Source organism: Salmo trutta, chromosome 12 (genome assembly GCF_901001165.1).
Source record: "Salmo trutta chromosome 12, fSalTru1.1, whole genome shotgun sequence".
In the NCBI taxonomy this organism is placed as follows: domain Eukaryota; kingdom Metazoa; phylum Chordata; class Actinopteri; order Salmoniformes; family Salmonidae; genus Salmo; species Salmo trutta.
This window is the reverse complement of record NC_042968.1, coordinates 14,709,328-14,781,416: the sequence shown is the minus strand read 5'-3', so window position 1 is coordinate 14,781,416 and position 72,089 is coordinate 14,709,328. Positions and strand designations below refer to the sequence as shown.

The 72,089-nt window shown below is 42.2% G+C and overlaps 1 protein-coding gene and 2 pseudogenes across 1 annotated transcript; 2 read left to right on the top strand and 1 right to left on the bottom strand.

Annotated features, from left to right (window-relative positions):
• The window catches only part of LOC115202990 (dihydroorotate dehydrogenase (quinone), mitochondrial-like), a 14,924-nt pseudogene extending 12,080 nt beyond the window's left edge, over positions 1 to 2,844 (top strand).
• A 23,493-nt stretch (positions 2,845 to 26,337) lies between these two features.
• LOC115202989 (trace amine-associated receptor 13c-like) lies at positions 26,338 to 34,812 on the bottom strand. Its single transcript, XM_029767214.1, has 3 exons — positions 34,533 to 34,812; positions 28,302 to 28,655; positions 26,338 to 27,604 (listed from the first exon to the last, which is right to left on the bottom strand). The coding sequence occupies exons 2-3, from the start codon at positions 28,567 to 28,569 to the stop codon at positions 26,703 to 26,705; spliced, it is 1,170 nt and encodes a 389-aa protein (XP_029623074.1). The 5' UTR covers positions 28,570 to 28,655; positions 34,533 to 34,812; the 3' UTR covers positions 26,338 to 26,702.
• Positions 34,813 to 55,930: 21,118 nt separating this feature from the next.
• Positions 55,931 to 59,166, top strand: LOC115202988 (haptoglobin-like; annotated as a pseudogene).
• Positions 59,167 to 72,089: the final 12,923 nt, after the last annotated feature.

Below are 72,089 nucleotides of genomic sequence, written 5' to 3'. Positions count from 1 at the left end.
TAGATAAGATGAGAGCACCCCTCCAGCTAGGATGGAGTCCGTCACTCCTCAGCAGGCCAGGCTTGGTCCTGTTTGTGGGTGAATCCCAGAAAGAGGGCCAGTTATCTACAAATTCTATCTTTTGGGAGGGGCAGAAAACAGTTTTCATCCAGCGATTGAGTTGTGAGACTCTGCTGTAGAGCTCATCACTCCCCCTAACTGGGAGGGGGCCAGAGACAATTACTCGATGCCGACACATCTTTCTAGCTGATTTACACGCTGAAGCTATATTGCGCTTGGTGACCTCTGACTGTTTCATCCTAACATCGTTGGTGCCGACGTGGATAACAATATCTCTATACTCTCTACACTCGCCAGTTTTAGCTTTAGCCAGCACCGTCTTTAGATTAGCCTTAACGTCGGTAGCCCTGCCCCCTGGTAAACAGTGTATGATCGCTGGATGATTAGTTTTAAGTCTAATACTGCGGGTAATGGAGTCGCCAATGACTAGGGTTTTCAATTTGTCAGAGCTAATGGTGGGAGCCGTCGGCGTCTCAGACCCCACAACGGGAGGAGCAGAGACCAGAGAAGTCTCGGCCTCCGACTCCGACTCGCTTAACGGGGAGAACCGGTTGAAAGTTTCTGTCGGCTGAATAAGCGACACCGGTTGAGCATTCCTACAGCGTTTCCCTCCAGAAGCCATGAGAAAGTTGTCCGGCTGCGGGGACCGTGCGAGGGGGTTTATACTAACGTTACTATCTGTACTTGCTGGTGGCACAGACGCTGTTTCATCCTTTCCTACACTGAAATGACCCTTGCCTAACGATTGCGTCTGAAGCTGGGCTTGCAGCACAGCTATCCTTGCCGTAAGGCGATCGTTCTCCTGTATATTATGAGTACAACGACTGCAATTAGAAGGCATCATGTTAATGTTACTTAGCTTCGGCTGTTTGAAGTCCTGACGAACCATGTCCAGATAAAACCTCCGGGGTAGGAAAGTTGAATGAAAAAAAAAGTTGAGTGAGGGAAAAAGTAAAAATATACGGTAATGAAAAAGTAAAAACCGTCAGGTAGCAAAGTAAAAACGGCAACAAAAACGCACAACAGCGTAAACAAGTCTGCAAGTTGTGACCGGAAACAGGAAACAGGAAAAAGTCCAATTGCTAACTCCAATGGAATACCGAACTCACTTTTAAAACAGATGGATCATGAAAAATAAGTTACGATCTTCATTCTCAATGATTGGGTTACTCACATTTGTTTTGATGTGGTGTTATGGGGTAATGTCAAATAGGTAATCATGGTTTGTGTTTTAGCTTGGTGTGGATGGGCTGTTGGTCTCCAACACTACAGTTTCCAGGCCTGAGACCCTACAGGAGCCCCAGAGTAAAGAGGTGGGAGGGTTGAGCAGCCAGCCCATCAAGGAGCTCTCTACACACACTGTGAGAGAGATGTACAGCTTGACAGAAGGTAGGTTGGCCCCATGAAGGATCATTATAACACTGTTAATGGCTGTTGCTGCAGCTGGTACTGGCCTGATTGATTGATTGTGGGCTGGGGTGTATAGAATGCTCTCTTCATTCACCCAGTATTGCTCTTTCTCATTGAAGGTAAGGTGCCAATCATCGGAGTTGGGGGTGTAGCCTGTGGACAAGATGCCCTGGACAAGATCTGTGCTGGAGCCTCATTGGTCCAGTTGTACACCTCTTCAACCTATTATGGTCCACCAGTTGTCACCAAAATCAAAAGGGAACTAGAACAGCTTTTAAAGTAAGTGTGAACTTGCATGTGTTTTTTTACTGAGTGACTTCATATGTGGTTTCATCTAGTCAAATTGGTTGTATTTTGTAGTATTCTGACCTTATCCTATGTTTTACAGAGAACAAGGATTTGAAAGCATATCGGATGCTGTAGGAGCTGAGGGGAGATTTCAACAACAGTCTACAGAGGGACAATGATCAAAGCTCTGAGTGTCAGTATCAGTCTGCTCTACAGGTTAGACTGACTACAATACAGACTGATGCCTTTGTCAGTTTCCTGCCTTTACTTGAAGTCTATAGTACATGAAGTGGCTTGCCTGGTCAATTCATGTAGACTGGCTAGAATCATATCTGTGCACAAATATTACAGCAGTAACAGCAATATTGGGAACCTGCCCCATTTCACGGTTCTGACTGGATCTGTTGGTTATTGTAGATGTAACCGTAAGAATGGTTAAGTGCTAAATGACACCAAAGTTCTAACAGTATTTTGACACTAGCAGTCACGTTGTCATGTGTAATGTATGTATTAAAAAATATATTTTTTAATTTATGTAAATGTGTGCTCTATTCAGAAATACTTTGTGCTGCTATTTATAGAACTATGTGACCATAGAAATTGAACATTTGTTCACAAATATCTTCCATTCAAAGTGCTTAACTGCATGTCCCATGTAAATCGCTGAACTGCTACCCACATAATAGAGACCCCGTCTGAAATTAGAGCTGATCACCTAGCAATGAGCGGAATGACAATTACCATTTAGCCTTGCAGCAGTAGTCAGTTAAACACTGAGGAAATATAACAGCTTTGACATTTAAAGAAAGGGCGATAGCACAATTACTTGCCAAATATCAGCAGGCTTTAAATACACATGATCCCACTGTAAGATGGTAAAAACCTAACTCTCAGCAGTATAACTGATGAGCAGTGTACCAGAACAAGATGACCAAGTCCAACAGGATGCACTGATGATTCTCGGTCTTATTTCTGACCTGCTACATCCATTGAATTGCCTCCTGTTACGAGCGTAATGTCAAGGGGGTACTTAAAGTATGTTAAGTCCTGTACATTAAAGTATATAGTTGACCTATTTGAGAAACATGAACCTTCGAGCACACGCCTCAGGCAAGAATACAAGTCAATTTAAATTGTTAAATTGACTGTCCATATCTTATTTTGGTATTCCACACTCAATGTGCATGTTTTTGGGAGGCAGGGGAAACGCTGTAAATTATCATCAAAACCTTGGTTGATTATTTGAGGGTTTATCGGAACCAGTCGGTACTCTCCTGTCATTCTCAGAGCCTCGCTTGTACAGTCGTGGCCAAAAGTTTTGAGAATGACACAAATATTCATTTCCACAAAGTTTGCTGCTTCAGTGACTAGATATTTTTGTCAGATGTTACTATGGAATACTGAAGTATAATTACAAGCATTTCATAAGTGTCAAATGCTTTTATTGACAATTACATGAAGTTTATGCAAAGAGTCAATATTTGCAGTGTTGACCCTTTTTCAAGACCACTGCAATCTGCCCTGGCATGCTGTCAATTAACTTCTGGGCCACATCCTGACTGATGGCAGCCCATTCTTGCATAATCAATGCTTAGAGTTTGTCAGAATTTGTGGGTTTTTGTTTGTCCACCCGCCTCTTGAGGATTGACCACAAGTTCTCAATGGGATTAAGGTCTGGGGAGTTTCCTGGCCATGGACCCAAAATATTGATGTTTTGTTCCCCGAGCCACTTAGTTATCACTTTTGCCTTATGGCAAGGTGCTCCATCATGCTGGAAAAGTTTGTCACCAAACTGTTCCTGGATGGTTGGGAGAAGTTGCTCTCGGAGGATGTGTTGTACCATTCTTTATTCATGGCTGTGTTCTTAGGCAAAATTGTGAGTGAGCCCACTCCCTTGGCTGAGAAGCAACCCCACACATGAATGGTCTCAGGATGCATTACTGTTGGCATGACACAGGACTGATGGTAGCGCTCACCTTGTCTTCTCCGGACAAGCTTTTTTCCGGATGTCCCAAACAATCGGAAAGGGGATTCATCAGAGAAAATGACTTTACCCCAGTCCTCAGCAGTCCAATCCCTGTACCTTTTGCAGAATATCAGTCTGTATCTGATGTTTTTCCTGGAGAGAAGTGGCTTCTTTGCTGCCCTTCTTGACACCAGGCCATCCTCCAAAAGTCTTTGCCTCACTGTGCGTGCAGATGCACTCACACCTGCCTGCTGCCATTCCTGAGCAAGCTCTGTACTGGTGGTGCCCCGATCCCGCAGCTGAATCAAGTTTAGGAGACGGTCCTGATGCTTGCTGGACTTTCTAGTGCGCCCTGAAGCCTTCTTCACAACAATTGAACCGCTCTCCTTGAAGTTCTTGATGATCCGATAAATGGTTGATTTAGGTGCAATCTTACTGGCAGCAGTATCCTTGCCTGTGAAGCCCTTTTTGTGCAAAGCAATGATGACGGCACGTGTTTCCTTGCAGGTAACCATGGCTGACAGAGGAAGAACAATGATTCCAAGCACCACCCTCCTTTTGAAGCTTCCAGTCTGTTATTCAAACTCAATCAGCATGACATGAAATCTATGCAGCCTACTCAATCACTTTTTATAGCTACTGTTTACAGGCCTCCTGGGCCATATGCAGTGTTCCTTACTGAGTTCCCTGAATTCCTATCGGATCTTGTAGTCATAGCAGATAATATTCTAATTTTTGGTGACTTTAACATTCACATGGAAAAGTCCACAGACCCACTCCAAAAGGCTTTCGGAGCCATCATCGACTCAGTGGGTTTTGTCCAACATGTCTCTGGACCTACTCACTGCCACAGTCATACTCTGGACCTAGTTTTGTCCCATGGAATAAATGTTGTGGATCTTAATGTTTTTCCTCATAATCCTGGATTATCGGACCACCATTTTATTGCGTTTACAATTGCAACAAATAATCTGCTCAGACCCCAACCAAGGAAGATTAAAAGTCGTGCTATAAATTCTCAGACAACCCAAAGATTCCTTGATGCCCTTCCAGACTCCCTCTGCCTACCCAAGGACGTCAGAGGACAAGAATCAGTTAACCACCTAACCGAGGAACTCAATTTAACCTTGCGCAATACCCTAGATGCAGTTGCACCCCTAAAAATTAAAACCATCTGTCATAAGAAACTAGCTCCCTGGTATACAGAAAATACACGAGCTCTGAAGCAAGCTTCCAGAAAATTGGAACGGAAATAGCGCCACACTAAACTGGAAGTCTTCCGACTAGCTTGGAAAGACAGTACCGTGCAGTATCGAAGAGCCCTCACTGCTGCACGATCATCCTATTTTTCCAACTTAATTGAGGAAAATAAGAACAATCCGAAATTTCTTTTTGACACTGTCGCAAAGTTAACTAAAAAGCAGCATTCGCAAATGGAGGATGGCTTTCACTTCAGCAGTAATAAATTTATGAACTTCTTTGAGGAAAAGATCATGATCATTAGAAAGCAAATTACGGGCTCCTCTTTAAATCTGGGTATTCCTCCAGGGCTCCATTGTCCTGAGTCTGCACAACTCTGCCAGGACCTAGGATCAAGGGAGATACTAAAGTGTTTTAGTACTATATCTCTTGACATAATGATGAAAATAATCATGGCCTCCAAACCCTCAAGCTGCATACTGGACCCTATTCCAACTAAACTACTGAAAGAGCTGCTTCCTGTGCTTGGCCCTCCTATGTTGAACATAATAAACGGCTCTCTATCCACCGGATGTGTACCAAGCTCACTAAAAGTGGCAGTAATAAAGCCTCTCTTGAAAAAGCCGAATCTTGACCCAGAAATTATAAAAAAACTATCGGCCTATATCGAATCTTCCATTCCTCTCAAAAATTTTAGAAAAAGTTGTTGCGCAGCAACTCACTGCCTTCCTGAAGACAAACAATGTATACGAAACGCTTCAGTCTGGTTTTAGACCCCATCATAGCACTGAGACTGCACTTGTGAAGGTGGTAAATGACCTTTTAATGACGTCAGACCGAGGCTCTGCATCTGTCCTCATGCTCCTAGATCTTAGTGCCGCTTTTGATACCATCGATCACCACATTCTTTTGGAGAGATTGGAAACCCAAATTGGTCTACATGGACAAGTTCTGGCCTGGTTTAGATCTTATCTGTCGGAAAGATATCAGTTTGTCTCTGAATGGTTCGTCCTCTGACAAATCAATTGTAAATTTCGGTGTTCCTCAAGGTTCCGTTCTAGGACCACTATTGTTTTCACTATATATTTTACCTCTTGGGGATGTCATTCGAAAACATAATGTTAAATTTCACTGCTATGCGGACGACACACAGCTGTACATTTCAATGAAACATGGTGAAGCCCCAAAATTGCCCTCGCTAGAAGCCTGTGTTTCAGACATAAGGAAGTGGATGGCTGCAAATTTTCTACTTTTAAACTCGGACAAAACAGAGATGCTTGTCCTAGGTCCCAAGAAACAAAGAGATCTTCTGTTGAATCTGACAATTAATCTGGATGGTTGTACAGTCGTCTCAAATAAAACTGTGAAGGACCTCGGCGTTACTCTGGACCCTAATCTCTCTTTTGAAGAACATATCAAGACTGCTTCAAGGACAGCTTTTTTCCATCTACGTAACATTGCAAAAATCAGAAACTTTCTGTCCAAAAATGACGCAGAAAAATTAATCCATGCTTTTGTTACTTCTAGGCTCGACTACTGCAATGCTCTACTTTCCGGCTACCCGGATAAAGCACTAAACAAACTTCAGTTAGTGCTAAATACGGCTGCTAGAATCCTGACTAGAACCAAAAAATTTGATCATATTACTCCAGTGCTAGCCTCCCTACACTGGCTTCCTGTTAAGGCAAGGGCTGATTTCAAGGTTTTACTGCTAACCTACAAAGCATTACATGGGCTTGCTCCTACCTATCTTTCCGATTTGGTCCTGCCGTACATACCTACACGTACGCTACGGTCACAAGACGCAGGCCTCCTAATTGTCCCTAGAATTTCTAAGCAAACGGCTGGAGGTAGGGCTTTCTCCTATAGAGCTCCATTTTTATGGAATGGTCTGCCTACCCATGTGAGAGACGCAGACTCAGTCTCAACCTTTAAGTCTTTACTGAAGACTTATCTCTTCAGTAGGTCCTATGATTAAGTATAGTCTGGCCCAGGAGTGTGAAGGTGAACGGAAAGGCTGGAGCAACGAACCGCCCTTGCTGTCTCTGCCTTGTCGGTTCCCCTCTTCCCACTGGGATTCTCTGCCTCTAACCCTTTTACAGGGGCTGAGTCACTGACTTACTGGTGTTCTTCCATGCTGTCCATCGGAGGGGTGCGTCACTTGAGTAGGTTGAGCCACTGACGTGGTCTTCCTGTCTGGGTTGGCCCCCCCCCCTTGGGTTGTGCCGTGGCGGAGATCTTTGTGGGCTATACTCGGCCTTGTCTTCGGACGGTAAGTTGGTGGTTGTAGATATCCCTCTAGTGGTGTGGGGGCTGTGCTTTGGCAAAGTGGGTGGGGTTATATCCTGCCTGTTTCGCCCTGTCCGGGGGTATCATCGGATGGGGCCACAGTGTCTTCTGATCCCTCCTGTCTCAGCCTCCAGTATTTATGCTGCAGTAGTTTATGTGTCGGGGGGCTAGGGTCAGTCTGTTACATCTGGAGTATTCTCTTGTCTTATCCGGTGTCCTGTGTGAATGTAAATATGCTCTCTCTAATTCTCTCTTTCTCTCTTTCTTTCTTTCTCTCGGAGGACCTGAGCCCTAGGACCATGCCTCAGGACTACCTGGCATGATGACTCCTTGCTGTCCCCAGTCCACCTGGCCATGCTGCTGCTCCAGTTTCAACTGTTCTGCCTGCGGCTACGGAACCCTGACCTGTTCACCGGACGTGCTTGTTGCACCCTCGACAACTACTATGATTATTATTATTTGACCATGCTGGTCATTTACGAACATTTTAACATCTTGACCATGTTCTGTTATAATATCCACCCGGCACAGCCAGAAGAGGACTGGCCACCCCTCATAGCCTGGTTCCTCTCTAGGTTTCTCCCTAGGTTTTTGGCCTTTCTCAGGAGTTTTTCCTAGGGAGTTTTTCCCAGCCACCGTGCTTCTTTCACATGCATTGCTTGCTGTTTGGGGTTTTAGGCTGGGTTTCTGTACAGCACTTTGAGATATCAGCTGATGTACGAAGGGCTATATAAATAAATTTGATTTGATTTGATTTGACAGAGGGATCTCCAGCCTTGTCCTCGTCAACACTCACACCTGTGTTAATGAGAGAATCACTGACTGTCAGCTGGTCCTTTTGTGGCAGGGCTGAAATGCAGTGAAAATGTTTTTTGAGGATTCAGTTCATTTGCATGGCAAAGAGAGACTTGGCAATTAATTGCAATTCATCTGATCACTCTTCATAACATTCTGGAGTATGTGCAAATTGCCATCATACAAACTGAGACTTAAGAAATTAATATTTGTGTCATTCAGAGATTGTCCACTTCATAGCCCTTAAGACCTTGAATAAGCCCTGTATGGCATTATAGCTCTCCTTCATGTTATGCTCTCCCTGCCTCTGTGTTTGTGCTTTTATTTGCAGATTGGGGACAGGTGGAGCTGATTGGGTCGTTAAGGTGACAAGTTGCACCTGGGTTTTGGATCAGCTAAGAGATAAAAGTTATTGGTTCCCACTATTGGCTCTCTCGCGCGCTCTCCACTAGCACCATTTTGTTTTGTGATCTGGTTGATTATATGGTTTTTGATTAGGTGCACCCTTCAACATTTACACACATTTTACCTTTATCTCCATTACACCCCTCACATGCCTACTTTCACACTTCACAGGTCAGTTTTCCTTTATAGTTTTATACTGTTAGTTAGTTGTGTAATGTTTGTGTTACTTCTTAACTGCAAATGTGTGTACTCCCTTGTCACTATCTAAGAGCTAGGTTGTGACATTCAGTAGAGGTTACTCACTCACCACTCCCTGAGCAAATGTTTCTGCCAGTTTGTAAATTGTATGTATTTTTCTGTGTCAGAATAACCTCTCAGCACTACTCTCATGAGTGGGTTCGATAGATTCCTAGGGTAAAGAAGGTACTGTTTATGTTGAGTCCTCACTAAGGCATCATGAGAATTCAAGCAGACACAAAGCACAATAGCCATCTTACTTCCTCTGATATCCATGTTGACTGAATGTCTGGTCTGACTGCTGGGTTTTGATTAGAGGATTGATATAGGGGAATTGTAATGCTTATAAAAATGGGACTGTCTTCCCCTTAACTGAACTGCATCTGCAGTATATAGGCTGTGGCCATCGGCAACAATCCAGTGCTCGTGATCAGCCTGGCTTAACTCAGAGGCACTGTACTGTAGCATTGTGGGTAAATAAATGTTATTCCTAGTGTGCTCACACACTAACACATTCCCTGGAGGGTCTCCCTGTCTCCTGATTCACTGACTCCCGGGGTCCTGTTGCCATTATATTGGCCACTGCCTCTGATCTCAGAATTCATGTAGGTCAGAATGGACCAGCTGTGGAGGGATCCTTCTCTTCCTCCTGAGGGTCCAGTCCAGACAGACAGACAAACTCCCCAAATGCTGGATTTGTCAGAAAAGGAGTGTGTTGACAGAAGACTGGCATATAAACCAAACTGACCCATCTGACAATCTGAAGAGAGACCACTTGTCAGAGATACAGTTTATAGATGATTCTCTAAACACCATTCCTATTTAGATCCAGTGCACATCATTTTAGGGTCATACAGATGTGGTCAAATACACTGAGTATACGAAACATGAGAAATACGAAACATAGACTGACCAGGTGAAAGCTATGATCCCTTATTGATGTCACTTGTTAAATTCACTTTAGTGTGTAGATTATCTACTGTGTAGATTAAGGGGAGGAGTCAGGTTAAGGAAGGATTTTTAAACCTTGAGACGATTGAGACATGGATTGTATATGTGTGCCATTCACAGGGTGAATGGGCAAGACCATAGATTAAAGTGCCTTTGACCGGGGTATAGTAGTAGATGACACAGGCGCACCGGTTTATGTCAAGAACTGTAATGTTGCTGGGTTTTACACACTCAACAGTTTCCCGTGTGTTTCAAGAATGGTCCACCACCCAAAGCAATTTGTACCCTTTATGCACCTGCAAATTATCTTAGCTGACATAAATGACACAGTAAACAAGAACTTGCCTCCAAACAAATGAAACATTTAAATAATTTTGACTTTGAAGTTAAAAAAAATTGAAATTTTGGTGAGGATTTTATTTTTCGGGGGGGGGGGGGGTCCTGTGCAGTTGTTAATCAAACAAATACATGTGAACACAAAGGTTTTTTTTCAATTTCAACTTATTTATAAATAAATTGTGAACCATTTAAGGGTGTCATATATGACCGCATCTGTACTTGTCTACAGTCATCAGGTGTGCTGTAAGTGTGAATCTCTGCCTGCGTACTTGTCTACAGTCATCAGGTGTGCTGTAAGTGTGAATCTCTGCCTGCGTACTTGTCTACAGTCATCAGGTGTGCTGTAAGTGTGAATCTCTGCCTGCGTACTTGTCTACAGTCATCAGGTGTGCTGTAAGTGTGAATCTCTGCCTGCGTACTTGTCTACAGTCATCAGGTGTGCTGTAAGTGTGAATCTCTGCCTGCTGTCAGTACTGGTTCATAGTCACTCCTGCTCCCAGATGATGTGATTCAGCTCCTTGTGAGCAGTAGCAGCTGTGTGGAGACATGTCTTGACAGCTGCCCTCAGGCCCCAGCAACAGCACTGAACGCCTCTAAGTACTTACCTTCTCTGATTTAGGCATCCTCGTTCGTTCAGAGAAAACAGTCTACAGTGAGTCAGTCCACCAACACGTGGATGCCAATACACATAGACTCTTGCCCAGAATCTGCATGCAAAGCTTATAAACAAAACACGTTGGCCAAACTTAACAGCTGCTCTCTGTTCTTGGAGCATGCAAAATAATGTGAAAAAAGAAAAATGGACTACACCTAATTTATTTTGGGGTCCTGACTCTGACTTTCCCCTGAACGAATTAGGAGACTGCGTCACTTAGCCCTATATGTACTACTCGCTGCTGGCAGAATACACTGGCTATAATATTCAAATTGCTAGTCTAATTTTGTACTGATGTCCCCTCCCTCTTCTCTCGTCTCTCTTGGTCCAGTCCAATGGTAGTTCTCTTTTATAGATGTTGACGTTTACTTAAATGTGATATTTGTGTTTTCTTGATGTGCATTGAACATCCAACAGCAAAGTCAACAAACTATTGTTTAACTGGAAGGGACTCTTGTCTAGTTGTTTCATATGCTCCGCTCATAAGCGAAATCAGAATTGAGTAGATCTGATTCTTTTGGATCATTGGTTTTTCTGAAACGAATCAACCTTGAAGGTTGTGGGTGGACATGAACCAACGATAGTGGATATATGGAGAATAAAGTATAAACTGTACATACAGTGAGGGAAAAAAGTAATTGAACCCCTGCTGATTTTGTACGTTTGCCCACTGACAAAGTCTATAATTTTAATGGTAGGTTTATTTGAACAGTGAGAGACAGAATAACAACAAAAAAATCCAGAAAAACGCATGTCAAAAATGTTATAAAATGATTTGCATTTTAATGAGGGAAATAAATATTTGACCCCCTCTCAATCAGAAAGATTTCTGGCTCCCAGGTGTCTTTTATACAGGTAACGAGCTGAGATTAGGAGCACACTCTTATAGGGAGTGCTCCTAATCTCAGCTTGTTACCTGTATAAAAGACACCTGTCCACAGAAGCAATCAATCAATCAGATTCCAAACTCTCCACCATGGCCAAGACCAAAGAGCTCTCCAAGGATGTCAGGGACAAGATTGTAGACCTACACAAGGCTGGAATGGGCTACAAGACCATCGCCAAGCAGCTTGGTGAGAAGGTGACAACAGTTGGTGCGATTATTCCAAATGGAAGAAACACAAAAGAACTGTCAATCTCCCTCGGCCTGGGGCTCCATGCAAGATCTCACCCCGTGGAGTTGCAATGATCATGAGAACGGTGAGGAATCAGCCCAGAACTACACGGGAGGATCTTGTCAATGATCTCAAGGCAGCTGGGACCATAGTCACCAAGAAAACAATTGGTAACACACTACGCCGTGAAGGACTGAAATCCTGCAGCGCCCGCAAGGTCCCCTTGCTCAAGAAAGCACATATACATGCCCGTCTGAAGTTTGCCAATGAACATCTGAATGATGATGAGATGAGACCAAAATGGAGTTCTTTGGCATCAACTCAACTCGCCGTGTTTGGAGGAGGAGGAATGATGCCTATGAACACCATCCCCACCGTCAAACATGGAGGTGGAAACATTATGCTTTGGGGGTGTTTTTCTGCTAAGGGGACAGGACAACTTCACCGCATCAAAGGGACGATGGACGGGGCCATGTACCGTCAAATCTTGGGTGAGAACCTCCTTCCCTCAGCCAGGGCATTGAAAATGGGTCGTGGATGGGTATTCCAGCATGACAATGACCCAAAATACACGGCCAAGGCAACAAAAGAGTGGCTCAAGAAGAAGCACATTAAGGTCCTGGAGTGGCCTAGCCAGTCTCCAGACCTTAATCCCATAGAAAATCTGTGGAGGGAGCTGAAGGTTCGAGTTGCCAAATGTCAGCCTCGAAACCTTAATGACTTGGAGAAGATCTGCAAAGAGGAGTGGGACAAAATCCCTCCTGAGATGTGTGCAAACCTGGTGGCCAACTACAAGAAACGTCTGACCTCTGTGATTGCCAACAAGGGTTTTGCCACCAAGTACTAAGTCATGTTTTGCAGAGGGGTCAAATACTTATTTCCCTCATTAAAATGCAAATTTATAACATTTTTGACATGTGTTTTTCTGTATTTTTTTGTTGTTATTCTGTCTCTCACTGTTGAAATAAACCTACCATTAAAATGATAGACTGATCATTTCTTTGTCAGTGGGCAAACGTACAAAATCAGCAGGGGATCAAATACTTTTTTCCCTCACTGTAAGGTGGTATGTTTTATACTGTTTCTCAATGGCTGCGTTTAGATAGGCAGCCCAATTCTGATCCTTTCACTTCAAATCTTTTTCAGAGCGGATCTGATTGGTCAAAAGATTTTGAAAATGTATGATTTTGATTAATTCCCTTTTATAGATTGCACTTACAGTAGTAAACCCAGTGTGCATTGAACATGTAAACATTCTGAATAGCTTGTGTTACAACACAATACAGAAGGCTAAAATGAAGCAATAAGGCCCGAGGAGGTGTGGTATATGGCCAATATACCACAGCTAAGGGCTGTTCTTATGCACGACACAACACGGAGTGCCAGCATACAGCCCTTAGCCGTGGTATATTGGCCATATACCACAACCCCCCAGACGTGCCTTATTGCTATTATAAACTGGTTACCAACATAATTAGAACAGTCAAAATAAATACCACAGCTTTCAGCCAATCAACATTCAGGAACTACCCAGTTTATAATAAGGCTATAGGTATTCCCCCACCCCTTTCTTCTGCAACACTTCTGGAGAGCAGATACTGTTTCCATATCGACTTTGTAGGGTGGAGAGGTATCATCGCCATATCAATGGAAGCTTTACATCTACCATAGCCTCTGATCTTTGGCTCGATGAGAAGGCTCCTTATAAACATCCAGTTCCCTGGCGTTCAGTGGAAGTCAAGTCACCTTGGCTTTGAGTAGACAGGTAGGTACCAGTGTGATAACATTACTGTAGATTCCTAGTGAGAAAGCCCCAGAGATGTATTGTAGACCCGGGTTTACTCCTGACGTTCCATACAGAGCTTTTCTCTCATGTTTTGCAATTGGGTTGTAAAGTAGGAATAGGTCAGATAGACAGGATGACATAAACAGAGCATCTGAGGCAGGAAGGACAGCGGTCATCCTTTCAGGTCACCCAAATCACCTGGTGCTTTGTGAGTGTGCCTCGGTGCTCAGTGTTCAAGAGGATCAGAACGATTCTGCTGCTATGCCATGATACAAGGAACCTATGGCATCGTCAAGCAGTTCACAGCATACAGTTGAGTAGATTACACGACCGCGTGTTGGAATGTAGTTTGATTGAAGTGGTTGCTATACCTTGGTGTCTTATCTTCGTAAAATGTCTGCCTTGCTAGAGCTGCCCCAGTCAACATTAAGTTGACTGGGGCAACAACGGCTCAGTCGCAAAGTGGTAGGCCGCACAAGCTCACAGAACAGAACCGCTGAGTGCTGAAGCTCGTAAATTTTGTCTGTCCTCGGTTGCAACACTTACTACCAAGTTCCAAACTGCCTCAGGATGCAAGGTCAGCAAATTAACTGTTCGTCAGGAGCTTCATGAAATGGGTTTCCATGGCCGAGCAGCCGCACACAAGCCTAAGATCACCATGTGCAATGCCAAATGTTAGCTGGAGTGATGTAACGCTCGCCACCATTGGACTCAGGAGCAGTGGAAACTCTGGAGTGATGATTCACGCTTCACCATCTGGCATTCCGATGGACGAATCTGTGTTTGGCGAGAACGCTACCTGACCCAATGCATAGTGCCAACTGTAAAGTTTGGTGGAGGAGGAATAATGGTCTGGGGCTGTTTTCATGTTCGGACTAGGCCCCTTAGTTCCAGTGAAGGGAAATCTTAATGCTACATCATACAATGGCATTCTAGACGATTCTGTGTTTCCAATTTTGTTGCAACAGTTTGGGGAAGGCCCTTTCCTGTTTCAGTATGACAATGCCCCTGTGCACAAAGCGAGGTCCATACAGCAATGGTTTGTCGAGATCGGTGTGGAAAAACTTGACTGGCCTGCACAGAGCCCTGACCTCAACCCCAACAAACACCTTTGGGATGAATTGGAACACCGACTGTGAGCCAGGCCTAATTGCCCAACATCAGTGCCCAACCTCACTAATGCTTTTGTGGCTGAATGGAAGCAAGTCCCCGTAGCAATGTTCCAACATCTAGTGGAAAGCCTTCCCAGAAGAGTGGAGGCTGTTATAGCAGCAAAGGGGGGACCAACTCCATATTAATGCCCATGATTTTGGAATGAGATGTTCGACAAGAAGGTGTCCGCATACGACAACTAAAGACACATTTAAAAAAAGAAACCATACAACCAAATAAAAGTAGTGTGGGTGTGTTAAAATGTGAATGCCAGGGGAGACACTGCTTCTGGGTCCTGGCAGTCACAGGTGTGAGAGTCAAGGGCTGTGCCATCCATACTTCCCTACCAAGCCTATTATCAGCTACTCTCTTGATAGAATTACACACACACAAACACACACACAACAGCTCAGAACGTATACAATAAAAGCAACGGACAAGGTTGTAAAATGCTATTGTGGGTCCTGTACTAATATTTGGGTTCTATTTGATGTTTATTTAGCTATGTCCTGTAGATATTTGGGTGTTTATATAACAACACAGCTGCTGATAACCCAAGAAAACACAGAGTACAGAGCCATGCAGGGAAAACACATGGGACTTCTGCTGCTCTTATCAGCTGAGGAGGGTGTGAAACAAACAGGGTAGTAGAACATGGGAGACAATAGTACTAACAACGGCGGTTCAGTGACTGACAGGGTAGACTGGGCTGTTTCGTTATCGAGCGAGTTAAGTATGGGAAAAACAGCCATCTTAGACTTTGACAAAAATCCCTTTCTCCATCTATCATGCTCTCTCTTCATCACACCTGCAGTAGGACGGTGGGTCTGTGAACATCTGGAGCTGTGAGTGTAGGATGTATTATTCTGTGTTTTTATGCTTTTCTAAAGAAGACAATCAGTCTTTCATAGTCATTTCAATAAAATGTACCTCTAGATTATATGCCGTTATGACTTGGAGGCTGTGTGAATAATCAAGTTGACATGGCGGTTAGCTGGAGGAAGGGAAGTGGAAGGGAGGGTGGGTGGGAGTGGTAGCTTACCAAGTCTCTCTGAGGACAGCCTGTCCTGTCCTTGATTTGCTGTGATTGTATGATGCAGGCATCCTCATATGGCATCCATATTGGAAACTCAATTATCCTTCTGGTTGAAATGATGCTGCATCTCTATTGTTCATTTCAATCATTGCCAGGGGACAGAAATGTGTGTCCCTGAGTTTATTGTCTAGCTGATTGTTTGGGATTCAGTCTACATTTCTGTCTGAGTTTTGAATGCTGGAGCGAGGAGAACAAGTAATAAGCATTGATTGTGCATGTAGCTGAGAATGGGTATGAATGTATTGATCTATTAGTCCGAGAGGAGAGTATGAACTAAAACTCTTTGCTAACACACACAATAACAAAACATCAAGTCCCTGACCCACTTTTACTATTTGCTGGATATTGTAGAAAAACTCTGTCTTCAAATTAGTTTGTTGATTTTTGTTTATGTCTTTTCAGACTTTGCTACTGTAAACTAATACCGTCTTTCCGTTCTGTGTCTTTGATGTATGAATGCTATTGGCTACTTTAAAGCAGCAATCAATGCTCCTCACTTTTTCTCACTCAAGCAATGATTCTTCAGGCAGTAAAAACTCTTTGATGGTTCAGAAATATAAAATGGATCACAAACAAAATAAGCTAGATAATTAGCTCAAGTGCATACATTTCTGTTCCCTAGCCTCTATCGTCAATCCACATACATGGAGAGGAATGTCAGCAGGTCAGATTTTCAGAAAACATATTTTCTGGCATAGCTTTCAGACATCAGTAGCAGAGCAGCATTTTTACCTCAGCATCTTGGTGAAATATTAATGCCAAGGTCCATTGAGGGCATATGAGTTTATACCTCCTGATGTTTTGTTTCGAAACCTTGAGAGAGATTTGTTGTATTGTTTGTAGGTGTTCCCCCTGAGCGATCTCTGACTCTGTTCTCTGTACTCCTGCCAGAGCCAAAAAGAGACCCGGGCCACATGTGGACATTGTTTATGACCAATTAACAATTCAAAAGCACCATGAAAATAGAGGGGAAAAACATAGCAGACTTCACGTACCGATGCTAAGGCTCTCAATGTGCTCTAGAAAATCACGTTGCTGGCGGCATAGTTTTCAAAGACCTGGTTTCCATGTTGTGTTCATATGAGAGTGGATGGGTGTGTGAGTGGAGCACAGGTCTCAGATCAAGAGAACAATACTGCCCTATTGTGACCCAGACTGAGATCACACACCAATAGCCAGTTAGGTACGTGCAGACAGAGATAAGAACCAGGAACCAATACACTATACTGCGGCATTAGGATGTATTTATAGTGACGGCCATCCATTGTGAGCCAAGTTGTTGTGATATGAGAAGTAGTTACATAAATGAAGTTGAACCATAGGCTTTGATCCCATAGTACACTAATGGATATTGGCTTAAGGAATGTGTCGGGGAAAGTGGCCACTGAGTGAGAGATTAATATTAGAAGACTTTTATTTTTGGTTGAGTTGGAGACGTGAATCCAACATATAACTTGTTAGTTTGTCGAAGTTAATAGGCAATTTATTGTATTTCAAAAGTGATATTGAATTGTGTTTGGTTGTCAATGCAACCAAATTTCAACATTTGAAGAAGATACAATACAGTGCATTCGGAAAGTATTCAGACCCCTTCCCTTTCTCCATATTTTGTTACGTTACGGCCTTATTTTAAAATGGATTCAATTAATATTTTTCCTCATCAATCTACACACATGACCCCATAATGACAATGCAAAAACAGGTTTTTAGAATTTGTTGCAAATGTATTAAATATAAAAACTTATTTACATACGTTTTTGGACCCTTTGCTCTGAGACTCAAAATTGAGGTGCATCCTGTTTCCATTGATCATCCTTGAGATGTTTCTTCAAGTTGATTGGAGTCCATCTGTGGTAAATTCAATTGATTGGACATGATTTGGGAAGGCACACACCTGTCTATATAAGGTCCTACGGTTGACAGTGCATGTCAGAGCAAAAACCAATCCATGAGGTTGAGAGAATTGTCCATAGAGCTCAGAGACAGGAATGTGTTGAGGCACAGATCTTGGGAAGGGTACCAAAACATTTCTACAGCATTCAATGTCCCAAAGAACACAGTGGCCTCCATCATTCTTAAATGGAAAAAGTTTAGAACCAGCAAGACTCTTCCTAGCGCTGGCCGCCTGGCCAAATTGAGCAATCTGGGGAGAAGGGCCTTTGTCAGGGAGGTGACCAAGAACCCGATGGTCACTCTGACAGAGCTCCAGAGTTCTTCTGTGGAGATGGGAGAACCTTCCAGAAAGACAACCATCTCTGCAGCACTCCCAACAATCAGGCCTTTATGGTAGAGTGGCCAGACGGAAGTCTCTCCTCAGTAAAGGCACATGACAGCCCACTTGGAGTTTGCCAAAAGACACCTAAAAGACTCTCAGACCATGAGAAACAACATTCTCTGGTCTGAAGAAACCAAGATTGAACTCTTTCGCCTGAATGCCAAGCGTCACGTCTGGAGGAAACCTGGCACCATCCCTGTTGTGAAGCATGGTTGTGGCAGCATCATGCTGTGGGGATGTTTTTCAGCAACAGGGACTGGGAGACAAGTCAAGATTGAGGGAAAGATGAATGGAGCAAAGTACAGAGAGATCCTTCATAAAAAAAACCTGCTCCAGAGTGCTCAGGACCACAGACTGGGACGAAGGTTCACCTTCTAACAGGCAGTGGTGGGAAAAGTACCCAATTGTCATACTTGAATAAAAGTAAAGATACATTAATAGAAAATGGCTCAAGAAAGTGAAAGTCACCCAGTAAAATACTACTTGAGTAAAAGTCTAAAAGTATTTGGTTTTAAATATTCTCAAAAGTAAATGTAATTGCTAAAATGTATTTAATTATCAAAAGTAAAAGTATAAACCATTTCAAATTCTTTATATTAAGCAAACCAGACGGCACAATTTTCTTGCTTTTTTATTGACGGATAGCCAGGGGCACACTCCAACACTCAGATATAATTTACAATTGAAGCATTTGTATTTAGTGAATCCGCCAGATCAGGTAGTAGGGAAGACCAGGGATGTTCTCTTGATAAGTGTGTGAATTGGACCATTTTCCTGGCCTGCTAAGCATTTAAAATGTAACGAGTACTTTTGGGTGCCAGGGAAACTGTATGGAGTAAAGAGTACATCATTTTCTTTAGGAATGTAGTGAAGAAAAAGTAAAAGTTGTCAAAAATATAAATATTAAAGTACAGATACCCCCAAAAAACTACTTAAGTAGTACTTGAAAGTATTTTTACAACTCTGCCGACAGGACAACAACCCTAAGCACACAGCCAAGACACCGCAGGAGTGGCTTCGGGACAAGTCTCTGAATGTCCATGAGTGGCCCAGCCAGAGCCCGGACTTGAACCCAATCAAACATCTCTGGAGAGACCTGAAAATAGCTGTGCAGCAATGCTCCCCATCCAACCTGACAGAGCTTAACAGGATATGCAGAGAATAATGGGAAAAACTCCCCAAATACAGGTATGCCAAGCTTGTAGCGTCATACCCAAGAAGACTCGAGGCTGTAATCGCTGTCAAATGTGCTTCAGCAAAGTACTGAGTTAAGGGTCTGCATACTTGTAAATGTGATATTTCAGTTTTGTATTTGTAATGAATTTGCAAAAAATAATTTTTACCTGTTTTTGCTTTGTCATTATGAGGTATTGTGTGTAGATTGATGAGGAAAAAAACAATTTAATCAATTTTAGAATAAGGCTGTAAACGTAACAAAATGTGGAAAAAGTCAAGGGGTCTGAATACTTTCTGTCTTTAATTCCAGTTTGTCTACAAATGAATAATTGATATGTTGGATTCACGTCTCCATCTCAACCAAGAATCAAAATTAAAGAATAGTACTAAATCAAGTCAAACTTTAAATGCACTTTAAATAAAGTTTGATATGATTGAGTCCAATTCTTAAAATTCAATTTTTGGAGACGTGAATCCAACATTTAAATTATTCATTTGTAGACAAACTGGAATTAAAACTAGACTAAGGTAGTGGCACAGATGGAATTATTCAAGCAGAAGACACATCTCCTTCAAATGTTGATATTTGGTTGCATTGACAACCAAACACAATTCAATGTCACTAAATATCATTACATTTGAAATCCGGGCTAGAAACCCAAGGCCTATTGTATTGTCTATTTTGAGTTGAATTCTGGTTTGAATTGAAACAATAGCTGTTGATGACTGCAAATGCTATATAAGCCTCAATCGCATCATTGATGTTATATGAATGGTAAAGTATGGTCACATTTCATTTGTCTTTGTTAAACCTACCTTTAGGAATGACTTCGATAGCAACAGTGAATCTGTTTCGTTTTTAAGTGAAGATCTCTCAAGAATCATTCTCACGATAGCACATTGGTAATAGTCTGACTAATATCATAGCTAAGCAGAGCTGGGCTTGGTTAAAACCCTGGATGGGAGAAGATCTGACGTTGTTTTAAAGGTGCAAATTCAACATATTTTATACAAGGTTTGTCTATGTTGGAATGTGGTTACCATGATGACATAATCCTGTCGTGAAAATACACCCTCAAAACAACCGTTTACGTTGATGACCTTTTTTCAAATCCAATGTATTTTCCACGTGGATTCCACATCACAAGGGTGCTGAGGGTGGATGAATATTTACACATAGTGAGTCGATCTTTGTCTTTATCAATGGAGCCTCTGATTGTTGAATGGCCTGTATGGTGAATCCCCCCACCTTCAGAGAACAAACCTGTGACAGCTCTCCAAACTGGGACTAAAATACACTGGCTGGCTCCACGCACGTGTCATAAACATATTCAAATCTCTCTGTGAATAACAAATGCCTTAAGGTCTACTTTTTTTTACTGGCAAATGTAATTTTGTTTGTTTAAAGGAAAGCATCTTTCTTTGTGTCCTTTAAAAAAAAAATACAGGAATGAATGGTGATATTTGACAGGGAGGTTGTTTTGTTGAGGTTGTTCCAAGAGCGCTATCAGTAGCTGACACAATGTTCTTCCTGTTAATTGTCTGGGTCCTATTTACCTGGGTGGTAATGATAGGAGTGTCCCTTGGGCACCTTGCATCAGAAAACTTCACTCTAGAGAGTAACAGGAGGGATTAATGCCAGCCTGCCTATTCAGAGTTGCTACAAACATGATAATTGCAATGGGGTAATACACTTTTAAGCACTTTAAAAAATGCTATAGTCAATCTGCTTTTCAACCTTTATCTTTTGGTAGAAGGCAGGCTTAAAACCATATCCAATGCCTAATACAAAATTTCAAGAAAGTAAAACGTTTTTAATGAAACTTTTTTGAACATGTCATGTCTTGCAAAGTTTTTGACCATACAATTTCACTAAGCGATGTGAATGGGTACATTCACTAACCTCAGACTGGCTAGTCACACAGCGAGAGCAAGCAGGCTAAATCATCTATTTTTCCATAAAAGTGTAGCCACGAGAAATTGCAGTTGTCTGATTTCCTAACAGCGCTCCCACCTGTGTATAATGGCTGAACCAACTGTAATGTAACCTCACCAAACACAATGTTGCTAAGATGCCTACAAGGACTGTTTCTGTCCCTCAAAAGCACACAAAAATAGCACGAAAATGAAAAACATCAAAAGGAACCAAAACATAATAGCTTTTGCTACCAGAGATTTGAAATTCAATACAATGATTACCATGTGTGTATTTCTTTTAAGCCTAACATGTCTGTGAATCACTTGGCAGGTTCAAAAAAACATTGAAAGTAGCACCTTGTTTACTAGAGTTGCTCGTTGTTACTGGAAAAATATGCAACCTGTCAAGTTACCCCACGACATTGCCTGAAGTGAAACACATTACTATAATTTGATTTCTCATCTTTATCTGGCAGCAGATTTGGTGCTAACTATTTGAGATTGGCAATTAGGCAGTAGGAACTTTAACCATGAGCTGAGAACATCCTCTCATTAATGACTACCTTTCAGCTGAAAGGGAAAAATGGTTTAGAGCTGGTTGGGTGGCAGAGATGTCTGCAGGGGCAGTTTAAGGATGCAATTAGCCAGTAACTTTCAGATTTCCTAAACACAAAAAGGATTTCTTGTCATCTCAAACCCTAATTAGATGAACCACAGATGGGCTGTCAGTGTCCAGAGTGCCTGGGGAAATCAACAGTGCTGTCATTCTGGTGGCCACGGAGTCAAAGCGCTGGGTATATACAGTGTGCAAACATAGACCTACGAACACTGTTGTCAGACTGTTAGTTGTGCCGTAATGATACAACCCAAATTATAGATCCACTTTTAGATTGTGAAATGAACAACACACAAGCAGCATATTTTAATCATGCCTCTGTCTTGCTCTCTCTCCTCTCTCTCTCCCTCTTCCCCATCTCTCTCTCTCCCAGTAAGTGGTTATTTTCACAGTCCAGTGTTCTCCTTAGCCTTGCCTTGTGTCACATGACCAGCCATGTGTCAGATAATTTATGTCATGGTAGTGCTGTAGGAGGAATATGCTTTTATCACATCTCTGCCAGCTAGACCTCTGCTCTGACATACCAGCCTCTCCCCATCCATTTCCATCTAATGCTTCCTCGCAGCATCTCCAGATTTCTCTGATTATGAGGAGGGAATGTGATATCCAAACCCCCTCTCTGTCAACTGGGGGGATAAGATGAAGCACGGCTCTGCGGAGCACGCATCTGACATGTTCCATATTCAGCAAAGAGCATTTCTCTCAACAAACAAGCAATTCACTGCTCAGTGATGATGGGCCTGGTGCCAATTCTGGCTTATTTATTGGGCTCCCGGGTGGCGCAGTGGTCTAAGGCATTGCTTCTCAGTGCTAGAGGTGTCACTGCAGACCCTGGTTCGATCCTGGGCTGTATCACAACCGTGCCACGTCCTGACCAGTATGAGGGGTTATTTGTTATTGTAGTTTGGTCAGGGCGTGGCAGGGGTGTGTTTGGTTTGTGTTGTTGGCTGGAGAGGACCGGGAGTGTTATGCTGGAACACGGCTGGCAAGGAAGCCTGAGAGGCAGCCCCCCCAAAAATGTTGGGGGGGCTGCACACGGGTAATTTGGCTGGGCCAGGGTTGAGCCCTAAGCCAACTCCCGTGCTTACCAGAGGCAGCGTGGTACTGGTCAGGCCCCGTGCTATGGGGTGATGCGCACGGCGTCGAGGCCGAGCATCCACAGGCCGGTGTGCTCGGTGCCAGCGTCCCGCATTTGCCGGGGGGAAGCGGACACCCAGCCAGTAAGGGTGGTGCCAGTCCTGCACTCAAGACCGCCAGTGCGCCTCCACGGCCCAGTGTATCCTGTTCCCACTCCCCGCACTAGCCTTGAGGTGCGTGTCTCCAGTCTGGCGCCTCCAAAGCCAGCACCACGCACCAGGCCTCCAGTGCGTCAGCCCAGTCCAGTTCGTCCTGCTCCTGCTCCTCGCACTAGCCCTGTGGTGCGTGAAAATAGTCTGGCGCCTCCTAAGCCAGCCCCACGCATCGGGCCTTCAGTGCGCAGCTCCAGTCCAGAGCTTCCGACAACAGTACCCCGTCCAGAGCTTCCGACGACAGTACATCATCCAGAGCTTCCGGCGACAGTTCCCCGTCCAGAGCTTCCGGCGACAGTTCCCTGTCCAGTGCGTCCGGCGACGTCTTACAGTCCGGAGCCTGCAAAGACGGCCCACAGTCCGGAGCCGTCAGAGACGGCCCACAGTCCGGAGCCGACAGAGACGGCCCACAGTCCGGAGCCGACAGAGACGGCCCACAGTCCGGAGCCGACAGAGACGGCCCACAGTCCGGAGCCGACAGAGACGGCCCACAGTCCGGAGCCGACAGAGACGGCCCACAGTCCGGAGCCGACAGAAACGGCCCACAGTCCGGAGCCGACAGAGACGGCCCACAGTCCGGAACCGACAGAGACGGCCCACAGTCCGGAGCCGACAGAGACGGCCCACAGTCCGGAGCTTCCAGAGTCGCCCTACAGTCCGGAGCCGGCGCAGCCAGAGTCGCCCTACAGTCCGGAGTTGTTTTGCACTGCTGTGGTTTGCGTGCAAACTGTCTAGCTGTCGTTCATTTTTTCTTGTTTTGTGTAGTGTTCAATAAAAGTTAAGATGAGCATTCACATACCCGCTGCATTTTGGTCCAATCACTACGACGGCCGTTACAAACCGGCCATGATCGGGAGTCCCATAGGGCGGTGCACAATTGGCCCAGCATTGTCCGGGTTAGGGGACCGTGGTAGGCCGTCATTGTAAATAAGAATTTGTTCTTAACTGACGTGCCTAGTTAAATAAAGGTAAACAAATATATTTACAATCATTTTGTCGCCATAATAACCCTGTTGCTGACATAGTTTGTGAGGCCAGCACATGGGAGTGAGGATTAGCTTCCTGATTATATACACATTTACTAGGTCTACCATTTGGTGATCTGTTGTCAGGAAGATGGCATGGTCGAACATAAATAGTGATAGTAGATAAAAATCTATTGGTATATATATTTTGTATACTTTTTTTATGCCCTATTTGTAAACTATGACATGACTCATGAGGGTTTGTGTGAGAGATCACATTGTAGACGTTGTCAGGACTCCTGAGACATCCAGTGGCTTGTTGACCACAGGTAGCAGGGTGTTCCCTTCTCCACTAACGTTTCTCAAATGGAAGGAAGTTGGATCCTGATGGGGCCGAAAGATGAAAATGGTTGGTTCTAGTGTAGCTTGTGTAACTGCTGAAGTGGTGAATTTTAGAGCAGAGGCCTGAAAGACATTTAGTACTGTCTGAACACATTACTCTCATGAGTGAACACCATTAAAAACTCACAAAATGAAGTGTTTCCAAATGCGTTTATGACAAAATCTGACATCATCTGATGAATAATGCAATACTGATAAAGTTCTGTACAGTGTTTAAATATTGACACAGCAATGTTCACATTGTACATAAACCAAAGTAAGCTTGTAAAATATTTCAAAACAGATCTTTTATTTTCATGAAATATCATCGTCACTGTGACAAAACGAACCAAAACATCTATTTAGTACAGATCATATGGAAATTATCCTGATTTCTTTGAGTGATGTTTATTGAAAATGTTACAAAATGTTTACTTTAAGTCATGTAATTTCGAGTTAGATATTATTTGAATTTAAATAAACTGATTAGCATTTATTCGATCAACATTGTATAAGTGCTGTAAATATCTGGAGCATGTTTTTCCTTGAATAATAATAATGTTACACTCAACATATAATGGTATTTAATGAGAATATTCAGAGGTAAATGTAGCCCCTCATGGTGTAACTTTACAGCTGCTAAACAGAACAGATTAAACAGAGGATTTAGTCTTTGTGGGTCATTCACTCTCAAAACATAAGATAAGGCATCTGAATCGTTTTGTCTATTTCAGTGAATTTATAAATGGTTCATTTATGTTTCGTATTCATTTTTGCTTGTTGTACCATTCAGATACGTTTTTCCTTGTGTACACTGGCATCCATGAGATGAATAAGGTCATTTTCATGTAAAAGGACCCATGAACACCAACATGTAAAGGTTATAGGAGCACGTCAAACTGGGTGTCAAATGAGTCTATATTTTATTTTTTTTTTACCATTTTCCATCCTAGAAATTAGGAATAAGTACGTACTTTGATTTTCTGGAAAAGGGGTCTTTGAAAACATCTACCAGAAGAATTCTTGAAAAGGTATCAGAAATACATCAAAACACAATAATGTTGAAGAAATGACCCCTGCCAACTAATATCAACACATATTTCGTTTTGGAGAAATGTTTCTGCCTTCTGTAAGTTTATGGGAAAAAAATAAATAAATAATAATAATAAATGCTTGAAATTAAATGTATGAAATGTATGCATTCACTACTGTAAGTCGCTCTGGATAAGAGCGTCTGCTAAATGACTAAAATGTAAATGTAAATGAACATTGCCTGTTGGGTTCACAAGTTTGGACAGCACAGCACATTACAGTAAAGAAAAGTAGAGTAGAGTTTAGTACAGTACTGTACAGTAGAGTTTAGTACAGTACACAGTAGGGCACACTACAGTTGAGTACACTATAATGTACTGTACTGTACAGAACTCTACTGTACTGATTTCTACTGTGCTGTACTGTACTCTACTGTGCTGTACTATACTCTACTGTGCTGTACTGTACTCTACTGTGCTGTACTGTACTCTACTGTGCTGTACTGTACTGTACTCTACTGTGCTCTGCTGTACGTTGATGTCTAAACTTGTGAAACAAAGAAATCTATGATTGGTTCAGATTTAATTTGGTCTTGTTTGGAGGCAGAGCTCATTAAAATAATATCCAGTGTGTAGAATAATACCCAAATATGCAAAAGAGGATATTGCATATGTAAACCTTTGTGAACCTATTCAGGATACATCACCTTGAAGAGAATGACATTCATATCCATAATTATGCATTTCTGTGTAGTACCTGTGGATTTGCCCATAACTTTACAAAAAATCAACATCACTCTTCATTTAGATTCATTTCATTCACACATTTGATTAGGCCATCCTCATGAATATAATGGTATTATAGCAAAAATAAAAGCTATTATAGAGAAAGTTGTGCAAAATTAACACATTTCTGGATAGTCACAAAACATGTCAGAAAACAAATGAAAACCATACATTACTTACAACTCTATGATAAAGTGCATGTTATTAAGATATCCCCGACAGATATCTCACCTAGTCCAATGAGACAGCTTGAGTCATATTTTATTTATTTTATTTTTATATGATTTAAATGATGCTGGGAATAACTGGCAACTACTAGATACCGCATAGGTTAGCTACAGTTATGTTTCATTATTTAGACACAGTGAAAAAAAATGGAAACAATTCATTTTCCATAATTGTGTCTTGTATTTTTTTTTACCTGAAGTTAAATGCCGATTAAATCCCTCTCTCCATGGTAAAGTTAAAGGGCACCGGTTGTCTTTTGAAAATAGATTCAAGGAGGTGGGGTTTGGGGTGTAGTCACAAAGTGAGTGGGGGTGGTATAGCTCCGCCTTTCTCCCCGTGGGAAGGTGAGTGCTCCCTCTGAAAAAGCAGTGTCACTCCTTTCTTGAAGCGCTGGTCTCTCACGCTGTATATTATCACATTACAGCAGCTGTTCCCAGTCAGGATCCAGAAGGCTACAAAGGAGAAGTTGCACCAGGTGAAGCCCACCACGTTGCCCAGCACAAACACAGCGATGGGGGTGAAGGAAGCAGTGAAGGCAAACGTCAGAATGCTGATCGTCTTGGCAGCCTTGATGTCAGAGAAGGAGGGTCTATGTTGGCAGCCGCCTCCCCCTCCCTCGACCCCTACATTCCCCTCTGACATGAGCTTACGTTTGCGTGTGTAGCGGCGGATGCTGGTAAAGGACAGGATGTTGAATACCAGGGTGCCGCCCAGCAGCGTAAAGTCAAACACGGGGAACAGCAGCAGGATGTTGGCGTCAGAGGGCAGAGTGACTCCATCCCACAGGGGGACGTAGTTACACATCCGGCTGCACTCACTGTACTCCAGTGTGAAGTTGTTGCTGAGGATGAGGGGGGCCAGGGCCAGGAGGAAACTGCCTGCCCAGGAGAAGAGGATGAGGAACAGGGTGCGTCTCCGTGTCACCAGGTGGTCCTTATGAAGGGGCCATAAGATGGCCACACAGCGCTCTACCGTCATCAGGAAAATAGTACTGATGGAGACAAACGTACAGCCGGCGAAGACTGGACCAATCAGCATGCAGGGCTGCCAGGGGCCCACCAGGCCCCCCATGGAGGGGTCAGTGCCCCCCTGGTACCAGACAGGAGGGGAACTGGTCACCATCAGAGAGATCTCAGTGTAGACAGAGAAAGGAACCACCAGCACTCCAACCATCATGTCCGCTATGGCCAGAGAGACTGTCAGGAGAGAAAAAGGTCATTCACAGTTCACACTCAACCACATACAGTACAAATCCCTGTGTTCTAAAAGCTGATTTTACATTCAATTCCATGGGAAAAAAATCTACAGTCTGTGTGGAAATGGTTTCGTGGCTTTTGAGGCAATGCACAAAGGAATCCCTGATTGTAACTGAAAAGTATTGAAGGTTGATTTAGTTCTCTGCTAATCAACAAGCACCGACTGTCTTAATTAATCCTGCCAATATAACTAACGCAGGCTGGCAGGGAGCCTAGCGGTTAAGAGCATTGGGCCAGTAACCGAAAAGTTTCTGGTTCGAATCCCCGAGCTGACTAGGTGAAAAATGTATCAATGTACGCTTGAGCAAGGCACTTAACCATAATTGCTAAGTCACTCTGGGTAAGAGTATCTGCTAAAAAGTTCAATGTAACCAGCAGGCAACATAAACAAACATGTGACTCTAGAAATCTTAGAACAACTCCAGAACATTAAACCAGAATTTGAATTTCACCTTTCAGTGTCAAAAACACCAAAGGTTGTACTTCCATGTCAGCAAATCTATTGCACCTATGTGCATAAACATAAGCAACTTACATGTGACTACCATTCTCTCCTATCCAAATCAACAGCACTTCTAGAGAGTAAATGAGCTCATTCTGAATGAACAAGTTTGAATCAGTGAGTTTGTTTGTTTACCTTTGAGGTATCCCTGTGGTGTGCGGACCTGTCTTGTCTGCATGAAGACGGTGAGCGTGACCACATTGCCCACCACTATGGCGAAGGTCAGACTGACCATAAACACCACGGCCAGGGTACGGTTCAGCAGGCCACAGCAGCAGAAGGTGCAGAAGGGGGCCAGAGACTTGTCTGACCCCGGCACAACCAGGGCAGCTGCTGTCAGGTTGGGGCTCACAATCGCCTGTGTGCCCCATGGAACACTCAGGTTGGCCAGGAGGTCAGTCATGGTAGTCTGGATGAGGCCCAGGACAAACTTCACTACTAGGAGGACTTTGTGCTCCTGGTGCCCATGTGCTGGACTGGGAGATGCTCCTGGAGAGACAAGCAGGAACATTATAATCCAAGGTAAACCATCAAACCTGTCCAAAGGAAAACTACAAACACTGCTATGTAACACATCATACAGAGTTGATTTGCATGATAACACTCACATCACCTACTGTGCTATCTAGCTATATGTTTCCTAAAATGACCTACAGGTAACTGCCAAAATAAAGGAAACACTTGAGTAAATGAGGGATACAAAGTTTATTGAAAACAGATGCTTCCACACAGGTTTGTGTGTGTGCCTCAGTCACCAGATGTCAACCCAATTAAACACTTATGGGAGATTCTGGAGCAGTGCCTGAGACAGCGTTTTCTACCATCATCAACAAAACCCCAAATTATTGAATTTCTCATGGAAGAATGGTGTTGCATCCCTCCAATAGAGTTCCAGACACTTGAAGGATCTATGCCAAGGCTCATTGAAGCTGTTCTGGAGGCTCATGGTGGCCCTATTAAGACATTTTATGTTGGTGTTTCCTTTATTTTGGCAGTTACCTATACAGTATGTTCTGCAGAAGGGCACTGCTAACGACACCTCACAAATCCCCATCAACGAACAACCTCTATTATTACACAGCAATAAAGAAAATTGCTTGCTTTTGAGGTATTGAATATACTACAAAATGGGCAATCATGATGTATTCAAAGGAAATTACATGTACTGTATACTTCCCAAATCATTGTAAGTACACAGTGTACCCCACAGGTTTTTGTACGGTGTTTATTCTTTATAGTACTTCTGATATTCATTACTGCATTGTTGGGAAAGAGCAAACAAGAAAAGCATTTCACTGTACTTGTGTACTTGACAATAGAAACTTGGTGTTGCACTGTACTGTCAATTTGTCATAGGCACATCATATTCTCATGCTCCCGAGTGGCGCAGCGGTCTAAAGCACTGCATCTCAGTGCAAGAGGCATCACTACAGTCCCTGGTGCGAATCCAGGCTGTATCACATCCGGCCGTGATTGGGAGTCCCATAGTGCGGCGCAAAAACTGGCCTAGTGTCATCCGGGTTTGGCCCGGGGTAGGCCGTCATTGTAAATAAGAATTTGTTCTTAACTGACTTCCCTAGTTAAATAAAGGTTAAATAAAAAATACAAATAAATAATATATATATTCTATGCACATCACAATGCTTGATTAGGGGATTTGTGAGATACATTGTTTTGTTTCACTGCAATATACAGTCAGATCCAAAATTATTGGCACCCTTGATAAAAATGTGTAAAAAAGACTATATAAAATAACAGCCTGGTCTCAAAGACTAGACGTAACATAGTAAATGTCAATTTGTGTCACTCAAATGATATGTTACGCTTACTGGCGTAGCACAGTTGCTCTGGACCTCCAGCAAAGTCGGAGTTTGCGCCCCCATATCAGATTATGTGGTGCTAGTGCTTGAAGTATCCTGTAGCTTTGCTTGAATGGATACGTTTATTTTTATTTGGTTGTCATTTTCTCATGTTAAGTCAAACTTTTATGTTTCATGAAGCTATAGGCCTACGGTGTCGCAATGCGGCAATTTCGAATGCTAGCTGGCGGCAATAATGTATTTACTTGTTCAGTAATTAAAGTGGAAAATTCAAAAATGTCAGATTTGTAAAATGAATTTTCGATGCAACAGCATACTAAATCAGTACCCAATAGATTATTTTAGAATATATAACTGTCCTGTAGGCCTATAGCCTATCAGCCATCCTCGCACTCTCTCCCAGTATGGATAGAAAGTTTGGGCTGCATAAACCAGTCTATTAATGCCAAATAATACAAATCAGTCCACTGTCAAAGCAATAGCTTACTAGGGCTTGTTTCATTATGCAAACAATGCAGTCTAGCCTACTAGCTTATCTATAGCTATATACAGTATTTAGCTGGTAGCCTCTTTATATTACACATTGGAACTCAGGGCTAGCTGTCGGGGATATCAGTCTCATCACTCATAGGCTTTTACCAGTGTTCATAGAAGGGGGGAGGGGGGTCGCTCAGCGCCGCTGGGTCTCTGAGAGTCATCAGCTTGGTTTTCTGGGAGAAGAGGAGGACTGGTACTCTCTCTAGAGGAACTGTCACTATTCTTGAGGGGAGGAAGTAGAGGAGCAAGGCCACTGTCATTGCCAGGCCCTGGCAGTGAGGTCTCTGTGGGGACTGGGAGACTCTAGTGCTAGCTGCTGCATGACTAGGCCTACTAGCTTCCACCTGCGATGGTGTTTGGTCAGTTGAGGACAAGGTGGTAGCTTTGCTGACGTGGTTATCGTCTGTAATTTGAGACGAGCTTGACCAGATAAAGCTTTTTGCGGCGTATTTGTGCACCAATTGGTCTTGCCTTTGTTTATCCATCTTGAACAACTCACTCACTCGCCCTCCGAGTCCGACCTGATTCACCTAACTTTTTTGAACTTGATAGCCGAGACGGGTTGCCACCGGCGTCACTGAGAAATAGGCTAATTAGATGCATGAAAACTGTATTGTCTGTCTGACTCAGCTACTACCCATGTTGATTGGACAACACAAACACTTTGCTTGCTACAAGTGAAAATGAAAAAGGATGGTTACTTATTTTTGTTTAAAAAATGTACTATGCTACTACTTACTACTTTTTAGCTACTTTGCAACTACTTAGCATGTTAGCTTGTTAGCTAACTCTTCCTTAACCCCTAACCCCTAGCCCAGGGGTTCTCAAACTTTTTAGTGATATCGAATTCATCAGTGAAAAATGTTAAATTAATAATATGACATTGTATTGTATTACACCCTCTAAAGTTATTCCACGGATCCCTTGGCCAAAATGTGTTTATTCTGTTGTTCTTAGTAGTATTCATAAAAAAAGTATCTATACATACACACTGAGTCTACCAAACATTAGGAACACCTTCTTAATATTGAGTTGCACCTATGGTTTAAATTGAAGAGGGCAGTCCACAAGGGCAGACGAAGGATATCAAGGATCTGGAAATATTCTGTATGGAGGAATGGTATAAGATCCCTCCCAACGTGTTCTACAATCATCATACATTTTTTTTTAAAGACTGTGTTCTTATCCTCGCAAGGGGAGCGTGCTAGAGTATTAAAAACAGGGGTGGCAATAATTATTATACCTTTCTTTAAATATTATTTTTTTATTACTTGTTAAACAAAATCTCTTCCTCTTAGCACTTGCATTAGTATAAAACAATGTAATTTTTCATTTTTTTGCATTCAAATACTGTAGATCGGTATTTGTATTATATACTTCATATAGTCTTTTTTTCTCATCTTTCTCAAGGGTGCCAATAATTTGGGACTTGACTGTATGTAATCAAATAGTCCATCATATTTCAGAGGTACCTTTTGTGTGAGGTAAGATGGAAGCTAAATGTTCCTTCTAAATCTTGTTATTGCGTAACATTTTTATGCTTGTCTTCGAAACTAATAGTCCAAGAGTACTCAATGTTCAGAACCACATTTTGGCTTCAGCTGACAACTACATACCTTTCCCTTTCAATCTCCTACACAATATCCCCTTGACTGCTGTGCATGAAGATATCAAGAGAGACAGACATCTAGCAAGAAAAAGGCATTGGAGAGAACACTGACAGAACAACAATAAAAAATGTGAATGTGGAAATGTGTTAAAGAACATTGTGAGTCCAACTGTAAAAATAGCCCAGCCCAGTTAATATTGACTGCAGCTGCAGCTCCTCAGGCAGCAGCATTCCCACTTCATCTTACGTTAGGGACACAGATCAAGGGTTCTCTAGGGACTGACAGTATTCTTCAAGCTAATTACATCCACTTTATTAACATCGAGGATGAGTGCCATGGGAACTATCAGTATGGCCCTCGAGGGCCAGCCTAAGTGACACGCCTTACATGTTTAAGATAATGCACAGATAATATTGGAGCCCTTAACCTTTACGGCACATTCAACGTTTTTTTTTCTCTCCATGCAATCTTCGAACGCAGACGTATGTGTGTGTGCAACAGGCTGAATGAAGCTAATGAATCCAACATGGACAGAGAGGCTGCATTTTTTTGTTCATTATGAGCCATGCCTATAGACCAATCACCATGACTTAGTAGCTCAACTAAGAGCAGCAATTTACTCTACGGGTCATAATGGGAGGTGGAAGCTCAACTTGCAATATTTAATTCTCTTATATAATGACACATAACCAGTGGTGTAAAGTACTCAAGTAAAAATACTTTAAAGTACTACTTTTAAGTCATTCTTTGGGGTATCTGTACTTTATATTTGACAACTTTTACTTTACTACCTTCCTAAAGAAAATAATGTACTTTTTACTCCATACATTTTCCTTGACACCCAGAAGTATTTGTTTCATTTCGAATGCTTAGCAAGACAGGAAAATGGTCAAATTCACACACTTATCAAGAGAACATCCCTGGTCATCCCTTCTGCCTCTTATCTGGCAGACTCACTAGACTTCATGCACACAATATTTTAGTTTTACAACAAAACAAATCTCACAAACTCCAAACCAATGCAAAAGACCAAGCAGATGCAAGTGTTTGTGTGCACTAACAGTTTAACAATAGACGAAACAAATGCCTTGCCCTTGATACAAATTAAAACTGATATACAGGCATCTGTGCAAAGTAAAATCTCTAAGTGGTAGGCAGAAGTGTGTGGTGAACCTTTGGGAAGCCGTGATTAGTAGCTGGGTAAGGAGGGCTGACTGATCACGGGGCTCATGAGGCCTGTGTTTGTCATGCATGCAGTGGATATATGTTTGACTGTGTGAGGAGAGCCGTGGCGGTCTCCTTGAGTGAGAGGCGAGGCGTGGGGAAGGCTGCTGGATTAGGGGCTAGGTCAGGGCTCCTTCCCTGGAGCAGGAAACGCTCATCTGGAATAATGGACTGGCCATTTCTACTCGATGTCCCCCCAAGACAGGGCTGTCTTCACTGTCATGGCCTAGCTGTACTTGAACACAGCAGTGACTCCTTCATCTCTCTCACACTCCCTCTCCTCATTTTATCCTTTCTTCCCTTCTCCAAAGTCCACTCAATCTCTGACGACTCCCTATACTGTATATCTCTTCCCAGCCTTCTATTTTCACACCTCTCATCTACCTCTTACTTTCTCTATCACTCCACTTTATTTTGCTGTTGCAGGATGTGTGAAGAGCTCTGTCAACAGCGCTTTATTCCTTAATCTAGCTATCCGTAGATCTATAGCTAACTCCTCGCTTGCTCTGTTGATCTTTGTTGTGTTTGTTAACCATGTACAGTAGTCTCATCGTTCTACTCCCTGGCAATATACTGTGGTCTCAATCACATTCATCTAACAAACAGGCACCCCACCCAGAGCACGTCACTCCATCAACTGTCCTGCTGTCTGCAGCTCTAGGGAAAGCCAGCAGCACAGGACTTACTGAACAAAAGCAACACATATTGTGAGTGTGACTGTATCTGTGTGTACGGTATGAGAGAGGGGAAAGAAGAGCGATACAGAGATACAGTACGTCATTGTTCTCTACACTCAATCATAAAGGTTCACTTTCCAAAGCACATCTTTGTTTTGTTTTTTACCTGGAAGCGCAATATCAAATATATCTCAGATTACAAGTAAATGCATAGTAACAGCTTATTACCTCAATTAAACTAAACAGCACAGCCTCTGTCCACACATCAACTGGCTTCAGACAGAAGCTGTTGAATATTTTTTACCGCAAACATAACATATGAAATATCCATAACTCAGCATTTGGTAGGCATTCAGTTTCCCCAATTATAAACAGATAGAAATGCCATGCACCACAATTAATTCATTTCAAATTCAAATCTAGCAAACCAAACTATAATTTCAGTACAACATGCAGTTGAACACATGTACAGTGTTTGAACAATCAAGAGAATCTCACCTGCATTGTCACTGCACTTGTTAAAAGTCCACCTTTAGTGCCTGCAATATTGTGAACAAGTAAATGGTCCAATGGTCATTGATGTCCTTTTCTGAGTAAATCCAGCTGATAGGAGACAAGTGGATGAGACAGCAAATGTATAGTCCTGGTATCACACTGCCTCCACAGACACAACAGAATTTGTACATCTACAGTAGACAGAGAAGCACAGCGCCACTTTGTCTTTCTTGCATTCTTTATTTACTTCACTCTCTGTGCTTCAGCCTTCTTTCTCTCTGTCTGTCTGTCTGTCTGTCTGTCTGTCTGTCTGTCTGTCTGTCTGTCTGTCTGTCTGTCTGTCTGTCTGTCTGTCTGTCTGTCTGTCTGTCTGTCTGTCTGTCTGTCTGTCTGTCTGTCTGTCTCTCTCTCTCTCTCTCTCTCTCTTTCTCTCTCTCTAGTAGTCTGAGTCTCTCTCACATGAGCACGCTTTCTCGCTTTCTCGCTCTTCCACAATTACAGCTGCAAACTACAGTCCACACAGAGCAGCTTCTCTCTCCCAGTCTCTTTCCCCCACACTTTCCCTCCCACGTCCCCTCCCCCTTCTGTCCCTCACCACTCCAAGTGACTTATATGCCCTATGTCTTGTGCACTCTTCACACTCATAAAAAAGGTGCTATCTAGAACCTAAAAGGGTTCTTCGGCTGTCCCCATAGGAGAACCATTTGACTAACCCTTTTTGGTTCCAAGTAGAACCCTTTTGGTTCCTCCACAGAGGGTTCTACATGGAACTAGTGCTGACCGATAAGTGTTTTTTGAGGTCGATTCGGTTTCGGTTCGATTATAAAAAAATAATCACGTTTTTTTATTTTGGTTACGATCATTTTTTTAAACATTAAGTGCATTATGAAATAATGATTTTAGAGCTTTTTAATGGAAATTCCAAAGCCAACAATAGTGAATATTCAATTGCCAAAATATTGAAAATATTCAATTTTCTCTGTCAGGTCCACATTGGGTAGACATCAATAGAAAAATAGGAAATTACTATGAAATAATACAATATTTCAGTTGTGTATATTACTTTGTTTTTATTTTTATTTGATGCTTTACCATTTTTCATTCCTTAAAGTCATCATCTCATCTCTGCTCAGGCAGGAGCAGCCAGCCAGACAATGTTATCTCTGTGCTCCCTGTACTGTACTGTCTTTGGTCATCATATTTAGCTAGGCTAACCTGCCAAAGTATGCAGCAGAGCTGTCTGACAAAATCATTTTACTAGCTCTTCAAAGTAGACAAACAACGTGGACTCAGGAGTAGATGTAACATAGTAAACTAAATCTGGGACACTTCAATTATACTGAACAAAAATCTAAATGCAACGTGCAACAATTTCAAAGGTTTTACTGAGTTACAGTTCATATAAGGAAATCAGTCAATTTAAATAAATTCATTAGACCCTAATCTATGGATTTCACATGACTGGGAACACATATATATCTGTTGGTCACAGATACACTACCATTCAAAAGTTTGGGGTCACTTAGAAATGTCCTTGCTTTTAAAAGAAAAGCACATTTTTTGTCCATTAAAATAACATGAAAGTGATCAGAAATACAGTGGAGTGTCATAATAGTTGAAGCCGTGTTGAATGGACCAAACTGCAGGCGGAATATGGATACTCATCTTTTAATGTAAAGAATAATAAATTAAAGCAAAGTATACACAGGAAACCAATAAACACGAAACTCACGACAGGCTAACATGTTTACTACAACCAAAAGGACTAGCAGTGTTAGCACAACCACCCACAAACCCAAGTGACAAACATACTCCTAAATATATGACTCCCAATCAGGAACAATGATCCCCAGCTGTTCCTGATCAGGAGTCACAAGACTAACACAGAAACAGACATACTAGACAACACATACAGACTTCTTCTGCCACGTCCTGACCAAAATACTACACCACTACTCCCTCTGCTGGTCAGGACGTGACATAGAGACATTGTTAACGTTGTAAATGACTATCGTAGCTGGAAACGGTTGATTTTTTATGGAATATCTACATAGGAATACAGAGGCCCATTATCAGCAACCATCACTCCAGTGTTCCAATGGCACGTTGTGTTAGCTAATCCAAGTTTATCATTTTAAAAGGCTAATTGATCATTAGAAAACCCTTTTGCAATTATGTTAGCACAGCTGAAAACTGTTGTTCTGATTAAAGAATCAATAAAACTGGCCTTCTTTAGACTAGTTGAGTATCTGGAGCATCAGCATTTGTGGATTTGATTACAGGCTCAAAATGGCCAGAAACAAAGTGCTTTCTTCTGAAACTCGTCAGCCTATTCTTGTTCTGAGAAATGAATGCTGTTATGGCTTTTTCTTTGCAACTCTGCATAGAAGGCCAGCATCCCGGAGTCGCCTCTTCACTGTTGATGTTGAGACTGGTGTCTCAACAACGTTGGAGGTGGCTTATGGTAGAGAAATGAACATTCAATTATCCGACAGCAGCTTTGGTGGACATTCCTGCAGTCAGCATGCCAATTGCACGCTCCCTCAAAACTTGAGACATCTGTGGCATTGTGTTGTGTGACAAAATGGCACATTTTAGAGTTGCCTTTTATTGTTCCCAGCACAAGGTGCACCTGTGTAATGATCATGTCGTTTATTCAGCTTCTTGATATGCCACACCTGTCAGGTGGATGGATTATCTTGGCAAAAGAGAAATGCTCACTAACAAGGATGTAAACAAAATGTGAGAGAAATAAGCTTTTTGTGCATATGGAACATTTCTGGAATATTTTATTTCAGCTCATGGAACATTGGACAACACTTTACATGTTGAGTTTATATTTTTGTTCAGTGTAGTATGATATGTTACAAATTAAAGTTCATATGACATGTTGCTAATTGCAATTCGTACAATATATTATGATTTGCAATGCATACAATATGTTATAAATTTGCAAAACGTATGATATGTTACGAATTCAAATTTGTTGTGGCTAACGTTTGCTCGGTGGCTAACACTAACGTTAACTAGGTGGCTAACGTTAGCTAAGCTAGAGGATAGGGTTAGGGGTTATTGTTAGGGTTAAGGTTAGGGTTAGGAGTTTGGTTAAAGGGTTAAAGTTAGGATAAGAGTTAGCTAACATGCCAAGTAGTTGCAAAGTAGCTTGTTTCGTGTGACACGTTTTTCTTGCTCCGCATTTTCCCATTTTAGTGTGTTTGTGTCCTAGGCATTACAGGTGTACCGAGTTGCGGCTGACGATGGTGGGCGTGGCTGTAGCTGATTGAGGAGAGGATAACTGTTTGCCATGTGAACCCAGAAGGTGAGAGAGGGGACACTTGTTTTTTGGCTAGTTGATGTTTTAATTTATCTTTGTTTGTGTTTCAGCCTGTCCTCTTGAGGTACTCCACCCTACCTAGGTCCTGGAGAAGGGAAAAGGTAGATCTGCCCATGGGTGTACATTGCCACGGAGATAACCCATTGTTTTATACACTACGTTAGCCGGGCGGGTGTCACCCTTGTATTTTCTTGGAACCAGGTAGGACAGTGGGTTAGTGTTTAGAGTGTGTTAGGAAGGATTAGGTGTGTAGAAGAGGGACCTTTTTGTTTATTTTCATTACTTGGACCCCGATCCCAAACATTCACTTCTCTTACCTTCCCTGGTTGTGGTTGTTTTTCTGTTTTCTTACTGATTCTTTATGGGTGTTTTATATTGTTTATTTAATTACTTTACTAAACATCCCCTGAGGGCTAACATTGAGTTCTGGTTGTGGTCTGGTTATTTTTGTTCATTACACCCCACATTTCTTCTCCTTTCATCTGGTTTACCTTGTATGTTTAGGCCCAGGCATTTACGTCTCCTCCTCAGACGAGCTACACCCGAGGGAAGAACGTAAGATAGCTAAAAATGTTAGTTGTACATAATGAGATTCAAATACGCAACCTTTGGGTTGCTAGACCCATCCACTCTGACCAACCACCCAACTTTTTAAGTAACCTTCTATCTAATGTAACCATACCAAACGTAACACTGATTTGGAAGTCCCGGATTTACATTTACTATGTTACGTCTCGTCTATGAGACCGTCTCGTCTATGTGTCGCAGCCGCCGCGACCGGGAGACCCATGAGGCGGTACACAATTGGCCCAACGTCGTCCGGGTTAGGGAAGAGTTTGGCTGGCCGCCCCTGTCCCATCGCACTCTAGCAACTCCTGTGGCGGGCCGGGCCCATGCACACTGACATGATCGCCAGGTGTACGGTGTTTCCTCCTGGCTGGCTTCCGGGTTAAGCGAACAGTGTGTTAAGAGGCAGTGTGGCTTAGCGGGTTGTGTTTCGGTGGACGCATGGCTCTCAATCTTCGCCTCTCCCGACTCCGTACGGGAGTGGCAGCAATGGGACAAGACTGTAACTACCAATTGGATTGAAATAGGGGTAAAAAAAAGCAGACAATGAAAGCTCTTACAATAATAATTACATTTCTTTAAAACAGGTTATAGGCTACATGTTCACCACCAAGTCAGCCAAATTAAGAGGGGAAAATATACCAAATTATTAAGGTGAGGCACATGGGCTACTAACAGCTTACTACACAACACACATTTAGTATTACTTTCTTAGCTACAGTATATATATCTCCCTGGCATATTACATTTATGCAGCAGCATTCAAGACAATTTTGGACTCAACTTGTTGTGCTGTGCTCACTTGAACAGGAAGGTGGCATCAAACCTTGTCATCAAAATCTGTCATTCTCTGGATTTATGGTGCTTTCAAGACAACTGGGAACTCGAAAAAAAAGCATTGGTGAATCATGATTATGCCAGTAACTTTCAGGTCGTAGCTCTAGAAAGAGGCCAGATTTACCATTACGAGTTGGATGACCGTTAAAAATGTATTTTTCAAGTCGGAGTTCCCAGTTGTCTTGAAGTCACTGAAGTCAGATTTCCCAGTTCTGAGTTAACAGTTGTATTGAGAGCGGCAGAAATCCTGCAGGATTGACAGCATGGCCAATGTTGGAAAAGAGACCCTTAAACCAAGAATTGGGACCACACACCTACTCCACTGAATAGTAGGCTAATGATTGCTTTGCAATGCTTGCAGTTAGCCACTGGTTCCTTCCAAACCAATCATTGTTGAATTTGCGATTTCCAACTTGTTGTTCAATGTTTGTGTCCAATGACCGATGAGCACCGATATGTTTTATCTATAATTTATCTTCATTATTTTTCAACATATGACAAGGATTAAAAATGATTTGCCAGTAATTGTCGACTTGTTTCATGATGATGACTGCTAGCTAAGATTTTGAAAGTAAGATGTTGACATGATCAGTCCAATCAAAGCTACTGTACATAAAACGTGATTTGAAGGGATTTTATCTGTGACCAATTACCTTGAGCCTTCTTGGATGGACTCTTCTAATAGAACTCTATGGCATCACCCAAGGGGCTTGAATTTTCGAGCTCTACTCTTATATGCTGACCAAACTACTTGCGCACGTGTGTCTTCATGTGCCATCTCACCCGCAATCAGGACACACAGGTTGAAATACCAAAACAAACTCTGAACCAACTATATTAATTTGGGGACAGGTCAAAAATCATTAAACATTTATGGAAATTTAGCTAGCTTGCTGTTGCTCGCTAATTTGTCCTGGGATATAAACATTGGGTTGTTATTTTACCTGAAATGCACAAGGTCCTCTACTCTGACAATTCATCCACAGATAAGGGTAAACTGAGTTCGTTTCTGGCAATCTCTCCTCCATCTGGCTTCTTCTTCTTCTTCTTTGAACTTTATATGGCAGTTGACAACCAACTTTAAAGTGCATTAGCACCACCAACTGGACTGAAGTGTGGACCTCAGTTCATCTTTCAATCACCCATGTGGGTTTATGCTGCTAATAACCAATAAGGAGATGGGAGAGGCGGGACTTGTAGCGAGTGAAGTGTCACAAATAGAGCAGTGTGGGCGCAATTTTTTCCCTATTTTTTTTATTTATTTCACCTTCATTTAACCAGGTAGGCTAGTTGAGAACAAGTTCTCATTTACAATTGCTACCTGGCCAAGATAAAGCAAAGCAGTGCGACACAAACAACAACACAGAGTTACACATGGAATAAACAAGCATACAGTCAATAACACAATAGAAAAAAAAGAAAGTCTATATACAGTGTGTGCAAATGGCGTCAGGAGGTAAGGCAATAAATAGGCCATAGTAGCGGAGTAATTACAATTTAGCAAATTAATACTGGAGTGATAGATGAGCAGATGATGATGTGCAAGTAGAAATACTGGTGTGCAAAAGAGCAGAGAAGTAAAAAAACTATATGGGGATGAGGTAGGTAGATTGGGTAGGCTATTTACAGACGGGCTATGTACAGCTGCAGCGATCGGTTTACCGCTCAGATAGCGGATGTTTAAAGTTAGTGAGGGAAATATAAGTCTCCAGCTTCAGCGATTTTTGCAAATCGTTCCAGTTATTGGCAGCAGAGAACTGGAAGGAAAGGCGGCCAAAGGAAGTGTTGGCTTTGGGGATGACCAGTGACATATACCTGCAGGAGCACGTGCTACGGGTGGGTGTTGTTATTGTGACCAGTGAGCTGAGATAAGGCGGAGCTTTACCTAGCATAGACTTATAGATGACCTGGAGCCAGTGGGTCTGGCGACGAATATGTAGCGAGGGCGAGCCGACTAGAGCATACAGGGTGGTATAATGGGCTTTGGTGACAAAACGGATGCACTGTGATAGACTGCATCCAGTTTGCTGAGTAGAGTATTGGAAGATATTTTGTAAAATGACATCGCCGAAGTCAAGGATCGGTAGGATAGTCAGTTTTACGAGAGTATGTTTAGCGGCGTGAGTGAAGGATTCTTTGTTGCGAAATAGGAAGCCGATTCTAGATTTAATTTTGGATTGGAGATGTTTAATATGAGTCTGGAAGGAGAGTTGACAGTCTAGCCAGACTCCTAGGTATTTGTAGTTGTCCACATATTCTAGGTCAGAACCGTCCAGAGTAGTGATGCTAGTCGGGCGGGAGGGTGCGGGCAATGAACGGTTGAAAAAGCATGCGTTTAAGAGCAGTTGGAGGCCACGAAAGGAGTGTTGTATGGCATTGAAGCTCATTTGGAGGTTAGTTAACACAGTGTCCAAAGAAGGGCCAGATGTATACAGAATGGTGTTGTCTGCGTAGAGGTGGATCAGGGAATCACCAGCAGCAAGAGCGACATTGTTGAAATATACATAGAAAAGAGTCGGCCCGAGAATTGAACACTGTGGCACCCCCATAGAGACTGCCAGAGGTCCGGACAACAGGCCCTCCGATTTGACACACTGAGCTCTGTCTGAGAAGTAGTTGGTGAACCAGGCGAGGCAGTCATTTGAGAAACCAAGGCTGTTGAGTCTGCCGATAAGAATACGGTGATTGACAGAGTCGAAAGCGTTGGCCAGGTCGATGAATACGGCTGCACAGTTCTGTCTTTTATTGATGGCGGTTATGATATTGTTTAGTTTCTTGAGTGTTCGCTGAGGTGCACCCGTGACCAGCTCGGAAACCGGATTGCACAGCGGAGAAGGTACGGTGGGATTCGAAATGGTCAGTGATCTGTTTATTAACTTGGCTTTCAAAGACTTTAGAAAAGCAGGACAGAATGGATATAGGTCTGTAACAGTTTGGGTCAAGAGTGTCACCCCCTTTGAAGAGGTGGATGACCGCAGCAGCTTTCCAATCTGGTAATAGGGGTTGCAACAATGGCGGCGGATAATTTTAGAAAGAGAGGGTCCAGATTGTCTAGCCCAGCTGATTTGTACGAGTCCAGGTTTTGCAGCTCTTTCAAAACATCAGCTATCTGGATTTGGGTGAAGGAGAAGCTGGGGAGGCTTGGGCAAGTAGCTACGGCGAGTGCGGAGCTGTTGGCCTGGGGTTGGGGTAGCCAGGAGGAAAGCATGGCCATAGAGAAATGCTTATTGAAATTCTCGATTATCGTGGATTTATCAGTGGTGACAATGTTACCTAGCCTCAGTGCAGTAGGCAGCTGGGAGGAGGTGTTCTTATTCTCCATGGACTTTACAGTGTCCCAAAACCTTTTGGAGTTAGAGCTACAGGATGCAAATATCTGTTTGAAAAAGCTAGTCTTTGCTTTCCTGACTGACTGCGTGTATTGATTCCTGACTTCTCTGAAAAATTGTACATCGCGAGAACTATTCGATCCTAGTGCAGTCCGCCACATGATGTTTTTGTGCTGGTCGAGGGCAGTCAGGTCTGGAGTGAACCAAGGGCTGTATCTGTTCTTAGTTCTACATTTTTTGAAAGGGCATGCTTATTAAAGATGGTGAAGATGGTTACTTTTAAAGAACGAACAGGCATCCTCGACTGACGGGATGAGGTCATTATCCTTCCAGGAAACCCGGGCCAGGTCGATTAGAAAGGCCTGCTCGCAGAAGTGTTTTAAGGAGCGTTTGACAGTGATGAGGGGTGGTCATTTGACCGCGGACCCATAACGGATGCAGGCAATGAGGCAGTGATCGCTGAGATCCTTATTGAAAACAGCAGAGGTGTATTTTGAGGGCAAGTTGGTCAGGATAATATCTATGAGGGTGCCCATGTTTACAGATTTAGGGTTGTACCTGGTGGGTTCCTTGATAATTTGTGTGAGATTGAGGGCATCTAGTTTAGATTGTAGATTGAATAACATGTATATGTACATTTCTTTTGCAATTCTCGCGAACACGACGTGGGCGGTGTGGTCAGCATGTTAGATTTGGCAGTGATGAAGTGTCCCCATGAGTTACAGAACACAAAGCCAATCACGGCGCAACTAGAGAACAATACCAACCCCTATGCTCTGTATTTTCCGCTGGCTGCCCCACCACCACAGAAAGCACTGAGCTAGGCTGAAACACCTGCATTTTGGAGCTGCCTTACTCAAGAAAGCAAAAAAGAGACCATGTTTGTATGGAGGCTTTATTAACTCTTTTGATTTATTTTTATTTTTTACATTGTTTGCAAACTGATATGTGACACGTATTAATGCTAAAATAATATGCAAAAGTGTGGGGCTCAAAGCAGGTGCCCCACCTACCCTGGATGACTGGTCACCACTGGCTAGTACACATGATTCAATTATTATGGATATTTCTATTTGACAAATGGCAGTTGAGCATCGTGTCACCAGAATAAGACCCTCAATATTTATTGGAAAGGAGCATCAAGCTCATCACCGTGCACTTTCACCACCCTGTGAAGTTCCTCATAATTTATTTAATCTGTAGCCTAATAAACTGCATGGTTTCCTGAATCGTAGTGGGAGGGCCACACACAATATCATTGCGTGACAAGTTTACTTGGATATGATGGTTATTACATAAATATTTGAGCTTAAAGGCGTTTCCACCGCCATTCCTCCATAATTAATTTTACAGACACAAAAAGAGCCCACCATGTCGAACGAAGAAATGATCTGTCCACATTTATACAATTATACCAAATCTTCCTGTTTCCATCACAGCTGGTGTATACTTTACCCACATATCAACCGTGGAAGAAAATGGGGTTACGGTAGTTATGAAAACTACAACTCCCTTCAGCCCAGTGTCCCATATAGTTTTTGACTTTATTTCTCTCGTGAATGATTTGATTTCAATGTTACTGTTAAAAAAAATGGATTTCTCTCTAGAGAAACCGCGCGTTGGAATCACAAAAATAACAAACTAAATGGAATTCAAGTAAGTGAACCGACATCGGCCAATTAGTTGTTTAATAACCGGAGAAAAACAATGAAATTTCGGTTAATCGCTCAGCACTTCCAATCTTCTCTCCATTTCCTAGGATAAGATGTTTTCTCTAAACCTCTCTCCTTCCCTCACTCCAGTGCTTAATCTGTGCCTGATCCTGCCGGAACAGGATCTGGCACCGCTCAGTTTTGGACTGTTTTGTTCTAGAACCTACAGTTGAAGTCGGACGTTTACATACACCTTAGCTAAATACATTTAAACTCAGTTGTTCACAATTCCTGACATTTAATCATAGTAAAAATGACCTGTCTTAGGTCAGTTAGGATCACCACTTTATTTTAAGAATGTGAAATGTCAGGATAATAGTAGAGAGAATGATTTATTTCAGCTTTTATTTATTTCATCACATTCCCAGTGGGTCAGAAGTTTACATACACTCAATTAGTATTTGGTAGCGTTGCCTTTAAATTGTTTAACTTGGGTCAAACATTTACGGTAGCCTTCCACAAGCTTCCCACAATAAGTTGGGTGAATTTTGGCCCATTCCTCCTGACAGAGCTGGTGTAACTGAGTCAGGTTTGTAGGCCTCCTTGCTTGCATACGCTTTTTCAGTTCTGCCCACACATTTTCTATAGGATTGAGGTCAGGGCTTTGTGATGGCCACTCCGATACCTTGACTTTGTTGTCCTTAAGCCATTTTGCCACAACTTTGGAAGTATGCTTGGGGTCATTGTCCATTTGGAAGACCCATTTGCGACCAAGCTTTAACTTCCTGACTGGTCTTGAGATGTTTATTCAATATATCCACATAATTTCCCTACCTCATGATGCCATCTATTTTGTGAAGTGCACCAGTCCCTCCTGCAGCAAAGCACCCCCACAACATGATGCTGCCACCCCCGTGCTTCACAGCTGGGATGGTGTTCTTTGGCTTGTAAGCCTCCCCCTTTTTCCTCCAAACATAACGATGGTCATTATGGCCAAACAGTTCTATTTTTGTTTCATCAGACCAGAGAACATTTCTCCAAAAAGTACAATATTTGTCCCCATGTGCAGTTGCAAACTGTAGTCTGGATTCTTTTTGGCAGTTTTGGAGCAGTGGCTTCTTCCTTGCTGAGCGGCCTTTCAGGTTATGTCGATATAGGACTCATTTTACTGTGCATATAGACACTTTTGTACCTGTTTCCTCCAGCATCTTCACAAGGTCCTTTGCTGTTGTTCTGGGATTGATTTGCACTTTTCGCATCAAAGTATGTTCATCTCTAGGAGACAGAATGCGTCTCCTTCCTGAGTGGTATAACGGCTGCGTGGTCCCATGGTGTTTATACTTGCATACTGTTGTTTGTACAGATGAACGTGGTACCATCAGGCATTGGGAAATTGCTCCCAAGGATGAACCAGACTTGTGGAGGTCTGCAATGTTTTTTCTGAGGTCTTGGCTGATTTCTTTTGATTTCCCCATGATGTCAAGCAAAGAGGCACTGAGTTTGAAGGTAGGCCTTGAAATACATCCACAGGTACACCTTCAATTGACTCAAATGATGCCAATTAGCCTATTCGAAGCTCCTAAAGCTATGACATAATTTTCTAGAATTTTCCAAGCTGTTTAAAGGCACAGTCAACTTATTGTATTTACATTTCTGAACCACTGGAATTGTGATGCAGTGAATTATAAGTGAAATAATCTGTCTGTAAACAATTGTTGGAAAAATCACTTGTGTCATGCACAAAGTAGATGTCCTAACCGACTTGCCAAAACTGTAGTTTGTTAACAAGAAATTTGTGGAGTGGTTGAAAAATGAGTTTTAATGACTCCAGCCTAAGTGTATGTAAACTTCCGACAACTGTATTTGGCCAGATCCGGTACCTCTTCTGGCACTTTTTGCAATGTACAAATTATAATAAGCGCGATCAAAGTTCATTCGAGTTGCCTCATCTTTAATTCTCTCTCTCACCCCCCCAATCTCTCACAGAATTACAATGAGATTCACTTTCTATTATCTCTCTCTCCCTCTCTACTCTGATAGACATGAGCCTGCAACTCATCTCTCCAGCATTGCACTTCAGAATGTATTTCCTTATAGAGCCACGCGAATGGTTCTGGAGGAGCTGCAGGATGCCTGAAAAATAGAAATACATTTGCCAAAGTTATAGAATTACTGTTGTCTGTTCAGAAATAAATGAACTCATTCAGAATAGCCTACTACCTCATGAGAAGGCCTATCATTTAGCCACAGAGGATCAATAGCTTCTTTAAAATAATTGCCTAGCTCTGTAATGTAGCCTAATAATAAGGCATAGCCTACCGTCGGGAACGCGCAGCAAATCTGTCGGTGAACAAACAGCATGCAGACAAAACTGTCCTTTCCCAATATTTCAAATAGTCTACAATCGTGAGAAAACGCAGGTTGGAAAGCAAATGGCTCAGGCTGAAAAGAGAATTCTCTAATCTGTCAGCTGTAGGCTACCAAAATATTTGATAAACTTGTCTTCCAACTATTGTTTTACAAAGTAAAATGAGAGAAAGCGAGAGAGAGATGTTTTTGGCACGAGCGCATATGCCTTTTTAGGACTATAATTTATTCCTCATATTGTAGCATACAATTGTCTCCACACACCTAGGCCAGGCTATTGATGGATTCAAGACAAGGTCGTTTTCATTGATCTCAGATTGTCAGTCTAAGTAGCCTGTCATTTCGATCATTTTGTGCTTTCAAGATAACTGGGAACTGAAAAAAACTAGGTTGAATCGTGATCTACAGGTCGGAAAGTCAGAGCTCTTGTCACGATCGTTAAAAGGAGTAGACCAAGGTGCAGCGTACTTAGAGTTCCACATGTTTAATAAATTAGAGACTCACCAAAAACAATACAGAAGAAAATGAAACGTGACGTTCTCGGCTGCTCACAGGCAGCTACACAAAAACAAGATCCCACAACTAAAGGTGGAAAAAAGGGCTGCCTAAGTATGATTCCTAATCAGAGACAACAATAGACAGCTGCCTCTGATTAGAAACCATACTCGGCTCAACACAAAGAAATATAAACCATAGAATGCCCACCCCACACCCTGACCTAACAACCTAGAGAAATAAACCCTCTCTCTCAGGTCAGGGTGTGACAACTTTCTTCCACTGGGAGATCTGATCTGGTCATTATCTGATGTATTCAATTTTGAGTTGGCGTTCCAATATTACACTTTATATACATCATAGAAGACTGAAATATAACAAAACTGTTAGACATAGAAACACCGGATTTTCTGTGTAAAAATTAATGATTCAATTAGGAAAAATGTGAATATCACTCCACCGGTGAGGCCACTAGGTAATTTGACTGCAGGACAGGGCTACTACCACATCCCAGTTGAAAGCACCTTCTGACATGTATCAGTGTGCGATCTCATTCTTATGGCCACTCGTTGGAGTGGAGAGTTTGTCCATAACCTTCCTCCTTTTAGTCTGTGCAAAATTAGTTTGCAATAGTATCGATTAACTGTAAAATGAGAGGCTTTCATTGACAAACAGAAAAAAGCTGCAGTGCTTTGTAACAAAGAGGTGAGCATACAACGTTCAGTATGTTATTGTGTGCTTATATTGCTGTAGATCTAGGGATTGATGGTGTCTGAACAGTATCATGTACCTCATCAGTGTAATTACAGTATTTAGAAAAGCCATTGTTAATAGGAACTGTGTCAGGGCTAACGAGATAGCAGATTGTCTCAGATGGTCTCATCGGTATCATTCATTCATGTCTCTGAAACAGGTGGGCGGGCTGGCATAATACAATGACTGATGCAAGGACAGATGGATGGATGCCCTGCCTGCCTGCCTGCCTGCCTGCCTGCCTGCCTGGCTGCCTGGCTGCCTGGCTGCCTGGCTGGCTGCCTGCCTGCCTGGCTGCCCGCCTGCCTGCCTGCCTGCCTGCCTGCCTGCCTGCCTGGCTGCCTGGCTGCCTGCCTGCCTGCCTGCCTGGCACTGTAAAGCTGTTGATGTCTCTGAACTGTCATGCTCTTAGTGCCTGATGTTACATAAGACTGGTAACGTCATTGTGGCTCTATGTCACACTCTCACAACCACTGACTGTCCTTAGGCCTTGTGATTCCAGACTGGAACCTGTGTGTTGTGTTGGGTATCACACTGCAGGACAGGACATGATGTACAGGTACATGTACAGATGAAAACAGCCATCTGCCAGCAGCCATTTCATTTAGCGTTTTCACACGTGTGTGTGCGTGTGCGTGTGTCAAATCAAATGTTATTTGTTACATGCGCCAAATAAAACAGTGAAATGCTTACTTACAAGCGCTTCCCCAAAGATGTAGAGTTTTAGATAAAAAGATAAAAAAACACATGAGAAATAAAACACACAAGCATGAAGCTATATACAAGGAGTACCAATACCATATTAACGTTCAGCGATACGTGGTAATTGAGGTAAATATGTGCATGTAGGCAGGGGTAACGTGACTAGGCATCAGGGTATAATAAGAAGAGTGAAAAGTAGCAGCAGCGTATATGCTGGGTGTATGCGTGAGTGTGTGGTTGCATGCGTGTGTATGTGGCATCAGTACGTGTGTGTGTGTGTGTGTGTGTGTGTGTGTGTGTGTGTGTGTGTGTGTGTGTGTGTGTGTGTGTGTGTGTGTGTGTGTGTGTGTGTGTGTGTGTGTGTGTGTGTGTGTGTGTGTGTGTGTGGATAGAGACCTGTAAGTGTGTATATAGCCAGTGCAGGTGGAGTCAGTGCAGATAGTCCATACAGATAGTCCGGGTAGCCATTGATTAGCTATTCAGCAGTCTAATTGCTTTCAAGATAGAAGCTGCCTCGGGGCCTGTTGGTCTGAGACCCTTTGCTCCGGTACCGTTTGCCTGATGGTAGCACAGAGAACAAACAGTCCATGGCTTGGGTGGCTGAAGTCTTTGGCAATTTCCTGGGCCTTCCTTAGACACCGCCTGGTATAAAGGTCCTGGATGGCATGGAATTCGGCCCCATTGATGTACTGGACTGTCCACACCACCCTCTGTAGAGCCTTGTGGTCGAGGGCGGTGCAGTTGCCATACCAGACGGTGAAACAGCCAGTCAAGATACTCTCAATGGTGCAGCTGTAGAACTTCTTGAGGATCTGAGGGACAAATCTTTCTTTCTAGTTAGTGTTTTAGATTTGTTGTTGAAACAGAGGAGAGGAGCCTCCGGCAGCGTCATACATTTTTTTTGAATGATGTCAGAGGGGAAAAAACTGTGCTGGTTGTTTGCAGTAACTTCTTTGTTGTTGTAATATCCCAAACAGACGTTGCAGTTTCACCAATTAAGGATTCCAGCTGTAGCCCTTTCCTGCAGTCAAATGACCTAGTGGCCTCAAAAAGGAGGATGGTTATGAACAAACTACTCCTACGAGTGGTACTTTTGTTTCAAAGTAGATTTGTTTGACTACCAAGAAACACTCTGTGTGACACAGATTTGGTCCACTGCAGTAAAAGCTTTTTAAAGCAGGAGAAAGAGCCGAGTTGGAGCACTGTTACCAGCCTTTACTCTTCAGCTGTTCTCTGTATGGTTGCACTTTCTCGTTGCTGTACTACGCATTCGGCATCCTCTCTACTTTCGCTGCAGCACAAATCAGGATAGCTATGTCTGTCTATACAAAGGTCTTAGTCACGAATGTTTCAAGCTATTCATGTTGATTCAATCCCTGCTATTCAATAGGGAATCAACAAAGGTTTACACCACACACTGATTGCCAATCAGAGGATGGTGAACTGTCCCTTTGAACCAGGTGACTCATATGCCTGAGTCATCTGTGATCATGTAACATTCAAAACCTTCTTAGATCAACAAGTCACATAGTCTTGAATGACACCCACAGGAATTTCGTAACTCTGGACGTCATTCATTTCTTAAATATTTTATTTAGAAAAAATATTTCTATTGCTCTGAGTCATAAGAGTTCATTGTATTTCAGCTGAATTAATTGTATTCACAAGTGATGCTCCCATTGAGGAGCCTCTCTATCTACGTAAATAGTGCAGTGTATTCTTCCAGACCCTTAATGCATTTCTATCCTCTTCTGAATAGCAGGAGTCAGGCAAGTTGGCCGTGGACTTTCTTTGTTTGGCACGGTCTGTTACGCCAACCTAAAAGCTACTTGAAACTTTACGTCTTTCAGTTTGAATGACTCCTCGGCAAAGATACAATCCCGTCAACAGTTTAATTCATAGATTTGTTTCTTCAGAATGCAATAATTTATGATGTTTACACATTTGACCTTCACTGTCCTCAAACCTTTGTCTGACCACATATAAACAGACACCGAGTAATCTGTTGTAGTCTGGAGGACTGGCTGCTGGCTGTTTGTCAACAACTTTTCAATCCATCTATTTATGTATTGCCTCATGACCTTAGTTTAACTGTTGTACCCCATCAGATCCCAAAAATAAAATATTGTTTTACTCCATTGTTTGTAAACAATGTAAATGTAAACAAACACTGTACAGTCGTGGCCAAAAGTTATGAGAATGACACAAATATTCATTTTCACAAAGTTTGCTGCTTCAGTGTCTTTAGATATTTTTGTCAAATGTTTCTATGGAATACTGAAGTATAATTACAAGCATTTCATAAGTGTCAAAAGCTTTTATTGACAATTACATGAAGTTGATGCAAAGAGTCAATATTTGCAGTGTTGACCCTTCTTTTTCAAGACCTCTGCAATCTGCCCTGGCATGCTGTCAATTAACTTCTGGGCCACATCCTGACTGATGGCAGCCCATTCTTGCATAATCAATGCTTGGAGTTTGTCAGAATTTGTGGGTTTTTGTTTGTCCACCCGCCTCTTGAGGATTGACCACAAGTTCTCAATGGGCTTAAGGTCTGGGGAGTTTCCTGGCCATGGACCCAAAATATTGATGTTTTGTTCCCCGAGCCACTTAGTTATCACTTTTGCCTTATGGCAAGGTGCTCCATCATGCTGGAAAAGGCATTGTTTGTCACCAAACTGTTCCTGGATGGTTGGGAGAAGTTGCTCTCGGAGGATGTGTTGTACCATTCTTTATTCATGGCTGTGTTAGGCAAAATTGTGAGTGAGCCCACTCCCTTGGCTGAGAAGCAACCCCACACATGAATGGTCTCAGGACGCTTTACTGTTGGCATGACACAGGACTGATGGTAGCGCTCACCTTGTCTTCTCCGGACAAGCTTTTTTCCGGATGCCCCAAACAATCGGAAAGGGGATTCATCAGAGAAAAGGACTGTACCCCAGTCCTCAGCAGTCCAATCCCTGTACCTTTTGCAGAATATCAGTCTGTATCTGATGTTTTTCCTGGAGAGAAGTGGCTTCTTTGCTGCCCTTCTTGACACCAGGCCATCCTCCAAAAGTCTTCGCCTCACTGTGCGTGCAGATGCACTCACACCTGCCTGCTGCCGTTCCTGAGCAAGCTCTGTACTGGTGGTGCCCCGATCCCACAGCTGAATCAACTTTAGGAGACGGTCCTGGCGCTTGCTGGACTTTCTTGGGTGCCCTGAAGCCTTCTTCACAACAATTGAACCGCTCTCCTTGAAGTTCTTGATGATCCGATAAATGGTTGATTTAGGTGCAATCTTACTGGCAGCAATATCCTTGCCTGTGAACCCCTTTTTGTGCAAAGCAATGATGACGGCACGTGTTTCCTTGCAGGTAACAGAGGAAGAACAATGATTCCAAGCACCACCCTCCTTTTGAAGCTTCCAGTCTGTTATTCGAACTCAATCAGCATGACAGAGTGATCTCCAGCCTTGTCCTCGTCAACACTCACACCTGTGTTAACGAGAGAATCACTGACATGATGTCAGCTGGTCCTTTTGTGGCAGGGCTGAAATGCAGTGGAAATGTTTTTTGGGGGGATTCAGTCATTTGCATGGCAATTAATTGCAATTTATCTGATCACTCTTCATAACATTCTGGAGTATATGCAAATTGCCATCATACGAACTGAGGCAGAAGACTTTGTGAAAATTAATATTTGTGTCATTCCCAAAACTTTTGGCCAAGACTGAATAGCCTCAAAACATGGTTAACCTTTCTGGGAAGAGGGTTCCGCTAGCGGAACACCTGGCCTACAGCCAGTGAAATTGCAGGGCTCCAAATTCAAACAACAGAAGTCTCATAATGAAAATTCCTCAAACATACAAGTATTATACACCATTTTAAAGATAAACTTCTCGTTAATCCAACCACAGTGTCCAATTTCAAAAAGGCTTTACAGTGAAAGCACACCATGCGATTATGTTAGGTCAGCGCCTAGCCACAAAAACCATACAGCCATTTTCCAACCAAGGAGAGGTGTCACAAAAGTCAGAAATAGCATTAAAATGAATCACTTACTTTTGATGATTTTCATCTGATGGCACTCCCAGGTCTCCATGTTAGACAACAAATGTTCGTTTTGTTCAATAAAGTTCATCTTTAAGTCCAAATAACTCCTTTTTATTTGTGTGTTTAGTCCAGTAATCCAAATGCACATAGCGCGGGCACAAAGTCTAGACGAAAGTCAAAAAATTCCATTTGAGTTCGTAGAAACATGTCAAACAATGTTTCTAATCAATCCTTAGGGTGTTTTTATCATAAATATTCAATAATGTTTCAGCCGGACAATACTGTTTTCATTAGAAAGGAAAGTGAACAGAGCTCACGCATACGGCTACGCGCGTGACTAAACTAAAGGCTTTCACCTGGGCCATCTGCTTAGAGTGCTCTTATTCGCTCCCCTTTCACAATAGAAGTCTGAAACAACTTCTAAAGACTGTTGACATCTAGTGGAAGCCTTAGGAAGTGCAATCTGACCCCACAGACACTGGATATTCGATAGGCATTCACTTCAAAACTACAAACCTCAGAATTCCCACTTCCTGGTTGGATTTTTCTCAGGTTTTCGCCTGCCATATGAGTTCTGATTAGCTTTTAAAAGAGGATAATGAACAGAGAACTGTCTTTTCTCTGTGGTATTGTTTTGCTATCTTGTCTGTGTAATTCAACAACAAGTTGACTGAGTATGATCTTGGAGGGAAGACACAGTGCTGAAAATATAAATATAAATAGACTGTTGTATTATTCATTACATGAGCTTGAAGCCACAACAGACAGTAAAGTCATATGTTTGTCCCTCTCCAATAACAGTCAGCACACCATTTTAATATAGCCTTATGGGTTTGTAGGTACAGTATGTGGACTTCGTACCACACAAATGCATTATAAGACAAGACAAACATGGACATGCTAGGGGGAATGCTTTGACATTGCCAGATGGGGTGACCTGGGGAGCTCTCATATATATTAAACATGTGGAACTCTAAGTACGCTGCGCCTTGGTCTACTCCTTTTAACGATCGTGACAAAAGTCACTTAATCCTTCAATTTCTTTCCCCAACACCAGAATATTATTTAGTTGCAAGGCTGGATTTTTCCTAATGTTGTTGAGAGCCAAGAAGCTAAAGGACAGAATATTTGTTTACTCAACTTTACTTGACTAGGCTACCTGTTCTTTGTACCTCGGTCAACAGCCAAGTGAAATTCACATGATTTCGCAAAGCTGGTATTTTTAAAGCTTGAATCCTTTACAACAAATGCAAAAACACTAAGTAAATGTTTCCCTCCAGATGTAAGCACATTTTATTCTTCTTGAAAAGCGAGGGCAACACTTTACTTTACACCCAGTGTCATAACCATGTCATAATATGCTGTAACAGCTGACATAACTTGTCATAACATGGTCATAACACTGTCATGACCAATATATTTACGCCTGTTGTGACATATATTGTGTTATTTTATGGCTAGTTAAGACAAGAGTGTCAAAATGCACATTTATTTAAAAAAATAATAATAATTTGAAAGTTTGTTTCTTAAATACTTTGTTGTTGTAATGAATTCTTTACAGTTATGCTTTTTCATCATATTTTAAATACCTTGTAGAAATTGCACTTTCTGACACTGTCATGAAGCATTATGATCATCCTGTGTCACTTCACTTGGACTAAGAAAATACATTTTATGACACTGTCAAGAAGCATTTTGACCATCATAATCATATAAGCCAGATATGCCTATCACATACAGTTGAAGTCGGAAGTTTACATACACTTAGGTTGGAGTCATTAAAACTAGTTTTTCAACCACTCCACACGTCTTGTTAACAAACTATAGATTTGGCAAGTCAGTTAGGACATCTACTTCATGCATGACACAAGTCATTTTTCCAACAATTGTTTACAGACAGATTATTTCACTTATAATTCACTGTATCACAATTCCAGTGGGTCAGAAGTTTACATGCACTAAGTTGACTGTGCCTTTAAACAGCTTTGAAAATTCCAGAAAATGATGTCATGGCTTTAGAAGCGTCTGATAGGCTAATTGACATCATTTGAGTCAATTGTAGGTGTACCTGTGGATGTATTTCAAGGCCTACCTTCAAACTCAGTGCCTCTTTGCTTGATGACATCATGGGAAAATCAAAAGAAATCAGCCAAGACCTCAGAATAAAAATTGTAGACCTCCACAAGTCTGGTTCATCCTTGGGAGCAATTTCCAAATGCCTGAAAGTACCATGTTCATCTGTACAAACAATAGTACGCAAGTATAAACACCATGGGACCACGCAGCCGTCATACCGCTCAGGAAGGAGACGCGTTCTGTCTCCTACAGATGAACGTACTTTGGCTAAGGTGTATGTAAACTTCCGACTTCAACTGTGCATGCCCTTATATCAGTAAAAAAGAGAGTGTCTTGTCCTGCTCCTGAAATCAGTCATCAGCCACAAAGAATTGGTGTTGGTGCGTGTCTGACATCAATGTGTGCACCATTACAATGATAACTGAATATGGTCAATTTAAAATATATATATATATAACATAAACATACTGTTCACATGTAGGTGTAATGGAATGTTTTGCCTTGTGTGGTAGGTTTTGTGGGTTTTGACACTCTTATGTAGGTGTCATAACCAGCCATAAAATAACGCAATATTTGTCAAAACAGGTCTAAATATGTGTCATGACAGTGTTATGACCATATTATAACAGGTTATGACAAGTTATGTCAGCTGTGATGACATATTATAACCTGGTTATGTCTGTGACATAACGTGTTATGACGCTGGATGTCAAGTAAAGTGTTACCAAAGTGAGTCATAAACAGCCAATGTGAGTCAACAACAACTTCAACAATTTTCTATTGTGGTTTTCCAAATAACATAATGAAGAAAACGTTTGGCTATTCTGATGGTACCAGACTTTTTAAATAACACACTCTGATGTAGCATTTATATCCACCTCATTTCCTTGCAATAAACCAAACTGACACACAAATTATAGATGTGCTGTGTCCTGTTCTGATTTCATAATTCATACCCTATGAAATGATTTATCCCTCAGATGGTCTTCTCTGATACTAGTTGGCTGTGGCTGAGCTCCAGATGGGGCCAGGGTTTAGACATGATCCCAATAACGGCTTGGCAAGAACAGAGATTTTGCAATCTCTCTGATTTTCGGGAATCAGAGCTGAAGCTGTGGCCAGCAAAATTCCCAGGGGTGGGCAGACAGGGGGTGAGTTCTCTCCTCAGCAGATTTAAGGCCTTGGTCCCATAACTTCTCACAGAGTACATCGTCTTTACAGAGGAGACACAGCTCAACATACAAACTGATATACTGATATTTCCATCAAAATGTGGTATGTTATACCTTTCATGTTCTTTCCTCAACAAAACCCTAGTTGCCTGGCAATTGTTGTCGTTGCAGTACCAATCCAAATTGGAACAGTTAGCTGTGGTACTGGTGAGTGTTTGGGCTCTGTCTGTCAGTTGGCTCTGTGTGTGTTCACTGTATTCATGTGTTCCTTCTGTCCACAGGTCATCCCTGGCAGTGCTCCTCGCAGCCTCCTGTGTCTGTCTGGCTCAGGTCAGAATCAAAATCAAAGTCAAATCCCAAGAATCACATGCAATTGATGAGATCTCAGGCGATTCAGGTAACTATCCATCTGACTGACACATAACCAACTCCCTGCTTTATGCCAGTACAGGCTTACTTCTTCTGATTTAGCTTGAAATGTCAACAAAGTGAGAGGGATTACATTTTCTGAATGGAGAGAGGAAACGCTTTCAAACAAAAACAAGATCAAGGAGCATTGACACCCTTTCTTATCCCATGTCTATGTTAAGGTGGGTATTGGTTACACCATTGATGCAGAATAACGTGCAATTCTTCTATTTCCAAAACATATTATATTTGCTGGCACATTCTGACTGGTTCCTGTAAGGATATCACTCACATTTCAATTACACTGTCACTCTAATCGGATGTTCTGAAGCCAATCTTCACTATGGTTCCCCTCAGGCTACTCTGAGCTTAGCAGTCACAAGCTGTTCCTATTCAGCCTGTTGGCCTCTGTAAGAGGAAGAGAATACAGTAGCTGTTCCTATTCAGCCTGTTGGCCTCTGTAAGAGGAAGAGAATACAGTAGCTGTGGCCAAAATGAGGATGTCACCATCACTTTCAAGTGAGAACCTTGTTAAGTCTCACGGCTCACAGCTATTATCCCGATTATCTTAGAAATCGATTCAGCAGCAACACACATGAGATGACAGGGATCAAAGAGAAGGCAAGCAGGGAAGAAAGAAAGGAGAGCTCCTCAGTCTCAGCTTCCTCCAAGCTGAATGGTAAGATATGTCATTAGGAAAATCTACAGAGCATGAAAGCCTTTAAAAGTAAAATACCTCGAAAAATCCACCTCTCATCAAGCGTTTCAAGAAAAATGTTTGAGAAGAGAAACGACACTAATTCCATCCTCATTTAGGTTTCTGCGTATTGTGACCCCCCAAGGTAATTCTGTGAAAGCTAGCCTTGTCTGGCTCAAGTCATGACAACAGTAATTTTTTCAGATAATAGTAGATGATTTGTTACAATGCCTCCTAGTAGGAGGGAGGTGCAGGAATCAGGAGCAGGAGAGCAAGGAAGTTCCAGTGGCACAAACGTTTATTATAGTAGTCCCTTCTCAAAATACAATATGAGGGAAAAACACGCACCAAACGAAGTCGCCACACACAGGGAAACTAATTGCACACGCGGAGGAGAAACCTCGACTCCTAAAACAAAATCTCGAAAACGGTAACACTACCGAATAAAACGAAAACCCTGTGGTGCAGACACGCACCCCTAACGTAAAACAAATGCAAACAATCCCGCACAAAGACTAGCAGGCAGCGGGGTGTAAATAAACCCACCGAAATCAACTAAATGAACACAGGTGTGAAAAAACAGACAGACACAAACGAAAAGGAAAATGGGATCCGTGGCAGCTAGTAGGCCGGCGACGACGACCGCCGAGCACCGCCCGAACAGGGAGAGGAGCCACCTTCGGTGGAAGTCGTGACAGATTAATGAATTTACTGAGCATTTGTCAGGTCAAGGTTCCACAAAGCTATTACCAAATTCTGTGTGTATTCAAGTAAATAGTGCTGATTTTAGCAAACTCAAACTCAAACTGAAACTAAGGCTGAAATTGTATTGAGGCACATTTAATTTTTCTGCAATAATCTTTTACAGTTGTGTTTGAGTTGCACAGCAGTATGTGCTAGGTGGTGCGAGGGAGATGGGGATGTTTTACATATATAGAGATTGTATAGATTGTATACAAATAATGTTGTTGTGTTTCTTGCCCAGACCTGCGCTTCAGGCGTATGGTTGGGGGCACCCTGGCCCCTCATGCCCCCTGGCAGGCCATGGTCTACCTGAGTGAAAACGTCATGAACGGGGCTTCGCTGGGGGAGCTCTAATCTCTGACCGCTGGGTCCTGACCGCTGGCAGGAACTTGTTTGTCAGGAAGAGTAGGCAGGACACCCAGGGGAAAGAACCAATCATCCCCAAGGTGTACCTAGGCATCACGCGACGCTCCCAAGCCAATGCCTCCAAAGAAGTTGCTGTAGAAAAGGTGAGCTAGTATGTCATTACCATCTCTTTCAAACAATATTCAGACAATTCAGTATTTTCAGCAAGCAGAACTGCACTGGGCTCTCTCACCTACATCATCATTTTCAGTCTTACAGGTAGTTAGAGCACAAATACAGTAGATCATCAAAAAGAGGTCCTATGAATTATTCCCTTCCCCCTTCTAGGTGGTTCTGCACCCAGGCTTCCAGAGCGTGTCAGACTGGGACAACGACCTGGCTCTGATTCAGCTGAAGGAGCCATTCACCCTGAGCGAGGCTGTGATGCCCATCCCTCTGCCGGAGAGGGGTGAGGACCTGGCTGAGGCAGCCCAGGAGAAAGGCATCATCACAGACTGGGGCTGGGGGGTCCACTTCAACCCCGCTGAGTCACTGAAACACCTGGTGTTGCCTGTGGTATCGCACGGCTTCTGTAAGGCAGAGTACAACCCCAGTGGCCAAGTGCTGAACGGGACTCCAACCGTAGACAACAACATGTTCTGTACTGCAGCCAGCAAGTACCAGGAGAATGTGTGCTTCGGGGATGCAGGCGGTGCCCTGGCAGTCCAGAACCCCAAAGACGGCAGAGTGTATGCTGCAGGGATCCTGTCCTTCGATAAGGCCTGTGCCAGGGAGAAATACGCTGTCTACATGAAGCTCTCTGCCTCCATGCCTTGGATCAACAGTGTCCTCAGGGGCGACAGTGAGACATCAGCCAGTCTCCGCTCCAGTGTAATGTCTGAGATGTATTCGAGGCAGTTGTAGCCTCCACTCAGCACAGTTTCACATATGAGAGCCGGGGCTCATAATCTCCATTGTGCCTTTGCAAACAAAGTCATTTTCTGCCTTGATCTTGTTAAACTCTCTCAAGATATGACTTTCATCGAGTGTGTGTCCCCGCCTGATTGAGTATGTCTTCCGATGTTGATTTCAAAGGATTTCCAATAAATTCACCTCTCTTAAGAAGTTTGGTTTCCGATGTTTCACCTTACAACTTTTATTCACATTTTCTTCAACTCATATTAGAATGCTGGGAAACATGTTTTAGATAATCTCACAAGCTGTAAGATGAGTGCATGTTAGAGCCATTAAAACAAGTAGCCTACAGCTAGGACATGAGACGATTTTAAAGTTCATTTAAGTGATGGAATTATTAAGGACAAGATGTTATCTGGTCAAGGAGGAGATTGTGATGAGATTCTAGCCACAAAATTTCTACGGCCTTTGTCAACCAGGAATGATTTTTAAGTGGATTTTTCATGAAAACCGGCCAAGAAGGAAATAACTTGTTCTAAAATAGAGCTGCAAAAACGAGGACCTCCATTCCCCTCCCAGCAGGGGAATGGAGGTCCTGTCACTCCTGGTTAGTGACTCATTTAAATACAGATGACAAAAGGCTTGTCTTCATAGCCCAACACTAGTTAATAGCTCTCTTGCTTTGGAGCAGCCTGCTGTACCGCAATTTGTTCAGTTTCTACAAGATATATCTCAGATGTTACATGCATAACGTGATGATAACCATATACATTTCATTTCAATGAAGGAAGTGAATTGAAATTCCATTTCGAAAATTGAAAAATCCTCTTAGATGATAAATGGTACCTTATGGTACTTTCCCCATCCCTGATCTCTTGAGTTGTAGAGGTGCCAGCTTGACATAGCATAGCCCTGACATAGCATAGCCTTGACATAGCATAGCCTTGACATAGCATAGCCTATACGTATAATGGAATATGTTATCTAGCCCCCATAAAAAACTGAAAGTGAAAATGTCTCAAACTCCTTGTCAAACCTGAAGTGCATAATAACACACATATAGAGTTCCATGAAAGATTCTAGCTTCTGCCAGTCACGAGAAACTGCTTTCATGTGTGTGCATGTGTTGCACAGAAGAAGGGACAGAGAGAGTGAGAGGGAGAAGAAGAGAGAGAGAATCGATTGTTGTGCAATTGCTATCCCTTCTGTCTGGAAGTCCAAGAACCTGAGAGTGTTTGTATCGTTTCTGCATTACATCGGAGGGACAGACAGATTGAGCTATCTTTTATCCATTAAACAGTGGGAGCTCTTTGTCATGTCGTTTATCGCTGTGAAGTTAGTGAGCGGTGGTTCCTCAGAGTATGTGAGGATGGCTGGGGGGTGGTCCGGAGTGGGGCTATGCCCCCCCATCCGGAAGTTGGAACATTTGGGATTTTTTAAACACCTGAAACAGCTTTTACCTGCAATCTAGAGGCAAAATGATTAAGCTTAATTCTACACGTATGTAAAAAATATTTCAGCATATCTGAGCATACCTTCTTGAGCTGTCTGTACCCTGCTGGTTCCTTTTTTTAAGAAACTAAATATGCTTCTCTGCATTTCTGTTCAAATCTGAGTAAAGGATTTAAATGAATGTCTTATTCAGTATATTTAGTTATTACTTGTTTTTTGAAAGTCTACCAGCCTTGCCAGAAGGCATGCCAGCTAAGATAGTTAGACAAGCTAGCTACTCTAACTTGATTGACAGCCTGAAATGGCTTCTTGGTAGCTAGTTGTGAGGTTGGGAGATTAGGAACCTATCTGGGCTAGCTACAGCCAACTTCATAATTATTATTATTATTAAACAGGATAAATCTGAGGAGGCATGTGCCCCTGTGCCCCCTATGGGCCTCTGGTTCTGCCCTGGTATCATGTCAGTCTGTCTGTCCATCTTCAGAGCCACGGTTAGAGGCAACAGTTGATAGATACAGCTCTTCAATTCTCAACCAATATACTGTAAATTGTACTGTAAGGATATGATTAATTATATTTGTTCTTCATATCAAAAAACTGCTGTGTAGTAACAGGTCCCAGAAAAGAGAACATTGTCACTCAACTGGTATGTTCAGTTTTCCACCAAAATGTCTCAAAAGCCTAGCATGATAGGAGCAATACCTCCACCTTGTTTAACAATATACAAGTGGCAGCATTTAGGCTAGTATTGTGAGATATCAAATTCTGAACTAAATTGAGCTTCTTGATGTTCGTCTAGTGGGATCTGATAAGCAAGACACAGTAGGTGCAATATGAAGATGTCCATGTGACTACACAGTAGGACGTAACATTCTGTAAACTCATCACCACCTAGTGTTGAGAACTGAGGAGAACAGAGGAGAGGGCCATTTTGAGGTAATGAAATTCCAAGAACGAGGAGCGCTCTTCCGTTGCCACATGCACAAAGATGACGCGCTGTGGTTCTTGGTACTTCAACACCCACCTCTGTTGACAGCAGGTTGTCCAATTCCCTAAATTAAACAGTGTGTGTGGGGGGGGGGGCAGAACCATTGAGTTCAGGAGAATAGAGTAAATTACATAAAATAACAACCCAGTGGCTGTTATGACAGGTGGGAAGATTCAATTCCTACTTGATCATTGAAAATGTACTTTAGTCACTCTTCTATAATGTAGCTATTTCATTACAAGTGAGTGAGCATAGCAACAGGAAATGGTTAACCAATCCTATTACACTACCAGAATGACTCAACACGATTTCTACACCATTTTTCGATGAAAACACGACCTTCGTATTTGAGGATTAAGTAGGAATTTTTTAAACAATCGGTAAGAGTGAAGTAGTGGGTGCACCTCTGTCAAGTTAAATTATTAATGTCCCTGTCAGGGGTCATTATACTCTGCTAGTCTCAGTGTGTGCACCCTCGCTAAGACTGGTCTTCCTGCTGTGCTGACAGAGTTACATAAATTCCCTCACCCCCGTATCGAGGGGAGGTATCGAGGGCTAGGCCTCATGGTTTCTTGCAGCACATTGGAGCTTACCATTAGGCAGAAGAGGCAATTGCCTCAGGCCTCATATACTGTACCATCAGGGGTGAGCTGGGCATAATTAAAAAAATTATAACTAGTAATAAATAAATAAATAAAACATCTGCTGACCTAAGTTAACTCATTTCTTCATTAAAAAGACAGGTGCTGCTGATAATACTGCCATCGTCGTCGAGGCAGAGGCCATGTGTCTGATGATGCCCACCTATCTGATGCTGTCTGATGGTGTCTGGCCAAAAGGAGCATGGCACGTCAGACCTCAGACTGGACTCTGCCTGGAGCCTTCAAATCACTAAGTATTTGAGGAAGGTTTACAGTTCCATGCATTACATTTCATGCACTATTGCCCTCTCGCACACAGTTGAAAGCACTTCCTCCTACACCTCTGTACTGACACTCTCACTAGTTTCAATACGGCAGTGTCATGACGTTGGCCTGTGGGTAAGGTTTATGACCCCCCCATAAATACCTTTCTCCCTTCCCCTCTCTGACCCTACTGAAGGACTTGAATAGCCTGTGTTAAATATAGAGAGTCTGGGAACATCAAACAAATGGGGAAAGGAACCATATTTTGGTAATAAAACCAGTTGGAAATATGCTTTGGAACGTAATGAGTATGGATGTCAGTTCGTTGTTATCTGAGACATTATGATTGATGACAGGACGACATAAACTGTACCTGAGAAAGTATACACCCTCTAGTTATCAGAGTAACATGGAATTGTTATGCAATTGAAATGTTTGATATTGAAATTGTTTGTTAGGAGATGAAATGTAATTTTAGCTTCCAAATGAGAGATTTGGGTTTTCATAAGGAAAGTGCCCTGCTTGATCAGTGGCCCACCCCTGTGAAGAGGAGGGGTTATAAACGATGAAACACATCCTTTCCCCCTCTCCACTATATATGCCTTTGACGAAAAGATAACCACGTTGTTCCAGTACGGGAGGTCTGCAGCCTCTACGTTAGAAGGACACACATGTCAACTAAACCATATCAAGTACAGAACTAAGCCAACCTCGGCGTGAGCTTTGATGGCGAATGGTATGAACTTTGAGCTTATTCACTACAGAAGTGATACTTCCTAGCCGTTGAGTTAGCAGCGGCCGCTGTAGACGTGGGCTAGGAAAGGACGGACGACGGATCCAGTCTAACAGACGGACGAAGATACCACCACGTATCCAATTTACCACCAGAGACATTCTTAAGAGTTTACAGGAAGATCTGTTGGCCAACCCGGCCAGCATCTACGACCAATCTACCGAAGCGCAGCTCAGAGTAAATATTTATTGCATTTTCCTTTTCCAAATGGGCGGTAATTTAGAATGCATAAGATAATGTATTTACGATAGCATAGCTGCTGTTTCTTCGTTCCTAAATCTTCCCGCTCTTTCATTCAAGCCCAACCCCCTTTCCTTTGTGTAACCAGCTATCATACAGGTTCCGTCCACCAGGACGTTTTCTGTATGACATCATTTGTATTCTGTATATATGTAATTCTGTGTGATTAGTTTAGGTATTTAGTAAATAAATAATTAAACCCAATTTTGTATTGCTGATTCAACTTGTTAGCAAGGGTTCGTGAAGATAGCCAAGAATTTACAACTTTCATTATGAGACTGAAAATAAGATAAGGGTTAATATTGACTGCTATCGATGTAAAATATTACTAAGTATTTTAAGAGTTTATTCGGAAGATAACGGCTCTATAAATGTTCTTCCGTGGTGCCCCGACTTTCTAGTTAATTACATTTACATGATTAGCTTAATCAGGTAATATTAATTACAGAGAAATCATTTTATAAGTTAGCATGTCATATCACTTAATCCGGCATAGCCAAAGACACGACAGCAGGTAGCCTAGTGGTTAGAGCGTTGGGCCAGTAACCGAAAGGTTGCTGGATGGAATCCACAAACTGACAAGGTAAAAATCTGTCGTTCTACCCCTGAACAAGGCAGTTAACCCACTGATCCCAGGTAGGCTGTCATTGTAAATAAGAATTTGTTCTTAACTGACTTGCCTAGTTCAATAAAGGTTACAATACCAGCATATCCCCACTTATACAATCAGAGGCTAAGCAACCAAGAAAATTCCTCTGTGTTAAGCCACTGACAATTTGGCAATGACATTTTTTGACATCCTTTTTAAAGAAAATTTACCCTGAACGGTGAGTTTTGAGGGTTGAGAATAGTTTACCAAGTTTATATACAGTGCCTTCAGAAAGTATTCATACACCTTAACTTATAGCAATTTATTTTTCAAAATGAATAACAAAAATGATAATTCTCCCCCATCTACACACAATACCCCGTAATGACAAAGTGAATGCATGTTTTTAGAAATGTTTGCAAAGTTATTGAGAATGAAGTACAGAAATATTTCATTTACATAGTACTCTGAGTCAATACATGTTAGAATCACCTTTGGCAGCAATTACAGCTGTTAGTCTCTAAGAGCTTTGCATACCTGGACTGTGCAACATTCGCACATTATTCTTAAAAAATTCTTCAACCTCTGTCAAGTTGGTTGTGGATCAGTGGGTTAACTGCCTTGTTCAGGGGTAGAACGACAGATTTTTACCTTGTCAGTTTGTGGATTCCATCCAGCAACCTTTCGGTTACTGGCCCAACGCTCTAACCACTAGGCTACCTGCTGTCGTGTCTTTGGCTATGCCGGATTAAGTGATATGACATGCTAACTTATAAAATGATTTCTCTGTAATTAATATTACCTGATTAAGCTAATCATGTAAATGTAATTAACTAGAAAGTCGGGGCACCACGGAAGAACATTTATAGAGCCGTTATCTTCCGAATAAACTCTTAAAATACTTAGTAATATTTTACATCGATAGCAGTCAATATTAACCCTTATCTTATTTTCAGTCTCATAATGAAAGTTGTAAATTCTTGGCTATCTTCACGAACCCTTGCTAACAAGTTGAATCAGCAATACAAAATTGGGTTTAATAACAAATGGGGAAAGGAACCATATTTTGGTAATAAAACCAGTTGGAAATATGCTTTGGAACGTAATGAGTATGGATGTCAGTTCGTTGTTATCTGAGACATTATGATTGATGACAGGACGACATAAACTGTACCTGAGAAAGTATACACCCTCTAGTTATCAGAGTAACATGGAATTGTTATGCAATTGAAATGTTTGATATTGAAATTGTTTGTTAGGAGATGAAATGTAATTTTAGCTTCCAAATGAGAGATTTGGGTTTTCATAAGGAAAGTGCCCTGCTTGATCAGTGGCCCACCCCTGTGAAGAGGAGGGGTTATAAACGATGAAACACATCCTTTCCCCCTCTCCACTATATATGCCTTTGACGAAAAGATAACCACGTTGTTCCAGTACGGGAGGTCTGCAGCCTCTACGTTAGAAGGACACACATGTCAACTAAACCATATCAAGTACAGAACTAAGCCAACCTCGGCGTGAGCTTTGATGGCGAATGGTATGAACTTTGAGCTTATTCACTACAGAAGTGATACTTCCTAGCCGTTGAGTTAGCAGCGGCCGCTGTAGACGTGGGCTAGGAAAGGACGGACGACGGATCCAGTCTAACAGACGGACGAAGATACCACCACGTATCCAATTTACCACCAGAGACATTCTTAAGAGTTTACAGGAAGATCTGTTGGCCAACCCGGCCAGCATCTACGACCAATCTACCGAAGCGCAGCTCAGAGTAAATATTTATTGCATTTTCCTTTTCCAAATGGGCGGTAATTTAGAATGCATAAGATAATGTATTTACGATAGCATAGCTGCTGTTTCTTCGTTCCTAAATCTTCCCGCTCTTTCATTCAAGCCCAACCCCCTTTCCTTTGTTGATCATTGCTAGACAGCCATTTTCAATTCTTGGCATAGATTTTCAATCCGATTTATGTCAAAACTGTGACTAGGCCACTCAGGAACATTCAATGCCGTCTTGGTAAGCAACTCCAGTCTATATTTGGCCGTGTGTTTTAGGTTATTGTCATGTCTATTACTTTTCTTTTCATCCTAAAAAAATCCCTAGTCCTTCGATGACAAGCATACCCATAACATGATGCAGCCACCACCATGCCTGAAAATATGAAGAGTGGTACTAAGTGGTGTGCTGGATTTGCCCCAAACATAATGCTTTGTATTCAGGACATAAAGTTAATTTCTTTGCCACATTTTTTGCAGTTTAAGATTTTATTTTATTTTTTATAAGTGCCCTTTTTTGTGAGACGTTGGAAAACCTCCCTGTTTTTTGTGGTTGAATCTGTGTTTGAAATTCACTGCTCGACAGAGGGACCTTACAGATCATTTGTATGTGTGGGATACAGAGATGAGGTAGTCATTCAAAAATCATGTTAATCACTATTATTGCACAGTGAGTCCATGCAAATTACACTACAGTATATATATAGAAGTATGTGGACACCCCTTCAACTGAGTGTATTTGGCTAATTTTGCCACACCCGTAGCTGAAAGGTGTTTAAAATCGAGCACACAGCAATGCAATCTCCATAGACAAACACTGGCAGTAGTATGGCCTTACTGAAGAGCTCAGTGACTTTCAATGTGGCACCGTCAAAGGATGCCCCCTTTCCAACAAGTCAAATATCTGCCCTGCTAGAGCTTCCCCAGTCAACTGTAAGTGCTGTTACTGTGAAGTGGAAACGTCAAGGAGCAACAATAACTCAGCCGCGAAGATGTAGGGGACCGCTGAATGCTGAAGCACGTAGCGTGTAAAAATAGTCTGTCCTCAGTTGCAACACTTACTCCTAAGTTCCAAACTGCCTCTGGAAGCAACGTCAGCACAATAACTGTTTGACAGGAGCTTCATGAAATGGGTTTCAATGGCTGAGCAGCGGCACACAAGCCTAATAATCTGGGTTTGGAGGATGCCAGGAGAACACTACCTGCCCCAATGCATAGTGCCAACTGTAAAGTTTGGTGGAGAAGGAATAGTGGTCTGGGGCTGTTTTTCATGGTCCTGGCTACAGCATACATTCTATACGAATATGTGCTTCCAACTTTGTGTCAAGTTTGAGGAAGGCCCTTTCCTATTTCAGCATGACAATGCCCCGTGTACAAAGCGAGGTCCATACAGAAATGCTTTGTCAAGATCGGTTTTGAAAACCTGAGCCCCGACCTAATCAGCCTAGTCAGGCCTAATCGCCTAACATCCGTGCCGGACCTCACTAATGCTCTTGTGGCTGAGTGGAAGCAAATTCCCACAGGAATGTTCAAACTTCTAGTGGAAAGCCTTCCCATAAGAGTGGGCTGTTATAGCAGCAAACTCCATATTAATGCCCATGATTTTGGAATGAGATGTTCCACGTGCAGGTGTCCACATACCTTTGTTCATGTATTGTATTATGTGACTTGTTAAGCTAATTTTTACTCCTGAACTTATTTAGACTTGCCATAACAAAGAGGTTGAATACTTATTGACTCAAGACGTTTCAGTTTTTTAAAACATTTTAGTAATTTAGCAGACGCTCTTATCCAGAGCAACTTACAGTAGTGAATGCATATATTTCATAAAAATGTTTCAATCCCACAACCCTGGCGTTGCAAACACCATGCTCTACCAACTGAGCAACACGGGACTTTACACACGGGACAGTTTTATTAATTTAATAAAATGTAATAAAAATGTAAACAAATATAATTCTACTTTGACATTATGGGTTATTGTGTGTAGGCCAGTGAAATCTCAATTTAATCCATTTAAATTCAGGATGTAACAGAACAAAATGTGGAAAAAGTCAAGGGATGTGAATACTTTCTGAAGGCACTTTACTTCCTCAAAACACAGACAGTAGCAAACATTATTATACCATAGGCAGGAAAATTAAATTGGTTAACCAGTGGAGGCTTGTGGGAGGAGCTATAGGAGGACGGGCTCATTGTAATGGCTTGAGTGGAATAAATGAAACGGTATCAAACAGGGGCGGAAATCCCGGGGGGGACGGGGGGGAAACGACCCCCCAATCCTGGGAAAAATATTATTTGTCCTCCCCGATATATCACTGAAACATAACTATGTAATTTAAATAATATTAATAATATGCAATGAAAGCAATTGTGCTGATTATAGATACTTAATAGCGTGTTTTTAAGTTTCAAAAGATTGCAACCCCCCCACCCTTTGCCTCACAATGGTTTGATCCACTGCCAGTTCCTTAGTTGGCAAGGTAACAGAGGAGTCGTGTCTACTGTCTGAAAGGCACTCAATGAACGTAACTGACGTGAGGTTAATCCAGTCAATCGCGCACACACACTAGCTGAATATGCAGAGCTAGCGCGCAAATATTAACTATTAAGCTAGCTAGTACCTATTCCATTTATGTGGCGTCGTCAAAGATGGAATCTTTGCTATCGTCAATTTATTCCAAGATCAGCATGCAGATGATGTAAGTTAGTGCTTCAAAGTCCCTGTGATAAGGTTAGCGATAAACTGAAGTCCAAACTGAACAGAACTACACTCTCTTCTACCATTGTCTTAAATATATTTAATGGTCTCGTTGCAAAAACTAAATTGTCGCAAGGGAACTTTTATTTATTTATTTTATTTCACCTTTATTTAACCCGGGTAGCAAAGATTATAGCAAACACCACTGAAACTGAATTGGTGCTCACTAGCTTTGCAAATTCAGCTATTGTTGGAAGCCAGCCAGTATGAAACAAACTATTAAAATTACAAAAGGTTGCAGCATATGTTGTGTAAATGGTGAACTCATACAGCTGTCAACTCTTGTCATTTTAATCCGTTTCACATTTGCTAGCTACCTTTTAGATCGAAGCCCAAATAGAATGATTGAAGATGATAGAAGCCCATCTCCTACTGTAAATAACCTACACACTGTGTGTGTGTGTAGCCAGCCAGCCAGCCAGGTAGAAAAATGGCAGAAAAATAAGACGGACATCAGAGTATTTTTCAATACACCAAAACGCATAGTAAGAACCCTAGTAGCCTAATATCTCAAAGACTAGTTGATAAAATGTTCATAAGAAAGAAATGAAATTCTAATGGAAATGTTTCACAATGATGTCATTAGGCAGAGCAGGCAACAGATGGCACACAGACAGCAGAGTTGGGGACAGATATGCAGGGACAGACCGGCAGAGACAGGGAGTCTCAGGTAAGTTTGCTGAGTCTTTGTTTCGCAACATTATGAAAGGTTCTCAATTTTTTTGACTTGTAAAATAGGAGCATAATTGTAAAATGCCATGGATACCCCCACTCTCAACTTAAACTGGTGACTGAACTAAGATTTGTTAAAGGCAATGGTATTGCTGTTGTGTAGTTTTGGGTACCGGTAGTTAGGAGTACGGCAAACACCTTATTTCTTTGGTTCCTCAATATACATTTACCATATTACAATGTAGGCTATGTGTTTCAGCACTACTTTTGGTGTCCCCCTCAGGAATTGCTCTTGAGAAAATTTCATGTAATTGTCCCCTCCAAAGTTGATATCAGATTTTCGCCCCTGGTTTGCCATGTTCCGTTGACACCATTCCAGCCATTACAATGAGCCCTTTCTCCTATAGCTCCACCCACCAACCTACACTGTGGTCAACATGCTATGTAAAAACCTTAAAAACAACAAACCCCATGTACAAAAATACATGCGCTAAAATCACCCGCACATCTTATCTCCATTGCAACCATTATTGGTCACTGAATGACCGTTCCCTAAACCTGATGTCAGTGTTAACTTTTAGTAGTCTACTGCTTGCCTTTAACATCTTTGAAGAAATGTTCTCCCTCTGGTGTGTATTATCAGCGGTGTAAATTAAACATTTAAACGTGCGTTCGACACTCAGTCTCTCTCTCTCTGTTCTCACAGTCTCCCCTGTGTCCTTTAGAAGAGACTTGAGACTTGTATGCAACTTCTGGGGCTATGTGTCCAACACAGAGAGACACACACACACACACACACACACACACACACACACACACACACACACACACACACACACACACACACACACACACACACACACACACACACACACACACACACACACACACACACACACACACACACAGCTCATCCCCCAGACATTTGTCTCGTGTTTATGAAATGTGAGGCACTTTGTACTTTTATGTTGATATTGGGTGATCCCAATGTGTTCTGAGGTCTGATTGGGAGGCTGACTTTAATTTCCTGTCTTCCTGTTTCCCTTCTCATCTGCATCCCCATGTGTTCATATGGGCGTGTGCGTGTGCGTGTTCGTGTGTGTGCGTGCGTGTGTGTGTGTGTGCAGGTGTGTTTCTGAGAAGGTGTATGTGAATAAAATATATTTTATTTCCCATAGGGCCTGTTATCATAGCATTATTAGACGAGTAGAATGTGGCTTTAGAAGGAGCCTAATTGGAAAGCCTTTGATGTTGCTGAACTGACAAATAAAAGTCAAACAGCCATTCAGAGTAAAAGCCATGAATAATATTTGTTTTCAATCGCTCTGATGTTGTAGAGAGCACACTGTATAAACAGCTGTTTGGCTTTGTCTCATGTCCTCCACTGTATCTGGGAAACTAATATCTGCCAACCTGTAAAGGAAACATTCACAGCTTTTCAACAAGCAACAATATCAGAGATACTGTAGATCCACAGAAGCCTGTGAACTCTACCATAGCAACCCCGTCTTCCACAGAAAACTCACATTGAACTAGTCCAATATTTAATTGTTATAGATATGGCCGGGATACAAGCATTTGATAACGCTAGTACACACTTAGAAAAGAGGGTTCGTCAAGTGTTCTTTGGTAAGGCTAATGGTGTTATGTGGAATCGTAATGACTCAACGAACCCGTCAAGTCCTTCAATGGTTATTGTCCTCCACCCACACCTGAGAAGCTGGGACAGTTCTGACTGGTTGTGGGGACTGTGGCTAACTCTCCCATGACTTAACTACTAGACTAAATGGTGTTGTATGAGTGACAGCCCCTCACTCCAGGTGGGAGCTGAGGGGTAATGTTTTCCCACTGGACAGAATAAAGAGAAAGTAGAAAAGAGAGCTTTATATGGAGTTGAGAGGACTGCATGACAGGATGCCACCAGCAGGCAGAGATCAAGTCACTGAGAGATATGATGTAAGAGAACTTTATCATACAGGGCACCAGAAAACTATAACTAGTGAACATTAAATAAAAACTGGAAAATATTGCCCCTTTTGACAATTCTTCCATGTGTCCGAACCCCCTGCAACCTCAATCCCCTAAAACGTAGCGTTTTATATCACACACGTGGTGGGGATAATTGAATCAAGTCACCAATAGAGACAGGGAGTTATCACTGTCTCCAAAAACAGATGATCTGATTTGCTTATATGTGCATAAGGCCTGAGCAAACCTTCACTCTGAAAGGTAATGGATTTAAATAGATTACCATTCAGTGTTGCAGACAGCACTGCGTATGTGTGACGTATTTCATCTGTCCCTTCTGTGGTTTCTCTGCCTTTGTCATCCATTCTGATTGAGTTTGCAGATTAGGTTATATAACATTACATGATCAAAACATAGATAAGAAAGATAAGCAGCAAAAAAAATCCATCAAATCACATCAAATAATAACAAGCATTCACTATTAGTTTTGTCTGTACCTGTCGGAATAATGTATTAAGGATAAGCGTATTGTTTAGCTATTATTAGCAGAATCCACAAATGACTTTCCCTTCTGACTTTCAGCCGCCTGATTTTGTTTGAGAATCCATTTTACATTCAGATGAAGAACATGATTAGTTATTGACCCATGAGATGGCATTTCAGAGTTGTTACTTAGTTCGCTGCTTCTTAGTTCCTGTACGTCAGTCAACATGCTGCCCAGACAAGCTCTGAAGATAATAAGAAAAGAGTTCAAAACAAGTTCAAAAATGATTTTGAAGCCAATTGGCTGAAAAGATCAGGCATGAAATTATGTTTTTGACGGTCTGAATGGCTTAGGGGAAATGTTGTGGTTCTGTTTCAACTGACCAGCAGCCACTGTGCACAAACTCAACTGCTTCACTCTTCATTCGTTTGTATTTTTTCTTCTTGGGGCAGAAAGGCGGTGCTCATTGGCTTTGATGCCATTTGGGAATGCATTCTCGATTAAC

Excerpts from the sequence above, each read along its gene's own strand:
- LOC115202989 (XM_029767214.1), bottom strand. The coding sequence starts at position 28,569 with ATGACTGACCTCCTGGCCAACCTGAGTGTTCCATGGGGCACACAGGCG. Across the intron at positions 27,605-28,301 it reads ACCACAGGGATACCTCAAAG|TCTCTCTGGCCATAGCGGAC; the intron begins GTAAACAAACAA and ends CTCTCCTGACAG.